This window comes from Sylvia atricapilla, chromosome 1 (assembly GCF_009819655.1).
Source record: "Sylvia atricapilla isolate bSylAtr1 chromosome 1, bSylAtr1.pri, whole genome shotgun sequence".
NCBI lineage: Eukaryota > Metazoa > Chordata > Aves > Passeriformes > Sylviidae > Sylvia > Sylvia atricapilla.
This window is the reverse complement of record NC_089140.1, coordinates 112,433,110-112,505,198: the sequence shown is the minus strand read 5'-3', so window position 1 is coordinate 112,505,198 and position 72,089 is coordinate 112,433,110. Positions and strand designations below refer to the sequence as shown.

At 38.0% G+C, this 72,089-nt stretch overlaps 1 protein-coding gene and 1 long non-coding RNA gene across 5 annotated transcripts; one reads left to right on the top strand and one right to left on the bottom strand.

The window, feature by feature from the left end:
• Nucleotides 1-8,980: 8,980 nt before the first annotated feature.
• Nucleotides 8,981-12,588, bottom strand: LOC136369883 (uncharacterized). The gene is made up of 4 exons (XR_010745089.1): nucleotides 11,903-12,588; nucleotides 10,847-11,003; nucleotides 10,290-10,362; nucleotides 8,981-9,083 (listed from the first exon to the last, which is right to left on the bottom strand). It is a non-coding gene; the product is annotated as an uncharacterized lncRNA (long non-coding RNA).
• Nucleotides 12,589-13,494: 906 nt separating this feature from the next.
• Nucleotides 13,495-54,490, top strand: PCMTD1 (protein-L-isoaspartate (D-aspartate) O-methyltransferase domain containing 1). 4 transcript variants are annotated; one of them, XM_066330937.1, is made up of 7 exons: nucleotides 13,495-13,679; nucleotides 31,087-31,513; nucleotides 35,517-35,619; nucleotides 46,999-47,170; nucleotides 47,692-47,712; nucleotides 48,731-48,854; nucleotides 51,815-54,490. In XM_066330937.1, the coding sequence occupies exons 2-7, from the start codon at nucleotides 31,207-31,209 to the stop codon at nucleotides 52,183-52,185; spliced, it is 1,098 nt and encodes a 365-aa protein (XP_066187034.1). In that variant the 5' UTR covers nucleotides 13,495-13,679; nucleotides 31,087-31,206; the 3' UTR covers nucleotides 52,186-54,490. The 4 variants fall into 4 exon arrangements, with proteins under 4 accessions (XP_066187034.1, XP_066187059.1, XP_066187050.1 ...); XM_066330953.1 differs by lacking the exon at nucleotides 13,495-13,679 and adding an exon at nucleotides 13,978-14,184; XM_066330946.1 differs by lacking the exon at nucleotides 13,495-13,679 and adding an exon at nucleotides 15,656-15,772.
• The last annotated feature ends 17,599 nt before the right edge of the window (nucleotides 54,491-72,089 follow it).

The window sequence follows — 72,089 nt, the reverse complement described above, 5'->3', positions numbered from 1 at the left end:
TTTTAAATAGCCACCCAAATGCTACAACCATATATTTAGTTTGCCTTTGTTGTGGAAAACTAAATTAACACATGACAAAACAAATGCTTATGTTTGAAGGAGGTCAGTGAATGAATTAAATGAGGGGTCTCTGAGACATCTCTTACATTGAACACCAAAATAAGTACAAGTTACTGTTACTGTCTCAAATGACCCTTCTTGGCTTTAGATGAAAAGTCAGAATAAAGAAAGGTAGTACACTGACTTTAATAATGTCAGTGATAGTGCAGATAGTACCAAAGGAAAGGCAAGGAAAAAAGCCTTAGCGTCATTTGGCTAAATGAACTTTTAAGAGAAGCATACCCACAGTACACGAGAAACTGAAGCTACTCTGACAGTCAAGGTCTAACGCACCCAAAAGTTCCAAGCAGAAAATTTCAAAGAAATTTTTAAGTATCTGGAATAAAGTAGGATTAAACAGTCAAAAGCTGCTTCTGTGGCATAACAGAGAAGAAAAAATCCTAAACTAGAATCCAAGGAAGTGTGACATTTGTAAAATTATTCAGAACAACTCTTAGGTATCTAGGATGCATTTTCCATTGTGGCTTTCTAAAATCTGTTTCTTGTGAATTATTCCAGAAAATAAGATGCTTCTACTCCTTCCTCTTCACAGCTGAGGTTCAGGAAACTATTGTCATTTCTTTTTCTTTTATATTCTGAAACTTCCTCTAATGCTTCTGGCAACTTTTGAAAGGGAGAACACTATCATAAAAGATATGAAGAGCTATGCAGTAGCCTTCATCTAATTTTTTAATGTTAAAAGATGTGTATGAACAAAACAGAGCAAGATCAAATAATCTGAGTTCTGTGAGGTGTTTTTGTCTTGCCATTGTATGTATCATACACCTATTTTTTAAATATAACTATGGAATTTCACCCTTAATACAGATGTATTTGAAGAATCCCCATAAACCCAGTTGAATACCATGTAATTTCATTTGTCATACAAGTTTGACCTATGTGGTTCCTTACAGGCCGGGTAGTGCCTAAAGACTTCTATTGTTCTAGAGCCTTAAATCATTTGGATATAGTTCTATTCATAGGTCCTAATTACTAATTTTGTGTACATTATGGGTTCAGTGCTCTATTATATGCCAAAAAATACAAGTAGCTTTATTCAGCTAAAACAAAACACAACAAGAAAAAGCACCACTTATTTTCACCAAACAGGTAAGGTTGGAATGGACCACTGGAGGTCATCTAGTTAGAGTATGCTGTGTCCAGACAGCTTTTGAATATGTCCAGAGGAGACTCCACCACCTCTTCAGACAGCCTGTTCCTTTCTATACTTTTTCACAGAAAAGACAGTTTTGAACTTAATTTTCTATTCTACAGTATCAAACGTCTTTTCAGAGAAAAGAAGTATCAAATCAGCAGAGTTCTGCAATTACAACTACTTAGAAGCCAAAGTGAGACATAAGTGTAAACGTTCATTGACCAGAGCTGATGCTGGCACAATTTAAATATGCATGTTTACCTGCCACTGCTAGATTTACCTGTGATCTAGACTGTGCTTTGAGTTCTACTTTTTCAGTAGGAAATGGTTATGTGAAGCATTGACGCACCCAAAAATGACCTAGATACAGACTTTAAAAACAGCGGGTTTTTAAATAGAGATAATTAGTGAGCATTCTCTAGCAATAACACATTGCTATCTATACACTGTACGACATTTTCATGAGTGCAAATTCAAATTAATTATATGCTAGAAAATGCAAAAAAGCACATCAGTTAAATACAGTTTATACCTTGGGGGAGCAAAATGAGCTTTGTATTACCACGGTCTTTCTACCTCCTTCAGTAGCAGCTATCAAGTAATACAGAGGCAAACTTAGCATGTAAAACAATGAATTGTGTTCCTTTTCTTATACTGAGACTTTTTAAATCATTCTAGGACCAGATTCTGCCATTATTATATATATATAGCATACTGTTAGCAGAAAACTTCTATACTTTTCTCACTTAGAGTTCCCTGAACCCTTTTTTGCCAATGAAAGTCTCAACCTGCACTCAAGAAGAAAGGTTCTGTAAGGTATACCCTCCCACTTGTGTGTTGCCCCTTTAATTTCAGGCTGTCATTTTACTTGAGAAGTCACAGACTTTTTCACACTCTCATGCCTGTGTTTTTTCAAGGCTTTTTTCTTTTTCTTTTAGCGTAATTGTATGAAAAATTAGAGATTGGGTAATACAGTTAAAGGCTGATAAAGATTTATAATTTTTCATTGAAAAATAGTTGATTAGATAGGTTTTTTTATTTCTTTAGGTTAGTAGAAAATTGAGAATTGCCAAGAAGCATGATGAAACAAACACAGAACCATATAATGAAGGGAACTTAAGAGATTACTTAGTCCAACTTCCCTATCATGGACAAGCACAGTTCCCACTAAAACCAGGTTACTCAGAGCCCCATCTATTGTGGCTCTGAACTGTTCAGGGCATCTGCAGCTTCTCTGGGCAACTTCTTCCACTGTCTCACCCTGATACAATCTTTCACATGATTTAAAGGGTGGAGATTTAGGCACTCATGCAGATCTTTTGGAGAACAGAATGTTCAGTCCTGTTGTTGCATGCAGGAACGAGCTGGCTTTAACAAGACTTTCCAATACTACTAGTATCCACTAAGGTGAAAATATTGGCCTTCAGCATTTGCTCAAGGCTTAACACAAGCTTACTCATCCTTGTCATGCACATGAAGATAGATGCATTAGGCCAAATTAAAAAAAAAGAGAGAGATCATGAGACTATTTCTTATGACAACAGTAAGGCATAATTTTTACAAGAGACCAAGTGCTTACTTAAGGCTGCTGAAACTATCAGAACTTTTTTAACTTGGCATACCTTAAACATGACAAATCAATACAATCTTAATTTGGTTATTACACCCTGTAATTAGGTATTCATTGCAAAGTTTGGCCTGCCAAGCTACGTAATTTAAGAGCTCCATTTGGGCTTGACCAGTTAAAAAGCTCAATGCCATGGTCCCGCCCACCAAGAGGGTGTAATGGTCCTTGTGGGAGTCCACGCACAAGCCCTGCCTGTGGCCTGAGAAGACTGTTAGCCTCAGGTTGCTCTATCCTGTAGGTGTTACCTCCCATCTCCACATCAGTGTTCTGGCTTGTTGCCTTGCTTTTGCTCTACTATAAACATCATTGCTGCTACACCACTCTGCTTTGCTCATCCAGCTCAGGTGTGATCAGACTGTGCCCTGGCAATGAGAGCACTGCTCATCCTCTGCTGTGGCAGCTCTCAGCTCTTTGTTCCCCTTTAGCTTTGGAGTCCTTCTCCTGCTGCTGGTACTCGGTGGCCACTATTCCTGCCAAAATGAATCCCTCTTAGAAGTGAGGCCCCTGAAAATATTCAGCATATCGTGCAAACAGCTGTGCATGGAGCAACTCAAACCCACCACTCACTATGAGCATACTCCGTTACAAGATTTGCCTTCAGTATCTTGTATTCTTGTCCCACTTTAGCCATTCTTTTCCAAAATGCACTAATAACTCTTCCTCCAACATCCACATGCACTTGCAGGATGCTCTGCCTGGAATGGGCTAAAGCAACTTGAACAATGCCCGGTTTGCAAATCTACCAGTGGTAAATGAAGAAAGGGGCATCATACTGCTTTTGGTGTTGAATAAAGCTGAAACCATCAATCCCAAAACTAAGTGTTCTGATAATGAGATGAAGACATAGTAGGACTGTTGTTGAGGAAGATGAATCAGGGAAACCTTATAAATATGATTGCTTAGCAAAAGATTCTGAAAATATGAAACCTATAATCGAAATAGAAAAGAAAGCTTACTGTGAGTTGTAGGATACTGAGTCTTAGTTACTATAGAACCTGAAAACAATGGTCTAGCTAGCTGAAGGAGAATCTCTTTTGATTGAACAATACCTTTCTGCTGGCTAAGGGATCCAAAGGTCAATGTAGCAAAACAGAAGTCTAAAGAGTAGTTTTCAGAGTTTAAAATATAACACAGTATAGTAACATAGTACTTCTTATAGGCTGTATGTAGATTCTATAGGATTTTGTGTCTTGTATGGGTTGGTCACTGTAAATTAGAATATTCATCACAAAAGAAGATATAATGTATCGTAACAAAGACCTCGCTCTCTTACCTCTTCCCCCTCTCCTTCCCGCTACTCTTAGCTCTCTTAGCTCTTACCCTTACCTCTCCTCTTAACTCTTACCCTTCCTCTTCCCCCTACTCTTGCTCTCTCCTGCTGTCTTCCCCCTGCCACTTTGCTCTCTCGCTCCCTTCTCTCAGCTCTCACCCTCCTGTTCTTTCTCCCTCTCTCTTTAGGACTTCCCTTCAGCCAAGGCTGGTGGCTGAAGGCAAGGCCCTTTTACCCACGACCCTTGCAATAAAACCACATGTTCTAGAATATACAGGTTGGCAGAATTCCTTGTGCCAGCTGTCCGCAAATTCGCCTACAGACTGTAAAGTACCCAGAGACAGGAATAAAGAAGTGGTATTACCAACAACTTATCTAAAGCTGCTGAACTGACACAGCTGGCCTGGAGGCATATGACTGACAGTCAGTCACTGTACTATAAAAGCCCAATCCCGAATTTTAGTGGCAGAGTCTTCCAACACATTCCTTCTTAGATTGTATGTGTGGATGTTCCTCCCCTGAGTGGAGATGTCCCTCCAGGTTACTTCTCCAGGCTGAGCAAAAGAGATTTGCCCACAGCAATAGGTGTGGGTGAGTAACATCAATCTCTACTTAGTAATTGTTTTTGCTAGCTTTAATACAAGTGCTTTAATGTAATTACTTGTACATTGTTTTATAATGCACTATATCATAAAAGTTACTATAGCTCCTACACTGTCTAGTAAATAATTCTGATTAAGATCTTTTTGTCTAATCATTATCATAATAAATCATATATATTTATATAAATATATATGGTTTGCCACCCTTAATCTTGCAGGACCAAGTTCAATCACACATATATAATCCTTTGGACATAAACTGTTGACAAATCTGGGACTAAGCTTGGATCCAGCCACACCCAGGCTTCTCTCTAAGAAGGAGTTCAGAGCGCAAAGGGGTCCTTTCTGCAACCTGTGACTCAACAGGAGGGCTTCTTTAATAAATTTTATATGAAGCTCCCACTGCCCACAACAAAGCTTCAATCTATATGGCTTTGTATGAGAACAGCTGAAGGCAGAAAAGATCTTGCCATTAGTGCTAGGGGAAACAGCTGGAGAAAAGACCAGAGAGACTCATGTAGCCAAAAAAGAGAAACGTATTGTTCCCTATAGCCATAGGCAATCAATTGATTTCAGTGATCATATCTTATCTAGCTAACATCACACAATTTTTACCTTTCTCACAATTGCTCCAAGAGCCAGGGGATAAAATGGGAGAATATTCAGGCCATTTAATTCCTTTCACTGTATACCTAAGCCTGTGGTGTACAACTGCAGATGAGGGACTCTAAGAAAACACTCTGATTAACTGGCTGAGAACAGATCTCCTCTAGAGATACTTTGCAGCTCTCCTAACAATGAAGTTGCAGCTAACTAAATAATGTGCTTTTCAGACACCGTTATGAAGTTTCACTTTCAGTGCCCTTGTTATCTGCATATATATCAAAGACTTAACAATAGCAAACTGCATCATCCAAAAATGCAAAAAAAAAAAGAAAAAAATAAAAAACAACGGTGCTAAACCTCTGCCAAATCTGGAGAAATATATATATATTTTAAAGCATAAGGAGTTTGGAGGAGGCTAAAAGAAAAGATTAGGTTCTGTTAGAACACTTTTCAAGTGCAACCTGCGTGCTGCATCTTAAGCCCAAATCTTTCGGTAAGCCTGATGGAAATAATGTAATATTTGTCCATGTGTCACAAGTTATTTAACTGGAGGATTTTATATAATAGAAACTTAAATAATATTAATATATTTTTAGTATCTATAAAATAAATTATTTTCCTAGTATTTTGGTAGTCTGCTGATACAGACTACATGATGCTTTAATACAATAAACAGAAGACTAAGTTTATGTCTCTAACAACTCAACCCTACTGATTAGAAAATTTAAATTCTCTAAGGGAAAAAAAAATACATAAACATAACCTTCTCACTTTGCTAAAAATATTAAATGTGTTAGAAATGGAACTAGAAGAATTTTTTGACACATTTACAACATGCAGATAGCTTTCATCATCCTTCCTACTTAAAGATAAAAGTTGCATGTAAGAAACCGAGTACTTAGAGACTATCAGGTATCTGGTAATCAGTTGATCTTAAAAGCTTCTGAAATTATGGAACATAGGCCAGTCAGTAACAGGACTAGTGTACACTGTATACAGTAATACACTACAGGCTATTATCAGCCCAAACACAGAAGAGAGCCTCCACAAGTTAAATTGTATTTCATATAAATTACATTACATATTGTTCCATATTTGATTAACAAAATCAGGCAAAAATAAAGTTAAAACATTTATTATTTTCTCAATAATATTTCTGCTGTTTATTTGCTATAAGTACAGCAACTTCCTTTAAATATGACTCATTCAAGGAAAGCTCAGACTGTCTTTAAAGTATTAACCATGGTGGCATATAATTTTTCTTGGTTTGAAGGACTGTGTTCCTTCTAAAAAAAGAACACTATAAATTTAGAAAAACACCATATTGATTTAAGAAAAGGATGACATAAAGAGTATGTTGTTGACTCACTGTTAGCTACATCTAGAGACAAATCAACATATTTCCATGGAGAATGTCTTGTGCTTGCAGTTTACAATCAATAAGGAGGACAGAAGTGATAATATATGACACTTTCTGCTTACATATTCATTTTGTATCCTAATATACCTCTGAGACAAGTTACAAATGGTTTAAAGCAGAAATACTGAGGGAAGACATTTCTTTTTCCATCACGAGTCATGGGAAAAATAAAAAGTAATATACATGAGCTCTAAATAACTGACACTTGCCTTAGTACCAAATTCTAAAAGATGTTTTTAATATTTGATTGTGTGACTAGATTTTGTAATATGTCTATCATTATGTAGGCATGCTCAGTTTGTTGTATTTATGAGCAACATTTGGTTAAACACTTGGCAGTAACTACAGGCCAATGGAACCCTTCTGCTGCTACAACCTCAGCCTTGTTGTAACAGAGGAAAAAAAACCAGGAAGGCACACACAAGAAATTGGAAGTGTAATCTGAAGGTGGCCAAACAGTTGAATATCAGAGATATATCCTTAAGACCAGTGTCTGTGGCCACAGACTCCATTTAATTTCTTTCTTAATTTCATTCACTCATTTGCATCTTTAAGTTAAAATGCTGGTTTCATTGTCTTGGTATTTTTCTTTTCAGTATGTGCTTTCAATGTCTTAAAATTTAAACCGAGCTCAGCTTATAGTCTGACAACTAAGATACTTCTAGCTCCATGCCATGCTTTGCCTACTGCATGAGAGAAGCAGAAGCTCTCCCAAAAACTGCTGCAGAGGGGCTGAGAGTGCTAATACCACCCTAGCAGAAGATTTAATGGCAAGGGAAAAAAGCCTTATGCACTCTCCTAACCAGTTGTATGCAGGCATATCACTTTTGAAGAGTATCACTGCTATTCCTGCTGACTCAGAGCATCAACAGAAGATATTTTTGCTACCATTGTATCACAATTCTTTAACCAAAGTTGATAAAAATTGTGGCCACTTGGATGGGGTGTGAGAGGTGGGATGCACAGATAAGATCATAGGCATCCCAAATAAATACATGTAACTCAAACTCCAGTGCATTTTATTTGCTGTGATTCAAAGAAGTATGATTGTGATGCACAGCATTAAAAAAAAAATTGTTCAATTGCTTAATGCAAATCATACTTGCAAAAAGTACATTTCAAAAATTTACACCAGTGAAAATCTCTATCCCTAAAAACTCAACATGCCTTAGCAAGTTACAGTAACAAACTGCCTCTCTGAAGGAGGCTAGAGAGGAGAAAGGATGTGCAGATCTCAAAGAAAAAGTGGCAAGTCTTAAAAGACCAGTAGGAACACTCAATGAAGGAATCTGGCACATAGACAAGGCCTGTAATAAAGGTTGATTTACTCCTTTTAAAGGCATTCTCTTCAATCACCTAGCTCTGCAACTTTGGGAAATGTTCAGATCCAAAGCCTAATTAGCATACAACCACTTTTATCTAAGACAGTAATGCTGGGTTTGTTTATCCACACTGCAGATTAACAAGGTCAAAGATGCAGAGACTCTATACACTGTGTATGTAGATCTTACCAGTTTTACAGGTGAAATCTTTCCAGTCTCATCTGTCAAAGCAACACTGTACAAATGTGACTAAACTGCTTTCAGAGCCAGGCCACACCTCAAAGAAGTGCAGCTGCTGGCTCCAGAGGCCCACATCAACAGCCTATGGATGATGGTTTGCCAGGTTTGTGTCTGGCCACTCACGGGGACTGCAGGTTGCACTCTGACCAGTCCATTACAGCTTAGCTATGGGTGTGTTCATCCTGCACATGCAGCCTGAAGGGACCCGGCTTGGGCTCGGCACCCTCTGAGGGATGATTCAGTTCTGTTCCTGGGAACCTGAACATTACTTACCAAATCTTTGGAAATGGCATGATGGCAGCTGGGATACAGATGAGAACTGCAGAAGGTACATTCCAATATCTATGAGCAAAGAATGCAAAAATAGAACATTTAAAAAATATGAAAGGTAGGCCAAAAATTCAGGACAAATTAAACTGCTTTCCAGAAGTTATTTCATTATTTTTTCCCTTGTATTACTTGTGTTGCTTTGAAAAACACAGTACTTGTACTCTTTGAGATAATACAGTAACGCAGGAAGACCAAGGCTGCAAGACAGGGGAAGCCACTGCATCACTCCTCCATTTCAGGCCCTCTTCCTGAAACAAGCTACCCCAATGAAATGTGTGACACAAGGTAAAGTATGTGCTCACTGTATCCAATTGCCAGAAGAGAGCAGAGGACATATCCAATCTGAGAGCAGAGGACAAGGTCTGAAAACTGGAACCGCTACTTTTGTAGCACATCTTTGAAGTTCTGCACCTGTAAAACCAACCGGTCAAAGTCTGTCAGGAAAGAAAATCTACTAAAAATAATGGAAAATAAAGAAGACAATCAAAAGAAAAACTAAAAAGACAAAGAAAGAGATCAGTGGGTGAAAGGTAAGTGTCACAAAATTATCAATATGAGAGAGTATATAAAACAAATATAGGAAATCAACTATAATTTTAAAATGCTTGATAACTGAAGATGAAACAGAAGTACAGAATGAAATTTGTCTGGGAAAAGGAAATTTATTAAGACTGCGGAAATTAGAGAAAAAAATAGTTACATGCAAAATGAATGAGAAAAAACTACAGAATCACAAAACAGTTAATTCAAAATGACAGTGAGTTATGATTATTTTCTAAAAAGCTGTGCCAACATACAATTTTTGCACTACAGTGTAAAATAACTAATTACACATAGAGCTAAAGTGTAAGTCTCTAATATCCATATCCTTGCACTGACTTTCCAGAGCTAAAAAACAAAATAAAGAAGTACTTTCCTTGATAGGAATAATCCCAACCTTAAGAAATCCTACAAAACATTATACTGTCACAACACTAGTAGAATTAGATTGCATTGCAGAACATAAGATATTTTAAAAAATATCAGCTTAAGTTCCACCAAAAATTTTACAAATTTAAGATTTATTACATTAAGAAAATGGCATATATATCTAAAACTGAATGTTACTGAAAAATAATTTAATACTTGTTTTGTATGTTTTCTGTAGCATTTGAAATATTTTAATGCTTATTCAACAACAGAACTTAGAGTTGAAATTGATTCAAATCAAAGTACCTCAAATGTAATGATGGATAAATGGTTTTCATTAATTAGAGATATGCAAAATATATAAGCACTGCAAATTATGCATTACTTGTTAGCTTTATGCCAAATGATTGTATTCAAGGAATGTAATTTGCACCACTCTACTTTTAAGCTATTGTTAGGAAGGCAAATATGTCTCAAGGACAACTTTTTTCTACATCAAAAAGAAATATGCCTAATAATATGCCTACTCAGTATTTATGGCATGATTTTTATTTGAAACAGCTTTCTTTAAAAACTGCTGTGTATATCCAATTTTCTGTTCATTATAGTAATAGTTAAGTCTAAATACTTAACCTTAATGACCCCCGGTAGCGAATTTCAAACTTATCTAAAAAATGGCAGTTCCTGAGTACTTAATCTACTAGATACCTGAATATTATAACCATCTCCAGAAGCACAGAATGAAAATTCACTGGAGTCTTCCACATAGTTCAGACTTCATCTGCCTGATCATGAAAAAAATAACACAGCAGCAGGACAAAATACTGAAAAAGTAAACTATGCTTAAATCTGCAGATCCATACCTTGCACAGAATAATGAAGTCTGGATGGAACTTTAGTCTAGCCCATTGTTTTATGAAGGTGAAAGGATGCCCACTGTGCTTCAGTTAAGCACTGGGTTTCATTATTTCAATTTCATTCAGTTAAGAAGCAGGAAATGTAGGTTTTAAACTCAGCAAGCTTATACAGAGCTTTGATGGGCCAGTTGAAATAGGGATTTAAGAGTTAAAGGGAATTTAGCATAGTTGAGACAATGTATATGAACATAAGTAACAGTATAACACTTTAGCTTTTTTGAGACTATTAACTTACATTCAAATGAAAACAAAGGCTGCCCAAATGATGCACATCTCAAATTCAAAATAATGTGACAATAAGTATCTTGCAAGATGCAGAAGTTACATACTGCATCAGAAAATACACACCTTACTTATTTTTTTGACAATGGATGGACAGGAGTTATAATAGATTTGGAGAACTACGCATTGAGTAGAATTTTCTGCTAGACCTGAATGCTGAAGCTTCTTTTCAGCTCTTAAAGAATATGGCAGAATGGCCTTCCTAATTGTACATCCATGTTCACTGCAAAGGGAAAAAATAGTATCCGTTCAAACTTGGTAATTTACAGAAGAAAAAAAGCTATCTGAATAATTCTCTTAAAACTGAATGAGCAAAACATGGCCATAACTTCTGCCCTGACTGAATACTGATTAAGTGCACCCTGTCTGACAGGTAATGACTACCTGCTGCTCAGGCACAAGAATATCTAGGATGTGACAGAAAGAGAAGGAATCAAAACCAGGAAACCCTCACACATACAATAGGCAGGCACTTATTACATCTAACTAAAAATTCCTAATAGAAATAAACTTACAACAGCCAAAGCCAGCAAAAAATATTAGTTTACTGATGCAAGGCATATTTCAATGTAAAAACTGAATTTATGTGTTTATTCTCTCTTCTATTTCTCTCACTCAAGGAGCCATCAGTTACATCACTAATAGGGCGGCAGTTTGCAGCACTATTTGAATCACTCAGTCCAACTGACAGGAGACTTACCTCTGAGTCCCAGCCAAACAGAAACTCTGCCCCTCATACTGCAAATAATCTTCACCTCAGTTATTGCTATCTACAACCATTGTATGCTGCAAGATTAACTAATCCTGCCCCCCAACAGTTATACTCACTCCTGGCCTCCTACCAGCTAAGCTTTTTATGTCCTTCAATTCTCAGGATTTTTAGTTAGAAATCCTGTTCCACCACTACTCAAACTTTGGCTAAAGCTCAAAACTTTATGCCTCTCAGCTGCATTTCACAAAACACTCAGCGCTTACAATACTGCAGATTAAATTATCATCATAAAAGTCTACAAGTCATCTAAATTAGTTTTATTATAACATCCACTCTACATCTGCAGGTTTTCATATCCAAACCTTAAATACTACACCTTTTGCTTGATTGTTTGGTGAATATCAGCTTACTGTTCCTGAAGTGTGAATATCACCTCTTTTCTGATACTGACCTCAGGCGTTTCTCATTCCTTTCTGCAAGAAAAACAGATTAGCCAAGTTGCTACATGCCCTGACATCTGTGTAACTCTTAATTCTCCCAAACACCAGCCAAGGCTAATTTCTCCATTGAGTCTCCAAATCTCATAATATTCCTCCTTACCAAATCAAACATGAGACAATGCCTAAGAAACATCACCTAAGACCAGGGCTCAGAATGACCCAACACTCTTCATCACCTTGGACTTCAAGTCTGCACTGAGGCCCCGGGCTTTCCTGACTTTCCACTTATTTATGTCTATTTCCTTCCCACAGTGCTTCTTCCTTTCCCAAATTCATAAAATCATACAGAATATGGAAGAGTTACACAAGGATTACCAAAGTCAAACTCCTGGCCCTGCAAAGGACCACACCAAGAATCACACCATGGGCTTGAGAGTGTTGTCCAAACACTTAATGTCAGACTTAGTGCCCTAACCACTTAACTGGGGAGCCCGTGGCAGTTCTCAACAACCCTCAGGGTGAAAACCCTTTCCTAACACCCAACCAAAACCTCCACAACGTCTTCATAGTGTTCCCGCAGGCCCTTCACTGGTCACCAGAAAGAAATCAAGTGTCCCACCTTCGCTTCCCATGGAAGCTGCCGACTGCTGCGAGGTCTCCCCCAGGCCAAGCCAAGTGACCTCAGCTGTTCTTCCTGTGGCAGCCGCTCTAGACCTTTTACTACCTTTACAACCCCCTTCAGATGTTTTCTGACATTTCTAACGATTTCTCTGAGCTTTCCCCGTGATGTCTCTTACTTCCTGTAGTTTTCCAAACTATCTATGGGAGCTTCGAAAAAAAAAAAAAAAAGGCCCAGGGCCCTTTCCTCGGAGCGTGGGGAGAACTTTCCGGCTCCCCTTGCGAGAAGCCCTGCGGAAGGGTCCTGCAGAGCCGCCGTATCCCCTGAGAAAGGCGAAAACGCCACAAGACACGGAGACCCGGGGACAGCGGGGCTATCTCGGACGGGCACGGGGGCACCTTGCGCATGTTTTTAAATCCGGGCCTCCGGCGCGGCTGCGTGACCCCCACCGCCCACCCGCGGAGCCGCCGCCGCTGCGGCTCCTCCCCCCGCGGCTCGGCTCTTCCGCAAGAGAACGCGGTCCCGCCGTCCACCCCGGACGGCCCACGGGAGACAGGAGGGCCGCGGACACGGGAGTTGCAGCGCTTCCCGGCCGGGCCGGGGCGAAGGGCGCTCGGGACCCGGGGAGGCCTGCGCGCGCCCCCCGCCACCCCAGGGCGACCGGTGACGAGCGCCGCGAGCGGCGGCCGCCCATTGGCTGTCGCGCGGGGGGTGAGCGACCAATCAGGGCGGGGCGCGGAGCGGCGCAGCGCTCGCCCTCGCCTCGCCCGTCGGCCCCGCGCGCGGGGGGCGGAGTCACGTGACGCTCTGTTTACATCCTCTCAGCTGGCGGGCCCCGCCTCCCCCGTCCCGTCCCGTCCCGTCCCGTCGCGTCCCGTCGCGTCGCTCGCACCGGCACCGGGCACCGGCACTGGCATTGGGCACCGGCACCGGCATTGGGCACCGGCACCGGCCGCCGAACCGACCGCGCACCCCCGACCCGCGCCCGCCCAGCGCCGCCCCCGCTCGCTCGGCCGTTCGCCCGCGGCCGGCCGGAGAGCTCTCCTGCCTGCAGCTCTCCTCCCCCAACCCCCGGGCGGGTCTCGCCAGTGCCGCCCAGCGCAGGGTCCGGGGCCCGCTGCGGAACGGGTGAGTGTCCCGCACCGTGGGGGGATGGACAGAACTGCGCTCTGGCCGCGCTGTGCGGCGCGGAGGCCCCGTCGGATGGCCGGGACGGTGGGTTGCGGCGGGGGAGGGGGAGAACGCGGCCCTCCGGCCCCTGCCCTTGGCTGGCGCCCCGGGGCTCCGATGCCCATTGTCCGCGGGCCCCGCACGCAGGCGCGGGGGAAGGGGGATGGGGGGGAGGCGTTGTTTTCGGGCAGCCGGGACAGGGCGAGGGCTCGCCCTGGGGACGGACAGGACAGGCTCTGTGCGTACGCCCTTGGCTGCCGCTTCTTCTGCCTCCTCCTCCTTTGCGCGACCCTTGCCACCCCTGGCGCCGTCTGCGCAATAAATAGTCTCTGGCCCAAAACGGGTTGGGAGGAGGAGAGGTGGTTGGTGTAGCTGCCGCGGGCCTGGGCAGCTGTGAGGGGACGGGGACAACAGAGAAGGTTCCAGCCTCGAGATCCAGGCGGGGGATGGTGGTCCAGGCAAGGTGAGGGCAGCGCTTATTCCCCGCTGCGGCTCAGCGCCCTGCCTTCCCCCCCATGATGGCTGTGCTTTTGCTTGTTGCCTTTGAGGAAACGCAGTGAGAAGGGGAGCCTGCGTTTTGGGGGATTTGTTTGGGCCTGGGTTGTTTGGTATGTTGTTTTTTTCGCTGTCGAGTCTTTACCACCTCAGGGGCTTGTGGGGGCTGCGTCTTCCAGGCCGACGCGTCGTTGAGGGGTGTGTGTGATACAACATTTTGTTTTGTTTCAAGAAAAACCCGTGGGCTAATGAAGGGTATTTCTCCTTTTGGGAGTGGAGGAGGTAGTGCGGCTGCAGCGAGCGGAAGAGACTTTGTTTACATAAATAAAGTGTGTGAAACGCGCGATAACTTCGCTTTTCGCCCGCAAGCCAGGGCGAGTCCGTCGGTGAGCATTCCTGGCGGCAGCCGCCGGGGGAAAAGGGGAAGGCTGCCTCTTCCCCCCGCTTTGCAATAAACGCACATTTTGTCTGTGTTTATATTGTGGTCTCTGTTTGGCTGGGAGAAGAGTAAGGGGAGGAGCAGGAACTGGCTCCGGGGCTGCCACCTCCTCCCGTCTGTTTTCTTTGTTGTTATCTGCTGGAGGAGGCGTCCTGGGGTCACGTCTGTAGCTGAGCTGCGGTCTGCGGTGTTAATGGGATTCCTCTTGGGCCCGAGACCTCGGGCCGCCTTCTGCAGAGCGTGTGCGGGTCTCGTCTGCCCTCGGTCCGCCGCCTCCCCCTGCCTCGGCAGCTGTCAGCGGCCCGCTCTGAAGTTGCAGGAAGGGGAAGGGAGGGCAGAGGGGGAAGGAATCTTGGCATTTATTTGATACTCGGTCAGCAGCCTGGGCCTGCTTTGTGCAGCTCTGTCATTAAAAAAAAAAAAAAAACAAAACAAAAAAACCCAAACAAACAAGCAAAAAACCCCACAACCCCCACCAGAAGAAAACCCCAGCAACAACAAAAATGGAAATAAGCACCTAAGGTGGAAGGGAGGGGTGTCTGATTGAAAAGAAATTCTTTATGAAAGTAGTAAACTGCTCCCGTGTGTGGAAAATGTTTGTGTCCTTGCAGTATTTGCCAGTGCCAACATAGTTAGTGTTCTCCTAGGGGGTATTTTTTTATTCCTGTCAAGTAATAAGTCGAGCACAGTTGAACTGCAGGCTTTAGCAAAAAGGTAAGGTTTCTTCTCATAAAGAGCAGCAAATGTTGAGACACACACAAAAAATACCCAGAATAAGGCTAGTCAGCATTTCAGCAAATTAATGAGGATACCCAGTTCCTCTTGACCATATGACCTCTGTGTTAGAGAGAATGCTTTTTAAGATGCAAGATGCAAAACATCCAGTGTTCAGAGTCAGTAAATTACAATAATGTGTGGTGAGAATGTCTTTGTAACCTTAATCCATTCTGCTTGCAAATGAATTATAATGTGTGATACGCTTTTTTCCCCCCAACAGGACCATTACCTTACTCTGGGCAGCCAATCTCTGGAAGGAATCAGGCTTGGATAAATGGAGCTGTCTTCTACAGAACTCCTGCCTGATTTGTTGGGAAAGTTTGAAAAGTATTTTGGACATGTAGGTGGGAAAAAGTGTGACAGATCTATTGGTGTTTTAACTGACTTTGGAAGAATAAATATAATGATAGAAATGTTGCAAGTGTGTGAGTGAGGTCAGAGAGCCACAATGAGGGCTTTGGAGATGGACACTTATCCAGATGTTCTTGACAACAGTCAGTGTCCCTCAGAAATGCTGGAAAATACAATTGGATGTTGTTGAGAGATCGGCAGTGGGGAGGATATAATGAAATTGCAGAAACAGAAAAAAGTATGTAATACTGAACAATCCTGGATGGCCAGATTTTATCACTGTGTCTGTGCAGGGTTAGGTTCCTTACCTGTATGCTCTCTGATCTTCACTCCAGAATTCTGGTACAAATCTTCTTGCCTCTCTCATTGGCCTTCTCTCTGGGATTTTCTTAAACTAATCTGTGTCACGACTTGCTTTAGATCTGTGACTGGCCAGTTTCAATTTTGCAGTATTCTATTTGTAAATTATGGAATGTTGCCATTTTTATAATCATAATCATGGCAGTTTAGTGGTTTTTATTGTTTAGTCTTCTGTTTGCCTGCCAATGACTGCCCCAACCTGCAGCTCCTTTTGAAGAGGTTTCTGCCTAATAGGAGACCTAAGAATAGGACCTCAGTGTCAGGCGTGTATTGTAGTTTTCCATGACTGTGCTGGACCATACCAGAGCAGTCACTTGGCTGTGTGTCTGTAAACCTGAAGTGCTTTGAGATGGGAAGTGTGTATTCTGAAGCTAAAAGTAGGCTTCTTTTGCATGATACCAGTGCAGGAGGAAATCTTAAGGCAAATTTAAAAGACATTAGCACAAAATTCCTGCTGCAAGTGCATGGTAGTGGATGGTTCTTGTTTTTTTGTCCCAGAACCAGGCAATGAAGTTTCCCCATGCAGTGTCTCAGAAACGTTTATGTCAGGCATTTCAAAAGTTCCCCAGAACAAATGCATTAAAAGCAGTTCTGAAATATTAAGCATTTTGTTAATGCTCATGCCAGTCTTAGGTGCATGGAGAGAAACACCAAGAATACAGTAATTTTTTCTGGATGAGAGGTATCTTTACATGTACCTGTTCTTGTCATTTCCTGCTTTGTTCCCATTTTCTGTAGGAATGTCACAGAGATTTGCTATTCTACCCTGTTGAACTGAAAGTGATGTTCTATAGCTGATGGTTAATTAGCTCTCTGTGTAAGAAGAGTACCTTGAAGTCTCCAGCACTTGGCACTCTTGAATGCATATGTCGTTTAATGTAATCTCATTTATTTTACCTACTTAAAATGTAAACTCCTCATAGCAAAAGTGGGTAGAATGTATGTGCAATTATGCTTTGCAAATGAATAATCAGGTATGTCTGGCCTAAGGCACTCCAGGAATCTTCCAGTAGTTGATCTGCATGCATCATCCTCTCCAACGAACAAGTGTGGATTTTTTGGATGCAGAATTCTTTTAATGTATCTGCTTTGCAGAGCTGTGTTCACACTGTTCTGCTTTGTGATTTATGGAGTTACAGGGACTGAAGTGTAGTAGTTATATTAAATATTATGGGTATAATTACACGAGAGCATCAGGAAATAACTACTGTGCTCCAATTCCTTTGGGACTTATTTGTGTGCACTGGATTTTAATGAAAGCCTTCAGGCCTCCTTCATGCAAGCTCTTGAAGCAATTTCTGCTGCTGTGTTATTTAAGAAATTTGGGCTGGTCTTCTGGTCCTTGAAGAAAGGATAGAATTCATTGCAGTTCAGGATGATGAATATATTTTTTTTCAGAACTGAAAGATAGTTGGCTTGCACTCAGAAGAGTGGTGTTGGTTTTCTGTCCTTTTTGTCCTGGCATGTCATGCCCGCTTCGTGTTTCTGAGAAAGTGTTGCAAAGTCCACAGCGATGTTAACCTCAAGGAGCTTGGAATACTGGTGGAATGTATGTGTGTGAATTCTTGCTGAATCTACTCCTGAGCAGAAACTTACGGAAAATGTTGAAAGTAAGAAGTAAAAGTAAACTGCAACCAAAGAGGTCTTTAAAAATGGCAGTTAGTCTGAAGAAACTTATTTTTGGAAAGAAGAAAAGGATTGGAACCTGTATGATTGGAAACGGATCTGGAAACAACTGTAGGGTCTTTATCACTTGTACATTGTGACTACAGTTGGTATGTAACATATTTCTTAATTAATTTTAGCAGTCCTTTAAATTGAAGCACAGAAGTATAAATTATCCTTTATTGTGAGGAAAAGACACTGGTATAGAGGTCCTTACAGAACACTTAAAAAAAGAAAAACTTCACAGGCCTAAAAGAGATTAGGTGTGACATCAGGAGGCATCATGGGAACTCACAGGCTACAGACTCTGGTGTATTCTCATAAAGTGAAGTTCTAGAGTGGGGAATTGCTGTGGAACTCCTCCTCTTAGAGGGGCTGTCTTGGGGCAGAAGAATACTTGGAGCCTGCTGCTTAGAAAATGATCTTAATGAAGGCTAGTTTTGGAGCTCTGGCTTTGTTTTGTTGCTATTTAGTGAAGAAAGGATGTAAGAATCTTGCTTTTACAAGTGCAGAATATTGAGCTCCATGAGTTGCAGGTAAGTGGAGGTTTAAGATACTCTGAATGTTGGTACAGTGACAACAGGTGAGGTTTGGAATGCTTCTCAAGTATTGCATTTCACTTGATTTTCTCAAAGTAGTATCTGCTCAGCACACAGTTGAAAACGAAGTTGGATTTGCTGTGTTTCTAGGGTGTAAAAGAGTACAAATGGAATTAATGTTGAAAAACTTGTTTGAGGAAACAATTAAGAATTTGACAACAAAACCTTAAATTAAGTTTAAAAGGTAATGTGCTTTACATCAGGTGGTTTGATAGGGACATGAGATGTTTTGAATCCTGAATTGAAGACATTTATATGGAGGGTGCTGTAGGGCATCTGAGTTGTCAACATGGAGCTGTTAGATATGAGAGGATTACTGAAGGCCTACGTTATTTGAAGTATTAAAAAAAAGCAGATGGCAGACAGGATAAATCTGAAGTAGAGGTAGCTGAGCAGTTAGAGGAGAAAGCCCTTGTCTTGGTTGCTGACATGCATGCTTTACTTGAGATGGCATGTGTTCAGGGACACACATGCACAAAGAACACATGGACAACCAATCAATTCTGTGGCAGTGTAGAAGCTGTAAACAGGATCTCTGTCCTGAATGCTTTTAGCACCTGTTGATGACAAACTGGCTACAAGTCAGTGTCTCCAGGTTTGCTTTTCTGGTCTCTTTTGGCCAATAATGCCTTTTATCTGGTTGCTTTTCCAGTCCCAACTGGACTTCTAGAGGTTTCTTTCAAAGCAGTCTTAAGTCACACAGAAAGAGCAGCTCCTCTGACTTACTTGCAGAGAAGCAAAGACAGGATGTGGGCAGAAGAGTTTTCTGTTTTATTTAGCACTAATTGTTGCTGTAGCACCAGCCAAGTAGCCAATAGTTAGCATGAGCACCTAAAATAGCACTAGAGGTCTGTGTTTGAGCACTAGAGTCACGTGACAAGTACCAGAAGCTTGCTGTTTTTATTACAAAACCTTTGCACGATTTCTAAATAGATAAGTCTTATTAAAGCTGTCAGTAATCATAATTATTTCTTCCCTTTTTTTAACAATCGATTTGTTAAAAAGTCTGAAGTGATAGGTGCATATTTCTAATGGCAAATTAAGCAATCTTGAAAACTATTTTCAGGATGAATACTGACAACTTTGTAATACTGGATAATGTTCCTGCAGGAGGCATCTGTCACTGGTAAGATTTTTTTTTTCCCAGCTGATGTCTACAAATGTCATTTTAGATTTAGTGGAAAGAGTTAGAGTTAAATCAGAGTTGTTCTAAAATACTAGTTTAAGATGTAGTGAAAGGCAGTGTGCAGTAATATTGTAGACACAAAAGGAGTGTAACTACTAAAAGTGTGTGTTGGTACCATCCTTCAAGCAAAACAAATAGAATTTGTTATGAGCTCTCTTCAGGGGTGAAAGGGAACTAGATTTCCAAGAGATCATCTCAGAGGTGACATCTTAATTATTTGTTCATATTTAAAAAAAGACAAATCTGCCTCTCCAAAAGCAGATTTCTGTGTCAATGTGTGGTTTTTGTAAGTGAAGTGATAGTAAGTAGTGTTTTTAATAGTAGTAGTCAGATAGTGAATCACAGTCAGGAATTGATATGCCTGTGGCATCCCTGTCCCAAATGAAAGGCTAGGTTCCTAAAAGTGGTTGTTTTAACATTGAAAGAGGAATTAGGACTGTGTGGTTGGCTGAAAATGGGAACTGATTACTATATAGAGATTTTTTTATTTCTATAGCAAGTGTTTTTAGAAGATATTTGGGAATTACTGTGTAGTTTTCTTGACATATAAAAGAAAAAGCCAAGTAATACTACTCAACCCAGTCAGGGTGATTGTGCTGTTAAGTCATGATCTGTATATCAAAGTTAAAAAACTAGGCGATTGTTGGAGCCCCTATCCTCTTAATTGTATTTTCAGAACAGTGTTTTTTGTTTGAAAGATATGACTGAAATGAATGCAAGTCAGCATTGCTGAAGGACTGAACTCCAAAGCAGTTGATAAAGGAGATGCTTAATTTTGACAAATGGTTAATATTTCTGTAGTACTAATAACTTCAGGTAATCAAGAACGCAATATTTCTACTGGTACATCAGTTTACTATCACAGGATTTGATTTTAATTTGAAAATCTTTGCCTGAGACTCATGAAGTTCTTGTTGACTCTTGTAGTTCTTGTTGGATTCTGGTGAGTGGAGTTTTGCTGGCTTTTCTGCTGGGCACGTGATCCTGCTCTTTATTTGCAAAACTGTTTCCTTTACCCTTTTGGGAATGAACTGTGGGTTTCCTTCATTCAGTGTAGTCCAGTTTGTTAAACTTTGCTGTGTTCTTCCTTCAAGAACCTCTAAATTTGGCACTATTGCGGTCAGAAGGTCAGTGAAATTGGAAGGACAGAAAAATCAAGCTGCTGAGTTTCTTTGACTTCTGCTGAGCTGACATCTGCAGTATTATAAAATCCCATAGGCCTTAGTCTCTTGTTATTTGCTTCAGTTAATTATGCGTTCATCATGACTAAGACTCATTACTGCCAAGTTTCCTGAGATTCTATGATGTTTTCTGAAGTAATTCAGTTGTCAGAAAAAGTCAGTGTAAAATTTGACTGCTCCGTTCTGGCATGCTCTGGATTAACGAGTTGTCCATGATGTAACTACATCAGTTGTGTGAGTGTAGCAGCCTCTTGTGTTATATCTGTAAACTACACTTCTGTCAGGTGAAAACCATGTGCTTTGTATGACTGCAAAAAACCTGATACAGTAACATTGTGGGAATGATGACTATCTGGAGCTGTGCAAGTGCACAGCTGCTATATAGGCAATGATAAAAGATCCTCAAGTTCCATTTCTTCCTGAAGTATTTGCATTAATATCTTGGAATGCTCCAAGCTTTCACAAATTCTCCAAATCCCTTCCAGATGACATCTGCCATTGTTGGTACTGTGAGTAAATTATAGCTTTGGAGCCACATATACAGTAGTACTTGATTCATCCCTGAAGACAAAACCAGAAATTCAGAAACATTTTCAAGTTTAAAATGTGCTTTTAAATAAGGCCTGTAAGGAGTTTTGTTCAAGTACCTCTAGTTTTTAGTTTAGGTGTCCATGACCTCAGGTCCAGTGAGTTGCACACAGAATCAGAAGATTGGATGAGACCTTCAAGATCTTTGAGTCCGACCCAGCCCTAACATCTCAACTAAACCATGGCACCGAGTGCCATATCCCATCCTTTTTTAAACACATCCAGGGATGGTGACTCCACAACCTCCCTGGGCAGACCATTCCAGTACTTTATCACTCTTTCTGTAAAAAACTTTTTCCTAATATCCAACCTGTATTTACCTTGGCAAAACTTAAGACTCCTCTCATTCCCATGTCAGTTGCTGCCAGCTGTGAGGCTAAGCACATGTTCTCAGCAAACTGAGAACATGTGTATTCATGTATATAACATGTGTATTCAGCATGTATATATATAATTTGCCAGCACACCAACACTGGAGACAGCACTAATACAGGCACAAACTGCACCAATGGCCTCATCCTGTTACTCTTTGTGGATGGCCAAGCTGAATGTCTGCAAACACATGTGTACATAGTACAAATCTTCCCAGTTACTGGGTTTAGGCGCTCATTCTACTCTGGAGCTCTTTGGCCTCTTTATGCCTCATTGCCTCTTGCACATGTGCACATGCTCAGCTGCCAATCCCAAACACCACAGATTTTTCCAGCAGCTCACCTTGGACCTTTCCCTTGTTTGTCCAGCAGCCAACTTTCTCAGCTGCCTCACTCTGCCAGTGTGTCCTGTCCCAGTTCCAAGGCCACTCTGCCAGTTTGCTGACCCGTCCAGCTTGGTGGATTACACCTGGACCTGCAGAAGCTCACACCCTGCTTTGCTGGCACTGAGACCCACCAGCCCTTGTGACCTGTGGTCTGACTCCATGTCTTGTAGATGAACATGGGAACCAAGCAGAGGCCCAAGAAAGCTTTGCAAAAGGAGATTAACAGTCCAGCGGGATGGCAGGGCACAGCTGGGCACACATACTGACCTGCAGCCTGCGCACAGGTGACCTATCCCTCTTGTCACCATAGCCTTGGCTTTCCCAGGCTTGTTTCCCCTCTGGTCACTGATGTTTTGCTTTTCCCACCTCTGGTTCCTTCTCCAAGCATCCCCTCACAGGACTTTTGCCTGCACTCCATGATAACTTCTGTAGCTCTGTAACTGTTACACCTTTGGATCTGGGAAATGCCTTGGAGATAGACAGTGGTGGTGGGAGTGAGAAGGGAGCTTATGGTAGCCTTGGTCAGGGTATTCATGTGTGTTTCCCCTAGTGGGAAGTGCACCCCTGCTCCTTTGTGTGCAGAACAGTTTTCTGTCACATAATGCAACTAGGTTAACTTGGATATGTGCAAGCAAGTAATCTGTTTAATCATTTGCAAGCTGTGTAGAAATTTTAAAGTAGAAGGTACCTCTGGCCACAGACGTATAAATTAGTGATACTGTTACAAGAGCAATACTTAGAAAGATTACCTCAAAGGATGGAGAATAATATTTGCATGAAGCTTTGTGAAACAGACTTCGACAGCGGTAATAATGCTGTAACCTTTTACATTGTAAACTAAAGTGTTGATTTTATTTTTTTTCCCCTGGATGACTAGAGACTTTTTGGTAGAATTTTAATAGACATTTAGTTCATACTTGATTCGTATGTTTTGAAAGTTTTGATAAATCATCACTTTCTTTTGGTTAGAACCATGGAAAGAATGTTGATCTCTGTTTTATATAAAGTAAACACTGAAAATCTTAAGTAGTAGAGATTTATGGATGGTCACATCATTTTAGGGTGTGCTGTTGATGGATTTATGGTATGTGTGGAGGCTGAGACAAATTATGATATAGATCCTTAAAGTCTAAAGCTTTTGGATATGCTGGATTTGGGGATTAAAAAGAAGAAAGTGGGGTAGATATCCACTGCTTTCTTTGACAAGATAAAACTAGCTCAGTGTGCAAGTGTTAGTAAATAAGTTATATTTGAAAAAAAATTGTGATTCCAGTGTGATGCTTCTGGAAGATTGCATCAGTGAAAGAATTTTGTTTCATGGTTCTGAGGAATAGAAGCAGGAAACAGGAGTAGATTTTACTCATTCTTTCCTCTTGAGAATTAGAAGATAAAAATCTTATTTTGTAATTTAGATATATTTTATAATAACATAACTTCTCAAAGCATACTCTTGTATTGCACTGTACTGTTACAAGGATCAAGCAAAGAAGAATTGGAATTTCTTTTTTTCTTAAATTGTATTATTTAGCATCTCATAAGAAGAGGATGCATAATAATGAAAGTTGAGATTCTTGGGCTGTGAAAGTAAACTTCATGATAATACAGTATTTAAGTTATTTATGCTGTGATTATTGTGTGCTATTTTGAAGCTTTTAGATACACTTCTGAGCATTAGAAACCTAAACGTTTTAGTGTACTTGGAGGTTGGTAAAGTTGGTTGATATTTTTGGGTTTTAATTTGGTTTGTTGTTTTTTGGGGTTTTTTTGTAGAGACTGAAGTGAATGCATAGCTACAAGATGAGGTTTCAAGTGTCAGGAATGCAACTATCTTCTATTTTTACACTTGACCTCATTTCTATTTTCTTTTGCTAAAGGCAACAGGCGTATGTTGTTCTGTTGCTGCTAGAAGTGAGTTATTTAAATAACTTGAAATGCTTATGTGCAGTAAGTTTTTGAACTTTAGTTTTGACTGGAACAGTGAAAATTTTGTCATGGGCCACATTTGCCTAGGCAAAGTTACATGAAGTGTGACTTGATCTGCTTAAGAACTATAACTTTTATGGTAAAAAGTTAGGAAAATATGCTTCAGTTCCTGTACAAAACCTGCTTTGTACTTGACTATAAAAGAGGATTCTCCCTCCCCATCCCTCAGTTGTTACTGGTCACTCTCTTAAGGTTACTCCAAGTAAAGGAGCATTTTTATGTTCCGGTCACCCAAACTAAATTTTTAACCATCTTCTTTCATTAAGAGAAAAAAGTTTTGTTTTAAAAATGTAGACTTTTTCACTTGTTCTTTTTATATATTAAGGTATCTTAGATGGAAAGTGATCACAATTTGAAATTTGCATAAATGTTTGTGTCATTTCTATGCCTTTTGCCTTTTCAGGCTAAACAGAATTCAGTCTACCAGAACCAGTTATTTTTATACATCACCTTGCAGCTCTTCTGATTCTTAACATTTACCTGTTATGGCTTATATGAACCTGCTTGAAATTAATACTATCTGTTAAATACCCATCCACAAAGCTGTGTATTGTGGCAATGAGTTTTGCAGCCTGGTGACTGTGTAGCTCACAAATTTGTGAAATATGTGCACAGACAGCAGTTTCTCATATACAAAACAGGTGCATGAGACAGACTCAGTGAATATCAGACATCTGTATCTATGAAACAACATTGATTCATATCTCTTGTGAATATTTTAGGCAGTGAACAAACTGCTGTTGCCTGGTACCTCCTGTTTCTGTGGGTCTGTTAGGCTCTCGAGAGGTTTTGATTTTCTCCCTTTCTCCCTAACAGTCTGTGTTAAAGCTCTTTGGCTAGTTTATACTGGACAAACTAAAAATAGTTGTGGCCTGGGAATAGATGAAGCTGTAAGCACACCTCACAGGAGCTGAGACCTTTACAAAATATGCTAGAAGAGGACTGCCAGGTTCTGTCATAGGCACTAGTATCAGAGGAAGGATAGGGGATCTTCTGCATGTTAGACGTTGGGTTAAACTGATATCCTTTGCTTAGATCTTAAATGGAACTTTGAAAGGTCACTAAGTCATCCTAGGCTCCCCAGAGACAAGAGCATTTTCTGCATTCTCTTACTAAACTAAACAACAGGAAAGGTTTCAGGCTGTTGTGGGTAGAGAAGAATATTAATTATTTTGAAGCCTGAATTGATGGTACGCTATATGGTACTCAGAATCAGGGCAGAGCTAATGTTCATTCAGCCATAAAGGTATACATACAACCTGTGAGAGGTAATCACCAGTTTGCCTATAGCAATTAACGAGTCTATGTTTGAAGAAGAAACTGCTCCTGAAGCCTGAGAGGCTCAGCTTTTCAAAAATTTTTTGGTTGCCTAGATTTTAAGCAATAAGGAGAGCTAAGTTGGGATGTGGGGTTAAGCTGCACAAAGACATTTTTAGTCCAGGAAGTATGTAGGATTGTTTGCTTTGCTTTGTAATAAAAGGTAATGAATTTTGAAGCCTGTATCAGCGTACCTGAGAACAGGTCCAGCATACAGAACTCTGTATAGAAAAATGTTCCTTTCAGCATTCGGTCCTTGGTATGGTGTGAAGAGGGTAGGTAGAATTTCAGATGGGAAGAACAAATTAATTACAAGACACAGCATTAACCAAGAAAAGAATATCTTCTAGTTCAAATAAGAGAGAAAAGCAAACACAAAAACAACTAACAAAATTTTACGTTGTTTTATTATATATTTTACTCAAGTTCCTGTGAACTATCTCAATGTTAACAAAAACAAATTCAGTAGCTACTCAGCAAGTTAGTCCAAAATTGTGCCCTTGTGTAGCTCCCAAGGTTAAATTCATTTGATCATGTGCTTATGTGCTTGTCACTGCTCATATGTTTGTGGAGTTCCATAAGTCTCAGCAGCTCTTCAGAGAGAAATGCTGTACCATGTCTGCTGTTCAGCATGTTCAGGTGAAGGGAGGTGGAGGAAGTGAGAGCAGGCACATACCTGGAATCTTGTATAAACAGCTGTTGAAAGTTCAAACAGGAAGATCAGGGCTTAAGCTTACATCAGACTTGACAAACATTTTCTGCCCAAGTAGGTCAATGCAATTCAGGTTAAGTCAGTAGTTGTAGGTGTTTACATTCATTTGACTTAATGCTAATCCTGGGGTCTATTTTTTGTTCCATTGCTATATTGCAAAGAACTTTGAAGTATGCTCTGTGGAGTGCACTGCACTGGAGCTGACTGTACTTGGTTTTGTACTTGTGTCTGTTTAACTTGAAGAGCTTCTTGAAGTGACCCACTGAACAGCAGCTTAGGAGTGAATGTTTTTAAGTAAGATTAGTTTAGAGTGTAGACTTCAAAAACCTGCAGTGTTCTCGATAGAGTTTTCCTTATTGCACCAAGTAGCATCACATACCCTAAAAACAACAGGTTGTCTTCTTTCATAGCTGCTTGGAATGACAAAACAAATAACTGTGGAAGAGAAGGTAGTTCTAGCAGTGGGGTTTCCAAAGCATTTACACTTTTTGCTGCCTTTAGTATCAGTTTAGCAGCAGTAAACATTTTTTAAAAATGCTTATGAAGACTTAATTCCAAAGTACCTCTGTGTTCCACATTTTGTTCTTAATTTTGTGGTCACGTTTACAGGTACTGTCAGCACATACTTCATGTTTTGGTTTTTCTCCAGGCTTTGCTGGGTAAAAGTAATATTAGAATTATTCTTTTCCTTTCACATCCTAATCAGTCATACTGTTTGTTTGAAAGTTCCTGCTGAAATCTTAAGCTCGGGTCTTCAGTGTGAGGTTGAATTTCCTTGTGTGAGTTGCAATTATAGTACTTGGGAGAAAAAGGGAAGCTAAACTGAAAATGAAGTCCTGCGGTTGTAGGAGTCATTGGATGGGATGACGACAGGCAAAACACGATCTTCAGTTCATAACAGGTGCAGGGGTGTCATGTATTGAGTGTGGACAGAAAGGAGTAGGTCTGATACTTGATTGGGAGCCTGGGGAACTTTAAATCTCTGCTGATTAGAGCGATGTTGCTGATGTTTGCCCTGAGTAAACTGAAACTGTTAAATTGGCTGAAGTGTTTCAGGCCTGTGTGGGCATTAATGGTTAATTCCCTTCTATTGCCAGTCACAGAATATTCCTTTTTGGAGAAACTGAACCGTGGAATCCTAATATTAATGTGCAGCTCGGTGACTTGTTGTTGTCTTCTCCCTCTCAAAGGGGTGAAGGAGGACTCACCAAAAAGGGTTGTATTCTATATATCAGTTTAAAGTAATGTATCGCACTCTTGATTCAGTGTCATATTCCTCCAAGCTGATGTGTTAGTGAAAATAGTTGTGAGAGACTGCAAATATGGCTGATTCCATGTATTATTCTATTTTCTATTTTCCATTCTTTGAAACAAAGTAAGGATCAAGTTAGTCGGCTCAAGTAGCTTGTGTTTCTGAGTAGTTACCTATATGGAGTCTGATTGTGTCAGTATTACAAGATACTAAATTTTAAGATACTTTGCAGTGTATGCATGTAATAATGTCATTGAGGTTTTGTGTGGCAAATTAATACTGCTAGCACAGTATTTAAACTGCATTTAAGAGAGTGTGCAAATCCTTAGTGGCCCAGGAAATTAACTTGAAGTGCAAATACATTTGTAGAAATTCTGAAATGTACAAAACTTGTGTCATTGTAAAAGCTGGCAAAAAAACTTGGTTAGCCTTATACCTTGTTACGAACTTCTCAGCTAAGGGTTTTCCAGATCTTATAAGATAGTGAAGAATTAAAATGTATTCAAATTATCATCGCTTCTTAGCCACTTAGCCAAAAAATGTGTTCAATTAATGTGGCAATATTAAAAGAAAACCATCAAAACCCATCCAGAAAGAAATTGTTTAAGGTATTTCACTGAAATTGGTTACAAGTTAGGTCAGAAGCAGGTCAGAGGTGGTGTTATATAGTTGTGTGGATTGTTATGCAGATTGTAAGTGTGTTTCCATTTAATTTTTATTGTAGATGTAAGAAACTTCAAGGTAGGGTTCCGATTTCTGAAAATAAATTCATGAGTAGTGCAGAATGAGAAATGAAGATTGTTTTAATTGCTCTCAATTTTACTAAGTGAATTAACTTTTTTTATCAAGACTATACTGGAATTTTAACTCCTACACTGTAATTTCTGTTGGCTTCTGTATTCCATAGATTCCTAAGCCTAAAAGCAATAGCTGCATTTTGTTAACCTGACAAACCTTAATATTTCTTTGTGGCTGTAGCTGTACCTCTTGGTTGTTACAGGCATGAGAATGCTGCTTGTGTTTTTTGTGAACTGCATGAGTTTAAGTTTTAATATCAGGGAGCTTCACAGGATGTTTTTGGTGAGCACTCAGCTATGTAGAAAGTTTTATCACAGTATGTTCTGCTGTTTTTGTCTTGATCCTGGGTCAACTGTCACAAGGAGGATTTGATTAACTTGCCGTTTTTCTCCAACTGTGCTAAAATGGCTTCTGAGATGTTTTCTTTTTTTGTGCTTAAAATATCTGTCACCTCTGCTAGTAGTTTTACTTCATAAGTAAAAGTTTATGAACATAAAAGCATTGGAGGAAAGTGAATTATCAAAAAGTATTTCTTTGCAGTACAAGAGGCCACTTCTCATGAAAAGATCTGTTTCTTTCATTTCCTAGGGCTTTTTTTTTTTGTTTTTGAACAAAAATAATTTTCATCTGAAATTATTTTGCCTACCTGTAGCTGCAGAGTAGAGCACTAATGAAAGCAAACCAAAGCAAGATACCTAAAAAGCAAACACCATAACTGTCAACTTCCTAATGTTACCTTCTTCAGACAGGGGCAGTGTATCCGGAATGAGATGTAGCCTTCAACTGCACTGCCAAATAGCCACTTTTTTTGCTGTGTCTCATTCTAGAGAGGACACTCCATTTCCCCTCTCCCCTACTTACCTCAGTGTCACAGCGTCGACCCCACCTTTTCTGTTTTTGCCTTTGAGATTGTGTGTAATAATCGTTATTGACGCTGAGATACTTGGTGAGTGTCATCTGTAGAAAACCTTGTGATATTACAAATACTTCAGCCGTCATATTCAAAATGCCAAGAATTCAAATTTACCTAAAATAATTCTGTTTCAGTGCTCTGGGTGCTGAAAATTAGAAAAAGGTATTATTTACAGAAAATGAAGGTTATGTGAAAGGAGTGAAGACCCTTGTTGATGGAAATTCTAAAGCCTTACGTTTTCCCATCCGCGGGCTCTGCACGTCTTTTGACGCTCTGCTGATGGATAGCCCGAGTTCTCCATCTGCTGGTGCAAGGTGGTGGTTGCACCCCGCAGGAAGAGCTGAAAGCGGCATTCCAATTTCCAAATGGCAGCAGCTGAATTTAGTCTTTAGGAAACTCAGTACTTATCTTGGTGGTTTTAGTTAAATTTATTTCCAAACATATCTCAAGATAATAATGAACTTTTCAGTATGAAGGAAGGCAGAAACTATTGCTTTAGTCACTGTGGATTGTTTAACTTAAGTATCATCATTTAATTCTTCAAACCTTCAGGTGTGGTGCAAGTGCAAACAAGTAAGGCTGGAAGATTTTTATAAATTATACTTAAAAAAAAAAAGTCTCAGGTTTCATATTTTCTAAGTTGTCCTGTAGTTTTTTTCACAAATCAAAATATGTATTCCTGTGAAGTTGGACACACACCGAGGTGTTTTTCTACTTCAGTCAAATGTTTTGTTGCTGGATAATTGCATGTGGTGACTTTTTACCTCTTTCCATTCCTGAATGTCAGTGGGAATTGGTTTTGCTTCAGAGGGAAGCACACAGCTGAATGGTGAGCAGTCATCATTTCACCTCTGATTTACCAGAGCTTTAACAGCCCTGAACATTCCACCCCGATCCCCAGTTTATATAATGGTCATGACACCTTATGGTATGGAATATCCCTTTGGGCAGTCCAGGTCAGCTTCCTTGCCTCTTGATGTTTTGCTCACTGCAGAGTGTAGGAAGTGGAAAAGTCCTTGGCTTAGTGTAAACGCTACTGAGCAATAACTAAAACTTCAGTGTTTTATCAGCATTGTTCTGATACTCACTGTTTACTTTATTCACCAAGAAGCAGTGCATTAAACTTCCTGGTTATTTGTTTCTTAGTCTTCTGTTGCTATTTTGGTATATGCTATTTTGATATATTTTGGCTCTTTAGTAATTCATGCAACATTAAAAATGGTAACATCTGGATTTTGAGTTTAGTAATTCATAATGAAATAACTGCAGATAAAATACAGATCTGAAGGAATTATTTTGAAGTTAATATGACTTATTTCAGTGTAGCATTATGTTTATGACCTGGCAAACTTTGAAAAATTTCTAGGTACTTCAGGAGTTTTTATTCCTCTAGTGAATATGGCAGGCATTAGGAGGTGCTCAGATACTTTTTGGACTTTCCTGTTTTGATTCCAGAAGAGAGCAGTGTCCCATCATATCTGCACTAGTTTCAGCTCAAAAGTGAACATCTGAAAATTGTCTCCTGCACATCATCCATGACTGGGCTTTGTCTCCCTCCAAGGGCTGATCTTAGAGCATGGAAACCAATTTTCTTTCAAAATTAGCTAAGTTGGTACACACCCCAGCTGCTGTTGGACACTTAATTCTCAGGATGGGACTAGAGCTCACCCAAGGACAGTTGCTGTCCCATCCATGCCCTCTCAAATATATAACATGGGTGATGGGTTCTTAGCACTGTAGCGTTGGCAGCGTCTAGCAAGTCACGCAACATAAAGGTTTGGATAACGTAGACAACTCATGTTGATATATTAAGCTGATGTTTCTCAGCTCTGAGTTAAAATCTGAGGGCCAGAATTTTGACTAAATACTAGATGTCCCGACTCTTAGTTTTGCTTCAAAAAGTTACCTAGTACTAACAATATTTCATCACCTGCTAATAGTTGTTAATTTGTCTTTTGAAACTCAAATTATGTGAATATATCTCTTTTGCAGGATTCACTTGTGATGTCCTTCTGAAAAAACAGCTGAGACTCCATTACATACATACACTTTTTGGAAAACTCTCTTCCTAATGTGTTTTGCAAATTAATTGAATTACCACAGAAGTTCAGCATGGGAGGAGCTGTGAGTGCTGGAGAAGACAATGATGACTTAATCGATAACTTAAAAGAGGCTCAGTACATTCGCACCGAGAGTGTGGAGCAAGCGTTCAGAGCGATTGATCGTGGTGATTATTACCTGGAAGGATACAGGGACAATGCTTACAAAGACTTGGCCTGGAAGCATGGAAATATACACTTGTCAGCGCCTTGCATTTATTCTGAAGTCATGGAAGCACTGAAACTTCAGCCTGGATTGTCTTTTCTAAATCTGGGTAGTGGAACCGGATACTTGAGTACAATGGTGGGATTAATATTAGGTAATTATTAATATTAGATGACCTGGATGTTTTTATTCAAATATAATGGATTTACTTATTTTAGAAGAGAGTGGCAAGCCTTGTAAAACCTTTTTTACTTTTATCTCTTTAGCAATGACAGTACCATACATAAGGCTGGCTCTTTGACATCTATTGTTAAAATATTTTTTGTTATCTACAAGCAGTTAAATGGTGCTGTAGTTTGGTGACATTTCATCGATGTTTTGGAAGAGGCAGTTATTCCTGTACTCTGTAGTCTAAAATTCTCATTTGAAAGGGAACAATCCCTGTTTTTGTTTAAAAGGGAAAGGTAGGGTGGAACAATTTTTGAAGACTAAAATTTTCATCTCCAGTTGCACTCTCTTTGTGCCTTTACTGTCGGTTACTGTTTTGATCGTCAGTTTGTGGAAAGGAAAATCTAAATTGTAATTTCTCTTGAAGAAACTTAACTAAAAATAATTCTTTGTCAGCATGCAAACAGTTACTTTAAAATACATTTAATCAGCTTTTTAGTGAGAAAATTTTGGGATGTAGGTTGATGAGACCTTTCAATCAGGTCTGTAGGTTTTCAGGAGAATTTTAACACTCTAACGCTGTGTTTTTTCTTGTATTCAAATGCATTTCCTATATGAAAAAAATGGAAGTAAATATTGTTGCCTAAATTAATTTTTAAAACCTGGGGAGAAAAATGCATTAAAGCTCCTCATGCCCAACATTTACATTATAGAGCACATGCACCAACAACTGATTTTTTTGCCATTTATTTTATTACATAAAACAGCTGTAGCTATTTTAATGGGTATTTTTCATAGATACAATTATATTGACCATATTACATGCAGTTTTTCTTTGGTTGCAAAAATCTTGCTGACAGGTAATTTACAGATTTTGCTTGCACTTATTTATATATAAAACTAAGGTGTCAAGAGTCAGCTTGTTCATTTTCAATTAATTTAGTTACTTTCTGTCATCAGTTCTTATTTATTGGAAGGAAGAAACTATGGCTAATACTACATAACAGACATAATTTGTTTGTATCTGCAGCATCTTTTATTCTAATTAATACTGATAAAAGAGATTCCGCTATCTTGTGGAAACAGGCATTATAGTCATGTACAGGTAAAAAATAAGGTAAAGCTATCTGTTCTCAGAGTGTTGATTTTCTCTGTTTGGGAGTGTTTCTAATCAAGAATACATATTTTAAATAGGATTGTAGTATTTTAAGTTCAGTATTAAAACAATTAGTAAATATTGTGGGTGTGGTTTTTTTCCTCTAAGATGTTTTTTCAGGGTAGTGACTAATGGTATTGTTTATTTCTGTATTCTGGAAAGCTTTGCTACTTCATTATTCTTTCTTAATTTCTATGTTAAAGGAAAAAATATATATTTATGTTTATTGCACTTGATTCTGTATAATGCATTTGTATTTCTGTCCTTAACCAATTTTAAGTTGCTGTTGAACTTTTGCTCCGGGGTTTGACCTCTCCGCATCAAGCAGAATTCCCATCCTTCAGAATAGTATATGCAGACTTGAGGGAATTACACAGGAAAAGACTTGTCTTCTACAGGAGGGTGAGGTTGGCTGACAGCCCGTGAGGAGCACAGTTATCCTGCAGATGTTCCCAAAAAGGCAGCTCAGGTGTTGATAGTCCCTAGCAGGGCTTGAGCAGCCTGGAGCAGCAGCTGCTCAGCTACATACAGAGGTTGACTTTACATGTTTTTGGAGTGCTGTACCCTGTCACCAAAGTTTTAGTGTTGTGATATGTTGAGTTCTAGGCTGAGGTGTAGAAGGTATAAATGCAGTTTATGTGCCTTCATTTTCTTGCTATACTTCTGATAAAATTAGATACATATAATTCTACTTTAGTGTTTTAAACCAGGGAACAGTTGCTTTAATGAAGAAAGAGATGTAATTTTCTGACGTATTAACCATATGTAATTTTCTGACCATATTAATTTTTAAAAGCTCACCTTTTTTTTTCAAACCAATTTCAGTGGACACTGCAGCAAGGAGCTGTGGGTTTTGATAGCAGTTGGGTATCTTTTGATTTGACAATGTAGTGACTAATGGTTCTGCCACATTGGCAGTGTCAAAATGAGTGGGTTAAATTATCAAATAATCTGAAACTGATGGTCACTTCTAAGTATAGCAACATACTAAAAAGACTGCACTCCAATCCACAGAGATAAAATTAACTGTTGCTGATACTGTTAAAATGTAAAGGAAGTTCAGACTAGGTGGTGGAATTGCTATCTCATTATGCTGAAAGGGGCCAGTTGATTTCAGAGAGTAGTGGTGAAGTTGGTTTCACATTTTTAGAATAGCTGACTCTGTTTACATGTCCAGCAGTGACTTCCCCAATGGAAGAAGAGAGCACATTTCTCATCTTTCCATTTAAATTATGGATACTGTGGTGTATGATGATGTGGTAGTGTTCTGCATTCATAGTTTTAATTTCAGATTGTTGGAGCTACTGACACTTGCAGAATGTTTTAGTTGTTTTCAAAGTTAGGTACTTGAAGGAATGTACATGTGAATTTTGGACAGATGATGTTTATGCATTTTTAATTTACTTTAAATTATGAGGTTAAAAAATTGTGATTAATTTTTAAGTAAAGAAAACTGTATGCTGTAGAGCTGTTAGAAACATCATGGCATATTACAGTAGAGAGAGAATATTAAACAACTGGAAAAGGATTGCCTATGCCAATGCTTTTCTTAAAAGGAAAGAAAAGGAGGAGCTCCTCCTCCTTTTAAATTCTTAAAGTTACCAATAATAAAATGAATTTGCAATAAAAATGAATGTCAGCAGGAGGTAAATGCTTTCACAAGTTCTAAGAACATCAGTTGGATGATAGCTACCTCTTGCCTGCAGTCAATGAGTTCTTACAAGCACTGCCAGTGCCACTGCTAGTGGATTGCTTTTATTTCACCCAGCAGAAAATGCTCTAAACTATGTTAAGAGTTGCAGTTATTGGTCAGGTTAATGGTATGTAGCTATATTCTGTATTTTTTTGCAGTAATACAAAACGTTTCTTATTGACCCCAGGTCTGTTTTGTTAATCTCTGTCCTAGAAAAGACAAATTGAATTCTGTTTCGCTGGAGTAACATCATGGAGCTAAATATTTAGGAAAGAATTAGAATGCAGTAGAGGATATAAATATAAGTTTTGTCCAATCTTATTGATGTTTACTTTCCCTCATTCCCTTCCCTCTCCCTTTTCCAATTCTATACTCCAATGACTAAAGACCGTGGGCTATGAGTGCATGTTAAATTTAGAATCCTTACAGCAAATGTGACTGTCTGATTCACATTCCTTCCTGATGTGGATAATCCTCATAATACTGTCTCATGATTTCTTCTTGTTCCTGAAATATAGCATTAACTTTTGGCACACAGTTTAACTTGAAATTATACTTGAATTTGATCTCAGGAAGGTAATGCAGTTAAGATGGGATCGTGATGAGTGAACACAATGTGTGGGCAATTTCACTGTTCTAGGTGGAAATTAATTATTATATATAACTATATCAGGAACACATTTCTGATTTTGCAACCCGCAAAATGAAAAAGCATATGTGGGTAAAGGATATAATCTCCAATCTCTAAACTGTCAAAAGATGAAAATTTTGCCATAAGAAAGCTTCAGAATCTAATTGAATTATAATTTTTATTTCTTGTTTTCCAGGTAAGTAATGTTTTGGGAAAGAATTTGCGCAGACTGACTTCAGTGTAGTCAACTTATTTTCTGCATGCCTACAAAGAAAATTCATTCTGTAATTGTTTTGTGGTAGTTCTGTCCCTGTTCTTTTATTAAATCTTTAGCCTTTTACCTGCCTCTTTAAGCACTGGTAATGCAGATGCAAAAAATAACTTTGTCTAGCACTGTTTGGAGTTTTTTGTGTTTTTTGTGGTTTTTTGCTGTAGTGGTGTCCCATGCAGTTTTGTTATGCTTAGAAAAGAAACATCACGAAAATGCACCATGCTGTTTTTATTTACAGGACCTTTTGGGATAAATCATGGAATAGAGCTTCATTCAGATGTGGTAGAATACGCCAAGGAAAAGTTGGAAAGCTTCATAAAATACAGTGATAGTTTTGATAAGTAAGTATCTAATTGTCTAGCTGCTTTGCAGTAACATTTTTGGTTTTAAACTCAGCGTGTCATTGCTTGTGAGCTTAGGGAGGGGAGAAGAATGGCATTACACAACCAAAACCTAAAACTTCTAGTTTGTGTCTCTATGTCATGAGGTAAGTTGAGGCTTACAAAAGCACTCTTTGGAAGTATGGGAGTATTTCTGCTGTGCAGTGCTTAGCAGAGTGGATTTCCTTGCATTTTGGCAATGTGAATACATACACAGGCACATGTGTGTATGTGCATGTACATGCATACGTGCATTTAGGAGAGTGACATGATGTGTGGGTGTCTTTGCATGTGTAGAGCAATTTTTATCCATTAAGTCAGTTTTTATTATGTAATTTTATGTCATGTCTCTGTACAGTAATAACTATTTCCTAATCTACCCTTGTGAGTAATTTTTTCTGATTGCCTTCATGTTTACTTCCTGAGGACATGGACTTAAAAAATAGTCATCTATGTGCGTAGCACTACTCATCTTTACTTCTGGGTATAACTCTGGGTTCCAGGGCTCTGAACCTGTTTCTACTCACTTAACAATTGTTTATTATCTTAAGTTGCCCTGTAAGAGTATTGGGCGTCTCCGCCTTTGTGGAAGGGATGGCAAGGTTCTGGCTAGGGCTGTTCTTCGTAAGGACTTCTTTCCTTGCAGGCAATAAATTCTCCCAACAGTGATTATAAGGTAACTTCTGGAAATGCAGATAAGAAAATTCTTGCTGTCCTTTTACCTGTGTAATGTGCTTTATAGCTGCCATGTTCTTGATTATGTTGGCTGGAGCTCAATCCACTTTTTCCCATACCCCAAACTTCAGGAGCTCATGTCTGACCACAAGCCTTTTTCTTCAAGCTCCTAAGTAACAGAAGAGTATCATTCTAGTGTGACCTTTGTCTAAAGTCAATTTTGTAATTCTGACACTGGCTAGATTGTTAGTACTATGTAGCCCAGTAAAATAAATAAAATCATGTAGGAGAATATGCATATCTTTCATTAATATTGTCTCAATTTTCATAAAAGCATTTATGTTGCCTGAGGTTAAACTGTAACACAAGCTAGAACAAATAAAAATTGATTCGGTGAACAGCTTTATGATGTAATCTATGTGTCTTAAAAAAAAAGTGTGAAATAACTTGCGATCACCACTAATACTGCATTAATGGCTCTGTTAGGTTAGATGTATCTGCTAGCTAGTGAATTCCTGCACATACCTGTATTTGTGCATTACTGTAGGTGTCTGTACAAGAAATGCAAAAGCTGACTTTGATTGGAATGTCTTTCCAATCAGGTGATAGGTTCATGAGTAGAAGTGAAAGGAAATTTGGGTAGCAATGAAGTTTTGTCATTATTGAAACAAAATTTGGGTAACATAGTTTAGTAAATGAATAGCAGAACACTGGGGGGGGGTTGGTTGCACTTTAAAGCATGCAAGGACTTGAGACAAACAAAACAAAACTGTTTAACATGATGTAAGCAACTGTCAGTGTTATATGTATTCCAAGGAAATACAACTCTCTTCACCAATATAACAAAAATTATGCTTTTATGAAAGTAGTTTTTGATACAAATTTGCCTGGAATAGCTGCAGTGCAGCTGATATGATAATGGTTGCCTGGTTGGGTTTTGTGGTTCGGGGGGAATTTCCAAGTTGTCTGCATAGCTGACTCTGGTTGACTGCTTTTCTTTGTAAATATTCTGTATTTTAATGTAGTTAATGAAGATGATGTGTGGGTTTTTTCTGTGATAGGATTATTTTGTATTTGTTTTTACTGAAGTATTAAAATCGTATCTTGAATTTTAAGCTGACTCTCAAAGTAATGTTCTCTGACTCAGTAAGTCTGGTTTTGCTTCTTGTTTCAGTAACTTCTTCCTGCATCTTCATTTATAAGTGGAAAGATTTTCATCCAAAGTTACAGGACTGCAGCACCTGAACTTAACCACTGCTTTGGTCAGTTTAGTATTTGGCTGAAAGACCACCCAGGGAAGAGGTGTGTGGTATCTGTCTGCTGCTGAGCACTGGTGTATTCCAAGCAGGAGTCCTCACTGTTTGAAAATAAATTGCATGGCAGACTGGTATGAATGAAGTTAATTGTCTCAGTGAATGTGTGTGTGAAAAATAACTTTCACTTGATCAGCAGCTTCTAACAAGGTACCCAGGGGACATAAGGAGCACAGAGACCAACATGTGTGTTCCTGGCAATAATGGAGTTACATAAATGGGAAATTTATTAAGCTTTGCTTTCCACTTCTGCATTCTTTCTTTAGTGTATTAAGTTCTGCAGTCTGATCTCAATGTTCTAAGCATTCTGCTTTTGAAGCAAGAACCCTGACTTGAAAATTATAGGTAGATACTTGGAGAGCTTCAGCATGGATCATAAATAAACACTTCGTAACTTTTTTCCTTTGCTTGGAGTAACAGGCCATTGGTTTTGCATCTGACTTTTGTGTGGAGCTGGATCATGATGGTTTAGGTTGGTTCTTGCTTAATAAAACAAGATGGAATATTGTTTTGATACCCTTTGTATGGGTGAATGTTGTAGTGCTGTGTGATCCAGTTTAACTTGCTTTTTTGATTTGTGATAGTAATGTTGCTGAAGTACAATTGAAAGTTTATTTTTCTATGATTCAGGTAAGGTACTTCACCAGAGACCTGACAGTATATAAAATTAGCATGTCCAGAAGGATTTGAGTCTCTTTCTCAGCCTAAAGGGAGGCTTCTCTATCTGATGACTGGTCTTATCTCAGTTTTGGCCTCTGGAACTGTTCATTAGAAGATGATCTCTCAGATACCTGTTTTAAATAATTTCAGCAATTACTTGTATCTGTATCCATATCCCACCAATCTACAAAAAAAAGTTTTCCTCTAAATGGAGGTGGAGTTGTGCATTCTGAAAGATAAAATGCTGCCTTGATGTACGTTTGCCAGTAAAAGCAAAGGAGAATTATTTCTTGAAAACATCTGGAAGTGTCATGATGGTTGAGGTACAAAGATTTTAGGTATAGACTAAATTCTTTGGGTCTGAAATATATGTAAGGCTCTCTTTCGTTCTTGAAACCTTCAGAGAATGCATGCCAATTATGGGGAAAAGAATCATTCCTTAAGAAGGCTCTATCTAACACACATATGTTCAAGAACCAGGCCCCGCTTCACCTGTTTATTGAAGGGGAATGTGTTGTCTTTTCTGCTCCCATTCAACTTCTAGACCTAGAATATCCAGCTTGGAGAGAGAGCCACAGGGCAAGGCTAGGTTGCCCATCTTCTAGCACCCTATCAAAACCCAAACCTGGGTAAGCTGGTGAAGTCCCTGCTGTGAAAGAAAATCACCAAGCCTTCTCAGGATCAAAAGAATCCACTTCAATGGTAAGTGACAAGAACCCTAGTACTAATTCTGGGATAACTGTTATGGGTGAAACTTCTTCCTCAAGTTGTGTAGTAGATTGTGTTGATATTTTAGAACAGTAAAAAACATCTTCCAGCAGAGTATTTTTCTTCATTGAAATGTAAGGCTACTGGTAGGACGATAATGCTCACTTTTTAGATTAAATTAGATTTGAAAGGCTAGTCCCTAGTGTACACACAAAGAAAAAATAGAGCTCCTTCTGGTCAGATGGCTAGTGATTGCAGTAAAAATCTAAGCAGGAAAAGCAAACTGTCTCCAAAACTTCATGATGGCTTTCTCAGTTTAAATCTTGCTGTTAACTTAATTCTAGGTAGTGTAAATAATGCTTACTTGTGGTGAGTGAATTATTTTTGAGATTTAATCTAATCAGAGCAACACAGGCAGTGGGATTCTTCGAGCCAGAGGTTATGTTAAACCACAAGGGAAGGAAAACAAGGATTTGAGGCATAGTCTTTTTAATTTTTTTTTTTTTATTTAGAGGTTTAAGGGAAATACTACTTCTCATTCTTTACCTTGTAAACCAGAAGGTTCCAAAGATAATTGAATGTACTCATACCTGGGGAGGAACTAATCCTGTGTTTTCCAAGTATTTGATAGTAGCAAAAATTGATATTCTTGCCTTTAGAACAGCAAATTTTAAAAATAAATCCCGTGGTGGATACTGCCTTTGGAAATCCCTTATGTCTACAAGTTTTGGTAGTACTTAAATTTTTTCCTACATCAAAACAAGTGATGACAATACTTGGTGTATGGCTCCCATAAAAGCTATTGTTTCACAAAAATCCACAGTAGAAAATACAGCTGTTAACCTATAAAATCATTTTCTGTTTCACTAAAAATAGAAAGAAAATACTTCTCTACTTTTTGGTAACAGACAAATCTTTCTTTTGATTTTTTTCCATGGGTATCATAGGACCTTGACAGTAAACTGAAATGGTAATAATTTTTTTCTTGCTTCCCTATGCCTGTTCATTTTTTCTTAAGATTCTCTGTGGAATTGCTAAAAAGTCATTCCTTCAGTATTACTTTTCCTTTTACTATTAAACTTCAGATATAATATAATGAAGTTATATTATTTAGGTTAAATTTTGTAAATCGATGTTGAAGTTAGAGTGTCATATCATATTTTTAAGAGCTGGTGTTTGGCTTTTTCTTCAAAAGTGATTGAATAATGTGCTTTGGTCCACTCAATGAATAGGTGAGAATATAAAAAACCATGGACAAGATAGCTAAGAAGAAAGACATTTTTATTCAGAGATGGAAAAACGACAAGTACAAGTAAGGTAGAGGTACAGATTTCCCACCATCCCTATAGCATTGCCTGGAAGCTGAAAAAATGTCCAGGACTGTAGCAACAGAAGTATTGAATAGAAATTTTGCCAGTGTCACTTCTGGCTATTACTATAATGCTGATTAAAATTACTATTTTAGTTGGATATAAGGGACTTTAAATGAAGTCTACAATGAGAGCTTTTCAAAGATGTAATATTTTAATTTGTTTGTTTTCTAGTATTTCTAGTATACATGCAAAAGGTATCAACAGTACCAGTGGGTAAAAGGTGTGTAACTTTTCAGCAAAGCATGCTAGAAATACATAAATATGCATTTATAAAGGAGCCAAAGACTAGTTCAGAGAGCTTGGAAAAATACTTAAATGAGATGGAATGAACAATGGAGAAAGAACTAGAGAAAAGGTGGAAAGAGCTTGGCATCTTGCCCTGATATGGCCCTACTTCATAGGAAAAGAATTAACACTCTAAAAATTGTTTAACTTTATATCTGACTGGTGTTAGATAGGTGAAAGCTCTAAAGCACTTTCACAGTCAAGTGAAATGGGAGACACTAATGAGTCATATAAATAAAAAGATACTTAATTAATCTGTTGCATGTTCTTGTAGCATGTTACATGACATAAAGCTGTATGAATATTCACCTTCATCTGTTGTTTTCAAAGAACAAAAGTCTTAAAACCTGAAAAATGTACTGAATTATTTGAGAACTTCAAAGTTTCTTTTAGTAAATACATTAGTGTTCAAACACTAAGTCCTAGGAATGCTTGGAGTAAGATTACTGATTTAGGAAATTCTTGTGTGATATAATGGAAGCTCTGAGATTGTATTCTTAGTGCAACTGCACAAAGAAGCCACACCTTTCTAGATTAAATGATGTGTAGCTTTTCAGTCTGTCTTTAAGTCAGCATGGAACTCATTTTACCACTTTTTGGGTTTGTTTCTCTTCACCAACAAATATGCCAGAACTGGTGGGGGGTTTGTTTCCTTCTTTCCTCTCTTCTTCCACAATCCTGAAGAGTCCGTTTCCGGAAAGTATGGCCAGCAGTATATTACAACTAGGATGAAAGTACATTAGTATAGGACAAAAGTGAGTGTTACTTCCTCATCACAGTAAGGAAAACTGATTAATGTTTTATCACATATTTTCAGACTCTACACATTTTGCAGATTCATTTCAGTGTCTGGTTATTAATGTATTTGATGGTTTAAGGGTAGTTTGATATAAAGCTAATTCTATGAGTTCTTATGCTGGATTTACTATTCTGTTTTGAAATATTTATTAAGATATGTTATGTTTTTGGTTTTTTTTTTCCCCCTGCAAAGACTTGTGTGAAATTCTTTCTTCTAATACAGTGTCACTGTAGTTCACATGACAAATGTTAACAACTTGCCAGCCTTTTCTTATACATTATTAAAGTTGAACAGTAGTCCTTTGTGCTCCAAATTTAAATAAATTTAAATAAATTTCCAATTTGAAGGGAAGTGCTTAAACCAGTTTGATGGTACTGAATGTGAATTCATGCTTTTTAGAGCTTTGAGTTGACCAATTAAAGGAAACGTGCGTGGATAGGAAGAAAGCATACTAAATTAATGCTGACATGGATTTTCTTTCTTTAAGGCTATGAACAGTAAGCTGAGAGATAGGAGTGTGATTAGTAATTATGGGGATAGGCAGAAGTGTACTGTCAGATGATATTTTGATGTGAATGTAGTAGTCAAGAGGTGTAAAATGTAGCTAGAGTGGTGCTGGTTTTAAGAGCTAAATAATTCTTCTCATAGCAAAAACAGTTTTAAGTGGTTTGCCAGTATTGCTTTTCTTAATCTTATAACATGTTTTACTGTTTCCTTCAGATACAAATCTGTGGATGCTGACTTTTTTTTCCCTTCAAATTACTTGATATTTTTCTCCAATTTTATTGACCTTGTTCTTTTTTAAAAAAATCAATTATATTTACCTCTTAAAATAACAAAAAAGGAGACAATCCATACCTCTTTACACCTGGTTTCATCTTCACAAGACATCAGCATAACATCCTGCATACATGGAGGTTGTATAGGTTGAAGAGCTTAGCCCAAGAAGTGACCTGTAGGTATTCAGAGCTAGAAGTAATTAAAGGTAGGGTTCATGGAGGGGGGTATCAAATTAGGACCAACCAGTGAATCCCCTTGTAAAAAATCCTGGCTACTAGGGTAGGCTAGTGCCATATTCTCCTGCTTTTTTTTATTTGGTGTTTTGCTATGACACATGTACTAGATTGGTGGATATGGATACAAGAGCAACAAACTTAACCTTAAGTCTTTGCCATAAATGTTTTGAATGGTTGTCTGTTTTATTACAGTAGTACTACTTTGCTATGTTGCTATCTATAGGGACTCTAACTTAAAAACATGGACAGTTACAATCTATTACTTGATAATTTTCTTTAGTTTTTGCAGCAAAGACAAAAACTCACTTTAAATTCAACAGACTGGTTTTTTTCTTAATTTACCGTGGCCATGTTGAGTACAAATTTGAGATGCCCTTCCTATGCAAAAGTCTTCCACGCTTGAAACTGCTTGGTTATCCTGGGCCATTGCTACATGTGATTTGTGTGTGCTTAATTTTATTCTGTGGCAAGTGTTTGTTTAAACAGATTTTTCTGTTGCCATGTTATCTGTAATGGGAATGCTTAATTTCTGTGTTCTTGGCTGTTGGTTCTCTTGTAATCAAGATAGCAGATTCAACTGAAGAGCCTGAAGTGACTAAAACTTTTCCAGATAGTTTGAGCGCTTTTTTCCCTTCTTTTTGTTATCTGATGTGTGAAATAGGACTACTTCATGTTACCAATATAATGCTCTGTAAAGCCACCCTGGTCACATGGTAGAGGTGAACAAACATTAAAGAACACTTGGCAATTCTTAGTTCCATTTCAGCTTGGAAATAAAATTTAAGTGACATATTAGCTCTGCTTGATAGTTGTATTACGTTTGTCGGTACTGCATGTTAAAGCAATAAACAATTTTATTTTCATCAATATTAATAAAACACAGCATGTAACATAGAATGAAGTGTAATATCTGGTCTGTTTTGATACGCCAGATACGATAGGAATAAAAGAAACTTCTTTGGATATAAGGACAATTAGTACTAAAAGAATTGGGGTTTGACTGTTTTAAAATGGAACTTGACCTAATATGGTTGATACTGCTTTCCTACTGTAAGACTAACATGCTTGTAATGTGCCTGGTAGGTATTCTTAATATCGAGTACTTTCTTGTATTTGTAGAACCTTTGTATTTAAGTTTTAAATAACTGCCTGATCAATTGATGGCGTCTCATATATTTGGATAAAACCAATCTAAACTTTACTTCTTTTGAAGATTACTTAGGCAAGTTAGCAGAATTTTCAGAATTATACTTCAGTCTGTGTTCAAAGGTCATCTCATATTACTGGATTGGGAAAATGCAAGAAAAGGGTACATACCTTTATCAACTCTTTCTGATTCAGAGGTGTGTGCATAAATGCAAATCATCTTAAGATTCAGGGATCTGGGAAAGAGTCTTGTTGCATAACTGAGATCTATGTTTCATGGGAGTGTGGAGGAGCAAGATTCACTGTTCTACAACTTAAATAGTCCATGAAAAGTGGTTTTCTACGAAGGAGGAAAGCAGTATGCTTTTCTTGTATTTCAGGTATATCTGCTATGAGTCACTGTTCATACCCTAACAAATGAAGCAGTTATTTCTGAATAATTTCCTGAGAAGCCCAAATGAAGAGGGATTGGCTTTTAAACAGGCATGCTGCTGTTACCAGAGACAGTTTATCACCTGTTCTTCCCATTTCTTCTACCTTTCTGGATAACAGGGAACTACATGCAGCAGTTCCTGAACTAGCAGCCCACCAGCAGCTAGCATATTAATTCAGGCCAGCTGAGGGCGAGCATTGCATGGCCAGATGAGCTGATTAGACCTCGTTTTTCATCTGACATGGATTAAAGAGGTGTCTTCAGAAATTACATGTAACCTAGTCCATAAACTGTTTAGTTTTGCGGTGGGAAATGAGTCTGTCAGGAAGACCACCTGTTGACAGACTGGGTTGAAACTAGCTGAAAAACTATGTGGAGGAAGAAGGTATTTTTTAAAATAAATGGAACAATAAACAGCTGTTTTAGTAATGAGCTTTGTGCCTTCACAAAACTCTGCTAATAGCATGGAGGGAGCACAGTCCGGACAATTGAAAGTGGTGTAGACAGAGCTGGTCTCTAGTGCTTTAACCCATCTTAGTCTTACAAATGTATGAAGAAGTTGTGTCTGGGTCTTTATTTGCTCTTTGTGCTCTTCCAGTTGCAAACTGCAGAGCTAAATGATAAATTATCTTCAGCTTTTACTGTATTAGTGAAGACTACAGTGGAATATTTTGTGTCTGGGGAATGTTTCATGGGGTTTTGTTGTGTCTTGTATTCCTTGGACAGTTTGGTGTTCCTCCTTGTTTTAAGAGGGTGTGACCAGTGTATTCATGAGTTTTTAGGGTAGTTTCTAGTACAGGAAACAGGATTATCTGGTAATAAATTTAGTAGGTTTTAGAAGAGTATTTGGAGAAGATGCAAAAGCTGTGGGGGCAGGCAGGCAGGGAGGCTATCTTCATTTTTCTGAAAATAACCAGGGACTCTGTCAAGATTTAAAACTACATTTTGGAAGAGTACCATATTCATTCTCTCCCTGCCTCCTCCCCCTTCTTCCTTTTACTTTTTAAGGCCACAAAAGTACTTTACTAAAAGTTTTGAATTAAATTGATGTGGTAATGCATGATGTAAACTGTAGGTAATCTGAAATGAAAACCATGGCATAAACTGCCTGATTGACCTGTATGTGGAATGTAGAAAATGTAGGAAAGAACATGATAGCTCAGGTGCTTACAAAATGCGATTTACTTCTTCAGCAGATTGATCAGTGTCTTGGATTTTATTTTCTTTCCAGCATTTAGCCTTATTTAATGTATTTCTAGATCTTTCTGTTCAGATCTGTTAATCTGAAATTATTTCAAGTGCGGTTCAGGCCAGTCTAGCTTCACTTTCTAAGTTTTGTGGAACAAGGCAATTTATCCCCACTCCAATTCTACCTCTGTTTTTTCTCTTCAGTTAACCAGTGTTTTTTGTAGCTTTCTTCCCCCAACCCTCCACCCGCCTCTGAATTTGGAAGCGAAAACATGGACTGTTGACCACAAGAAGTGCATGAGAGAGAACCATGCAGTAATTGTTAAAAGATTCTGGGGTCTGTCTTGACTAGTGCAAGAAAGAAGCAGTGAAGTATTTTCAAGATCAAGCATCCCATCTTGGAGGGAAAAATATATTTCCAGCTAAAACTTCAATTTCCTGATTTGTTAATGTCAGCCCTCTAGATCAGAAAGTCAGTCAAGCCTTACAGGCTTCATCCCCGAGCAGTGAAAGCTGCCAACTTTACTGTAACTGAAAAAATATTGATTTGAATGTTGTCAAGTATTGTACTGGGATTTGCTAATGCTAGCCAAGCAAAAAGAAAAATTGTTTTCCATTGACAGTCAGCCATAAAGTTCATAAAATAGCTACATGTATTTGAAGTTTTTAGAAAAATTCATTCCTTCTGGATGCTGTTTGAGATGCACTGGACTTTATTACTGCCAGATGAAGTTCATGGACTTTTTCATGCAACAATAAGGCTGTTAGGTTTTATGTAATATCTTTTTCAAAGAAAATAATAAATTCTTTTCTATGAGCTACTTTGTAATCTCTCTTCTTATATATAAAGTACTTGGGGAAGATGTACGGTTATTCACTCAAGGAATTTTTTTACAAAATGGTAAATTTTATTATGGTGTTAACAGCTGAAGCAGTAACATGCTTTAGAGATTTAAAAAATGTCAGAAAATAACAGTCTTGTGGAGAACATATGCAGCTTTAGCAATAAAGTACTGCCGTGTACATTCCTCCTTTGGTATTTTATACAGTGAGAGAGAACACTTACAGTCCTTGCAACTTGTGTTATAAACTTAGGTTCACTGAAATGCAGTTGTATCACTTCTGTTTACTGATGAAAATGAGATGTTTCTGAGATAATGAATCTTCTTTTTTTTTTTTTTTTTTTTTTTCCTTTGTGTGTGGTCAAAAAAATATCAGACTTTTCCATTGGATTCCTTTTTGGGGAAAAGTGGATTGGGCTCAAGGTGGAAATTTGGGAGGTAGAGAAAAATGCATCTTTAAAAAGACCCTAACTGATTGAAAATGGAGGGGAGCTACTTTGAAATGAAACTGATTTTCAGTGTTTATTCAACAGCCTGGATATCACTCATTGTTGATAAACATACTGTTTTAGTGGCACTTGTACCATATGGCTTAAGATTTCTTTGGATGAATCTTGCTTATAGTTAGGAAGGTGATGTTTTGAAGCTTTCTCTGTTTTGCATAATACATAATTGTAACTGCTTAAGACTCTTTCTTCAGTGATCCCTGATGTGGCAGAAAAAAAATAGATTATTTTCAAAGTAATGTCATAATACAAACTTTTAAATTATGTATGCTAATCATTTTTCATTATATACGGGAGGATGTGAAATACATTTTTCTGTCTTTATCTGGACTGCCTTTTCTTGAAAATCCTAGTTTGAAATATGTCCCTTCTTTCTTTTTTTCTTTTTCCCCTTAGATTTGAGTTCTGTGAACCTGCCTTTGTGGTTGGTAATTGTTTGGAAATAGCCTCAGACAGTCATCAATATGACCGGATATACTGTGGAGCTGGAGTCCAGAAAGACCATGAAAACTACATGAAAATTTTATTGAAAGTTGGAGGCATTTTAGTAATGCCTATAGAAGATCAGGTGACTTAGTGACAATTTCCCCTTTTTATCTTCTAGTATGAGAAATACGTAATTCAAAGAATGGTTTTGAAATATATATTTGACTAAGTTAATGTTCAACTAACAATGCCTTGATTTGGTGTATTGTTGCAGTTAAGCAGATACTAATCTTTTTAATGAAGTCTTGAACTTTTTTCCCTTATTTTTGTAGGAAAGCATCACTATCCTGCTTTTAACAAAGTCTATTTCATACTATTTCCTGTGTGTTATAGCAGAACTGCTTTGAAATCTCCTTGCCATACAGACATTTTCAGTCAGTACTTCAAAAGCAAGAAACCACTTCTAAACCAGGAGAATTGATTTCAAAGAATACAAAATAACTATGATTAGAAGGACACTGGAAGGAGAGGAAAAAATGAGGGAAAAATGTCTGTATTCACAGCAGTTTTCAGTGTTGCTTTTCAGTGTTAGATTTAACGCTTTTCAGACAGGAACATATTATTTTAATAATATTTGGCACTTTTATCACTTTTCATCCTTAGACCTCAAAAGGCTTCTCAATGGTAAGTATTATTCTCCCTATTTTACTGATAGGGAAATTGAGAAAGGCAGATCATGTGGCTTAATTTGATGTCCTCCTAAATACAGATAATTACTAAAATGCTTGTTGATAAGCATGTTAGTTACTTTACTTTGAAAAAAGAATCCTCATGTTATTTGTTGTCTTAAAATACCAAAGGCATTTAAGCATAGCCTACGTTATTCTGTTCCATAAATAATTTCATTATTTATTCAGCTAAGATACTGTCAGTTGAAATTGACGGAATCCAACTTATAAGTAGTCACAATTTAAGAGAAAAATTAGAACTGTGACTATTTTTACCTTATATACAAATGGATAGGTGCTTAGAGCATACAGAGTATGCAGAGCAGCTGCAAGATCTGAGATGATCTACCTTGTGGAAAAACACCAAGGGAATGTTTAATTCCTGTCTTCCTGAAGGGATGAAGAATTTACCTGGTAGACAGGAGTCCAGTTCTCATCACAGGTGCACAGCATACTGAAACAGCATTACAAATTGGCAGCAAGGGAGCTTTTTGCCTGCAAATAAGGAAAACGGTTTTTCATAGTAAGAACGCTTGAACACTACAGCAGATTGCCTAGACAGTTGAGGAATCTCAGTCCCAGATCTTTTTTCACTTAATCAGAAAAGATTCTGATGTAACTTTGAAGTTGGCCCTGTTCAAGGAGGAGGGTAGGCCTCCAGAGTTTGCTTCCAATCTAGAGTATTCTTTGATCTTCTGGAAAAATGAGGAAAAAAACAAACTTACCTCAGCTTTTTCCTTAGGGCCTTATGTTTTCCTGCTGCATCTCTTCCTGTTACCAAATAGCCTTATTCAGTACTCTAGTGACCAAGTGATATTTCAAGGATTATCAAAGTCCTTCCTGTTCATAAAACAGCCATAATTCATTAATTTTGAAGCAAAACAAAACAGCAGTGTGTTTGAAACCAATCTGAATAGTATTGACTGTGACAAAATTGTAACCACTAATTTTGTTTTGTTTTGTTTTGTTTGCAGCTGACACAGATCTTGAGAACAGGACAGAACACATGGGAAAGTAAGAATATCCTTGCTGTTTCATTTGCTCCACTAGTGCAACCAAACAGAAATGACAATGGCAAACATGACACTGTAGGACTGCGTAAGTTCGTGCTCCCTCCCTTTGGCTTGCAGGGATATTACAGTGCCTGATGTTGGTGGCCTGAAAGTTGAGAGGCTGTGCTGTGGATATGTTCCATTTAGCAAAACAGTAGCTCACTGATATGTTGGTGTGCTCCTGGTGCATGGTCTGTGTTGCTTCGTAGTGAATATTCTGAATTTAGATAATAGAATGTTTCCAGCTTGTTTTTCCAGCTGCCTTTTCCTTTTAAGTTCAGCTTCTCTATTACAGTGATGTAGATAAAGTAGCCAGCCAATATTAGGTCCCTCACAGTGCTGATTTTCTCATGGTCTACTAAAGATTTTTTTTTTCTCTTCCCCCTGAGCTGAAGGAAGAGGTGTAAACTGGGGCTGTGGTATTACAGGATATTAATAAGCCCAAGTGTGCTTTATGTCTGCCTGCAGTGGCTATAGTCCTACCTAGCTGTTTGCTATTAGTCATCAGGATTGACTTTCTAGCTGCAATGCTTTGAGCAGAGGTAGTAAAGGTATTTAGAAAGTCTTTGGAAGTACGCCTGTTGCCAAATGGTAAGATAGGATGAATACAGGGATGGAGAAAAAGCTGACAAAGAAAAACGTAGAGTTGAAATACTCTGTCAGAGTTGTCAGGGCTAGGAGTAGAGCACAGCACTATGGTAGCATGTGGGAACTTAAATAAACCCAAGAAAGAGCCTGAAAGATAACATGTTTTAACTCTGAAACTGATCTGAGCCCTTCAGGAGTCCAGGATGTCCTATCAGCTTGCATTGCCTGTAACTACTGATCTGGCTATTAATTTTGAGAGTGTGTAAGCTTGCTATGATAGGTACTTTTACGCTTTTTATGCACAATATAGAAGATAATTTCCTTTATATAATCTATTCCTATGCAGAATTTTTTTGTTGTTTTAATACTTGTTTTGAGCCCTCAGAAGTAATTTCCTAAAATTAACTTACTAGTTCAAGACTTTTTTTTCCCACTGTTCGATCTGTAATCCATAGATTGTGTTATGTGTAACAATGAAATATAGAGGTGGCTAGGCGAACTTTAGGAGGATTTTATGCAGTCTAATTCCCTAGAACAAAAGAGGATTTTATATCAACATTCCTAAATTTTCAGAATGAGGAGTGCAGACCATGGACATTCAGAGCCGAATGGTAATACAAGAAGGGTGTTTCCTATGTTATAATTTCAAAGTGAGTTTTTAGTGAGAAAAATGTGGTATTGTTCACATTTAAAAGAAAAAAGTGTTGGAGTCTTGAAGTTGCACTATAAAATGAGATCAGTGAGATAGGCTTTCCACTGCTCAGGTGGATCTGGTTTTATTTGAAAACTTAAAAATAAAGCAAAGGTGTTCTTGTGGGTGTGTCGGGTGTATATGGAAAGGGTGGGGGTGTAAAAAGGAGTGTGCTGAAGCTCAGTAAATAAAATTTTAATCTATTTTCTCCTTTACAGTAACATTCTCTATTTGTTTCAAATCCACAGTCCTATAATTTATCTTAGTTCAAAGTAGTCTAGTGAACGTGCTTCTTCTGTAAACTTTAGTCAGAGGTTGCAGATGTCATTACTAAGTAAGCACAGAGTCTGTGCCATACTTTGGACAGCTCTTGAATGCTTTCTGACACATATGTAGGGTTATATATAGACTAAAATAACTCTCACATGTAAAATGCCTGTCAGCTATGCTCGAAGTAGAGACTTTTTTTTGTAGCAAACTACAGAGGTTGTGTTAAAAGCTTTATTTTATCAGTGTACTTATTGGTTAGGATACAGTTTACTGAAAGTAGACAAATGGAAATACATGGACAGTAAATATCCAAAATTTTGCATCCTGTTCCTCCCATTAAAGAATGCTTGCATTTGTTATAATTGGCATACAATGTGCAATCATGGTTTGTTTCCATGAATTTATAAACTAGATCTGGGTAGTTAGATAGGGTTTTGTTCTTGAATTTTGAGTTGATTCTACACTAAAAAAATGGGACTCTCCCCCCCGCCCCCCCTTGGCATGGCCTGAAATCAGTTTTGTCAGTCTTAATATCCTTTCTGTCTCAGATAAATTAATTAGTCTGCAGCTGAAGTAATTTTATGTAACGATAGATCTTGCTTAAACTACATCCAGAGCTTTTATAGCTGAATGGATTTTCTGGAAGTGCAATTTCGAAATTGTTTCTTCAGTAACAACTTCTTTGCTTTAGTTCCCAGTAATTTAATGATATTCTGTACAGAAAGACAAGTGACACATAAGAAAGTTGAACAAACTTCAGCCTTAGCTGGTGTGCTTTTTTGTTTTTGTTTTCCTTAGAATTTGCCATCCATGGCTTATCTAGGGCAGGTGTCAATAGCCAAGTAATATTTTGTCATCACCCGGCTGTTATTGGAAAAGATAAAGTTTTGACTTTTTCCTTACTTGTTGGTTTGGGTTTTTCTCTCTTTAGGACTTGAGGAGTTTTGATTCTTGTTCTGCAAAATGCAGGTGGCTTATCTGGCTTGTCACCTGTGAATTAGACATATCTCTCCCTCATCAGTTAGATTCAGCAGGAAGTGAACAAAAGAAAGATGCAGAAGAAAGGAAATTGCCTTAACAAATGTAGCACAGGGTTAGAAATTGTTTTCCCACAACAGGATGTTAACAGCGGTAGCAGTAGATGCCAAGATGTGCCAGGTGCTAAAAAGTGACAGTAATTGTTGTATAATTTCTTAAATTTATTTTAGTGATCTGCTCATGCTTTCTACTTCTCTTGCACATCTGTTAAAAGACCTCTTTGTTTCCTGGACTGTGCTACAGAGTTTGTCAAGGCGATACCAGCTAACCTTGTGTCATTTGCATATTGTATAATTTACTAAAATTTCAAATTAACTGTTTTTGAATGTTAGTCTCATTGCATTGCAGCTAGTTTGGGGTTGGGTTTTTTTGCTAGAGGGAAATTTTGCTTAGTATAACTTAGTTTTCTTTCATTTTAGCTCCATGTGCTGTTAGGAACCTCCAGGACCTAGCTCGAATATATATCAGACGCACTCTTAGAAACTTCATAAACGAGGAGATGAAAGCCAAGGGTATTGCTCAGAAGGCTCCTCCGAAACGCAAACGCAGAAGATGTCGTAGACGCAGGATTAACACCTATGTGTTTGTTGGTAATCAGCTCATTCCTCAGCCTCTAGATAGCGAAGAAGATGAAAAAATGGAAGATGATAACAAAGAGGAGGAGGAAAAAGATCACAGTGAGGCCTTGAAGCCAGAAGAGCCTCCTCGAAATCTGTTGAGAGAGAAAATTATGAGTCTACCCTTACCTGAATCTTTAAAAGCATACTTGACCTATTACAGAGAAAAATAACTTGTTTTAAGTAGAAATAATGCCTACTGATAGTTCCTTTATTCTTGAAAATGTAGCATTTATTAAGAAGTAGGTGGACAAATTATTATTAGTCTTTCATCAAGACTGAAGTACAGCGATAAATGGTAACTTGTCTCTATCTTGTCTTTGCTACAAGGAAGACTTGCATTCGACAGTAGAATCCCTTTTTAAAAGTCTATTTTTCTTTAAATTTAAAAAAATACTGTTTTAACTCTGATAGAAATATATATTCCATTATGCAGCACTAATCAATATTTTGCATGGTAAGTCTTTTTTGGATCCCTGACAGATTTGTATTGATAAAAGAATGAGTGAAATTTTATATATGCTAAATAATTGGTTAAACATGTGCATCTGAATTGATGAGCAATTTGTCTGTATTTATTACTATTAGGGAAACCTTTTAAACATGCAGACACTTACCTTCTAATGTCCAAATCAGACCCTTTTAAAGTTTATTTTACTATGGCTTTGTTGCAATCATTATTACTATGTTGGTATAGGTATATTCCAACAACACAAGTGCAATAAATGTATACAGACACTGAATGAGCTGGCTTTAGTGAAATATGAAAATACAAGTTCTGAAATGTCAGATGACCCTGCTACTTCTGCATTTATCTTTTGCCAAAAGATCTTGCAACAACTAACAGCTTCTCTCAGAGCCTTAAAGAAACACCATATTGAATAGGAAGCAAAACAATGCTTACTTCAGCTCTGCTTATACTTAACTCCATTCTACACTTGTCAGTATTTCTAACTAGAGGCAATCCCTCATTTGTGGGAAGCATAGGACAATACATTTTGTTTATTTCTAGAGCTCACAGCATTGAGTCAAAAAGTTTGGTAATTCAGGATTGTAATTTAGATTTCAGTCATCTATATTTACTGCTTTTAAGTAGAGGTAGAATTTCAACAAAGTTTAGTTTGTATTGCTTATTGGGATAGCTATAATAGTAGAAGTTAGAATTTGTTCAGCAAATGCACTTTAGTAAGTGAATTTTATACTTAACATGCATCTCCAGGAAGATAGACTTGTGCCAGCCTATATTTTGTTTCTGAGCATGGCTCTTAGCACAAAAATATTTATAAAATCATATGCATCTTTTGGAAACCTAAGAGTAGCAGTGCAACTGTGGGGACCCACAACAGTGCTGATTTAAATCCTTCAATGATTTTTCCTCTTCTAGTTGTGAAGTTATTTGCAGTTCTCATTTTTAACTTTGTTTTTACCATCTTAATTTCTTCATTCTGTTGTAACATAACCATGAGGGTAAACAGTTCATTAAGAATTTGGCATGATAGGTATTAAAAACCTCAGTCATTGGAAATGTATGCCTGTTAGACCAAATGAAAAACATTGCCATTAAAATATCCTCCATGATATATTTTATAACACTGGTGGCACTTCTTGTGTAAAACAATGAACAAAATAATCACATATTTCTAAAGCAGTAATGTTCCCATTCCAAATATTTATAACCAACTAATATTCATATGGTCTAGCAGTCCAATATTCACTTTAAATTACACTAGCATTTTGTTGCATCTGAGAAGGAAGGTCAGACACAATCCCAGGACACTGACTCTTTTTGGTGCATTTCATGCTGTAGTCCCTATTTTTAAGGTACATCATAGTAATGTTTAAATGGAATTTCATGAAGGCCTGTTGTACCAGCATGTGGAGTTACTTTCCGCAATATATTTACCATATAAGGAAGCAAAAGTATTTGAAATAAATATTCTGACTTTATTTTAAAAGCAGGAAAACGTTATAGGAAATAGTTTTCCAAAATAATGATACTAATAAAGTAATTGTGATGCTTCAGCTATAAGAATTGAACATAATCTTGTTTTAAATGGGTTATTTTAGATGGAGGTTAAATAATCTGAAGTTTGAGATGTTTGTCTCTTCTTTTCTTGGAATCTACATCCATGAGCTCAAGAATGAGATTACTAAATATTACTTAAGTACTTCAAGGACTTTATACAGGATGATTTTTGAGAATAAATTTCTGCATTCTTTCCTGCCTGTATACTTGGAAAAATGGACAGTGGATGACTTGTCATGAATCTTCAGTATGTAAGGTTTTTTTGGAGTCACTGAAAGAGAATGTTTCCTCTGTGTTTTATATGTGGATTTATTTTACACTCTTGAATTTATATTTACATAAATAAAAAGGTAGAAACGCAAAATTAATTAAAATTTAATTTTTGCCATCTCACTTGATGATGGGGACATTGTTGCAATAAAATGTTTTTTTGTGGTTTCTGCTTGCTTGAATTTCTGTGTTTCTGTGGAAGTATTTTCAGTTATTTGGAAATTCAGGCACCAGTTGCTTCATAATTAGGTCAGTAATCACTTAATAAAGGCTATTCTTGAATTTCAGAAGTATATATTTTCAGTAAATTTTGAATTTTTGCAAAGGTTGAAAGATAACATGTTATTCATGACACAAGGCAAGCTATTTTGGTACCAGCACTAGTTTTGAAGTACTTGGGTGAAGAGTTTCCTCTGGAGAGCCCAGAAGCTTAACTTGAGCTATACACTAAAGACCATTTCCACATTTTCATTTTTCTTCTGAGTATTGAATTTAATTTTTTTTTTTTTAATCCTCAACTGAGTGGCTATCTGGGGCAAAACAAACAAGGAAAACTTGGAGGTAAGACTTCAAGGATGGTGAGCAACTAGTGAGTCACACTTCCTACTGCAACTCCTTGATGGCAGCTTTATTATACTGCCAGTTAGAGGAAAGATTCAAGCTGGGCCAGGTAGGCTGATGAGCAGTGTTACAGTTGTGGTTACTGTGAGGAAGAGTGTGATGAATTGGAACTTCAGGAGGGGTTATCTTCTTTGGTCTGGACGGAGAGCCAAGACCAGTGCAGTCTTTCCAAAAGATGTGAATTTTTAATTCCCTGTCATTCAGGAAGAAATGAGCAGCTGCCTCCCAAAAACTTGAGAAGAGCAGTTTTCATTGCAGTGAGCCTGAACAGCTGTGCTTGGCTAAGCACTCTGTTGCTTGTTCAGGTGCTGGCAACTTGAGTCTGTCTTTTTTTTTTTTTTTTTATAATGTAATTTTTTTTCTCTAAACTACTTTTTAAAATGTATCCTTGCCTGTCAGTTTGAAAACAAATAGGGAATATAATCAAATGTGCTATGTTCTGATTAAAGCTGTTTTAGCTCATTAAATATTTATTCATATGTTGTCAAGCGTGTCTCTTTCCATCATTCATGTAATTGAGTAAAACTGAAGGCTTTGTAATTTACTAATCAATTATAAAAGATAAAGGAGTGGTGGTCTGTGTTCTTCTTAGAGGTGTATATACTGAACTTCACTTTAATGAGCTGCTACTTACTTTGACAACACTTTGAATCATGTATGAGGCATTTTCCATAAACTTGCTCTGAGAAGGTCATTGGAGTGTAACTGGAACAGTGAGGCTTTAAAGGCATGTGCTTTTTGAAATGTTTTAGTAGAACAACTGCAGTAAAATCTAGATGACTGGCTTGATCAGTGCCTGTCTCTCTTTAGCTTCCCAGTGAACTTGTCAACTTGTTGAGTTACTCTGTTCAAGTAAAGCTGGCTTGTTTAGCCAGAAGGCTTGTGCCGTGTTTGTGGTCAGTGTGGAAGCAAGAATCTAATGCAGATTTATCAGTGCTTATCAGCATGATGAGAACATTTTCTTTCTAGAGTTTGTTTTCTGTCATCCTTTGTATTCTGTGATGCTTTAAAGAGAATTGTCGGGAGCAAAGGGAACTTGCACATAATTTTTAAAGCTGTCTTTTTCTACTGCAAGCATGGAATCTGTGTAATACTTTGCTGGGATATTTTGCAAAATGTTTCCATGCTAGAGACAAGCAAAGGAGCTACATTGTTTTCTGTCACTTTTTCTTCATGCATTCATGACTAGACATGATTTCAGCATAAAGAGAAAACAGAAAAAGTACTGTTATCAGTACATGCAAATACTGGCAGTTTTTGTTTTATAAGCATTTCCTCTGTATTTTGGTAGCCTTTTTATCCTGGCTGAAAAATAATTCATTATGGTTTCCTGCTGCTCTACTGCTTCCATGGATATCTCCACAAACTGAAAAATGTTCTTTGCAGGCAAATAGATATGAAGAGTTAAATTGCAGTTCTTTATAATACAGTAATGCAATTAAACATGTAGCACATGCTCTTCACTTGTAATCATCCTCTTGGAGTTATGCTCAATCTCTCTTTGTTTCCCTTGAGCTTTAAATCCACAGCTAGGGAGGTTAACACAGCATTCTGCATCTCTGCTATTTTTCATGAGTTGAATATTCACACTCATGGTTCCTTCTTACCCTCCTGGGATCACCTTGGGAGTCATTTGTATGTTAGATAATATGCTTTTTGCATCTTTATTTGTTGTTCTGCATCTCCAGCTTGTGTTCAGATTATCTGTGAGAATCTGCATATGTTTGATATCTATTTTGTGTCATGTTTTGGGTGTGCATATTTTCAAAATTGACTATTCTAGAGCTGTGCATAGCTCTAGAATCTCCAGAACCAAGGGTGGCCCGCACTTCGATCCTCTTGCTGCTTCCTGTGTTTCCGCTTTTCTGCTCTCAGACCAGGCTCCATTTTCTGCACTACAGTATTGTGTGAGAATGATAGTCATTTTTTAACAAGAATAGAGGCATGTTACTCTTAACTGTATAAAACAAGGCTTGTGTCACAGAAGCATGAAGGAGTGAATAGTTACCAATAGACAACAGGTCAACCAGAGAGGCTGTTTGTTGTGCCGTCGGTGATGTCAGTACTATACATATGAGACAGAGCTACACAAGCATGAAAACAAGCTTTCATATCTTGACTCAGTGATCAAAAAGCATTTATTCAGGGTTGGAACAGGAGCAGGAATAAAAGAAAGATGGATAAATTGTCATGGGGAAGTTATTGGTAAATAAAGAAGAACAGTAATAAAAATAAACAGAGCAGTTTATGTAATAAAATTGAGTGCAAATCTTGATTCCGCTTTAAACGTCTTTAATTTCTGCTATTTTTAGCAGGTCTGTACCATCCATTCTTTATATATGTTAGCTTGTAAGGAGATTCTGCTCTGTGTTTTAACCCTTTTAATACCTGGTTTAAATCTTTCTAATCTTATTGTTTGTCTTGGCCTTCCCTTTACTGAATAGTACAATGTGATTTTGTACTGTAGTCAGTAAAAGCAACACTGTAAAATGCTCCTTTCTCATATTCCTTGATCCACATCTAACAAAGCTCTACAATAAACTTTCAGTAATCTCTTAAGAGTAGAGCCCTTTGTAGATCAGCAACCTACAGAAATTAGTTTGTTATTTGTGGCACTTTGCTTGTTTGGTCTTGTTTTTCTCAAACCTTGACATGTCTATTTTGTACACAGTCAAAAGTATGACATCATTTAAAATTACTTTTTTACCTTGCTGAAGAATTTCTCTAAAACGTTGTGTGTAATCAAGGCTACCAGAAGAGGGCAGCATTGGCTTTCAGGAACAAGGGTTGAGTGCTGGCTGCTATTAGGAAAAAGAAAAAAAAAAATCTACGTTGATATTTTTAGAGTGAAATACTTCTTTGAGTAACTTGCTTAGATACAAACGCATGTTTGTAAAATGTAGAGTCAGTCTCATAAGAGTTTTTATGATTTTTCCAAATAATTTTCTGAAATTCTGGTGTTAAGTGTGTAGTATGAGAGGTGTTCTGAGTTGTGCTTTAATGCAATCCGAGACCTTTCCAGAATTGATGGTGTGGATAAAGCTTTTCATTCATGACTGTTCAAGGTACCACACTGTAAAAGGGTCAGTAAGGGTTTGTCTAGCTGTGTAATTGGGCATTTGATGTCTTCAGCTGTCATAATTCCTTTGGGCTTCATCCTGATGCTTACTTGAGACCTTGTGTTGAGAATTGGGCATTGGGCACATGAGGAAAGCACAGCTGTGCAGAAAACTCCTGTGGCTGACACACCCCATGCCTGTGCATGACTTACAGACATGTAATGCAATAACTGCTGTTCTGCTGCACAGTGCTGCTGCTTGTTCCCTGCCTCGAGCAGAGGCATAGGCTGGGAGGCTGGAGTTGTGAAACAAATATGCGTATGTTCAGAAGCCTGTGGCACTATAGCTCAGCCCCTGCAGGACATTCTCAGAGACAGAGCTGTAACCAGAAGGAAAGTCCCTTGAGCCGTGCTTGCTGCTCTGCTGCCCAGGACCCCTGCAAGACTTGTGTCCGTTCCAGATACTCAAGCTGTGCCACAAACAGATCTCAGCCCACCTTCAGCATTTGCAGCAACAACCAACAACCAACCTCACTATCCAGCAAACAGGCAGCTTTTCAGTCCTGAGAGTTTATAGTTTCTGGCAGTTGTTGATTTACTTGCTGAAAATTGGGCAAAATATGAAATGGTGGGCAAAAAAGCAAGTGTAATATTTAAGGCATAAACCAGATCTATCATGTTTCCACAGCTTGATCTCAGCTTGCCAATGGTGCCAGTGCTGAGATGAGTATTGGCAACAATCTTGCTCAGATGCAGTTTCAACTTTTTTTGAAAAAACTGTGAAACCAGTGCATTTCTAAACAATTGTAATAGCAGAGGAAGGACGTACTGGATGCTGAATGTTCAAAGGCCAGAGAGGGGATTTGCGTGGGCACAAATGTCAGGCTTGTTAGCCCAAATAACACAAAATGCCAGTAAACACCATGTGGGATATGGAAAATGGGTAATGAGCTATCTCCTTATGAAAACCTCCAGTGCTTCATTCCACAGCTCTTCTTTTCTATTCCCCAAAATACAGATTGTGTGAATGTGCTGTAGAAGGGTGTTGCAGGATCATCATTTTAAGTACCTGAACTGAGTGATTTCTCCACATTGAAGAAGCAGGATTTTAGATTTGGTTTAATTCTTACTAAATCTTCTTAATTATGACATGCAGCTCCTGGACCTGATCTTGCTTCAAGAAATTTGATTTAAATATAAAGCAGGCTATTTTCCTTTTGATCATAAAAGTATATTCCATTTTAATTTTTTTTCTGTTTTTGTGGATAAGGTAGTGATACTACCTTACTAACTCGAGATTTAAAGATTAATAAATCATATAGGCAAAGGTCCACAATGGTGTTCAATTGTCCAATTGCCTCTTGAGGTATCTCAAGTAAAATACTGCATGTCCATATCTTCTCCCATTCCCTCCTTCCAGCTTTGGGGTTTAATGTAACTTAGTTGTCTCCCAAGTCCCAACAAGGGATCATGGAGCAGCTGTCCCCTGGTTTGCTGTGTCCTGAAAGCTCAAAACACTCCTGCTGGGTTAGGCCTTGGAGAAGGTAATTGAAGCTGTTGCAAACAACACAAGATACTGGTGCAAGTGCTCTCACAAAACCAGGAAGACAAAGGATTTCAGTGGAAGTTCCCTTGTGACAGGTAAGAAATCTAAATTCTATGCTGGGAGAATTTATGGAAGTGAATGGCAACCATCTTTTCCTCTCTTAGGCTTCAATACGTGGGGCTGGTTTTATTAGTTCCCATGCCATCATGGAGACTGTCGTGAATCCTGTGCAGTCCCAACAAATTATCTCGGATGCGTATTGGACAGGTAGCAGGACACCAGGTCTCAGTTCATCTATATAATCCTTCTGGGAAAAAGAAACCTCACTATGGTCTTAGCACCACAGAGCAAAACTTATTTGCTTGCACATACTGTGTTAGGTTCAAAATTAATCTTTTTCTTTTTTCCTCTCTCCAGAGATTATAGTGTTTGTAAGTCAATTGGCCTAAATGATGCAGCCTTACTTTGCTGCTAAGCTGTTTGGAGATTTCGGGATCAATATTTAAAAAGAGAGGTTGAAAAAGCTGTTGAAAGTATTTAGTCACAAACAAGAATGGCAAAAACACCAACTATGCTGCTTTGACAATTTTTAAAGCTCTGTGTCAAAGCCATTTCCTAATTAGAACTTGGGGATATGGCTAAAAAGAGATGATAAAATCTTTAATGAAAGTGGCTGAACAGTAAGCTTCTCACTATTGTTCTCTGACATCCTAGAAGTAAATATTTTAGAAACTTCTCAGAGTAGAATAGACTGAATAGAAATTTCTGAATTGGATTTTACCTATAACATCAATGATACTAGAACAAAAAGGCAACAGTTTACTTAAGAGTACCTGAAACAGAAGTCCTGATTCCCTTCAAGTCAATAGGGACTCTGCTGTTGCCTCCTGAGTGCAAACAGACAAAAGGTAACAGGGGTAGGGGGGGGATTGGGGCATAAAAGATGCAGAGATGAGGGGAAAGGAAGGGCTGTGGTTACCCCCAGAAGAGGATTGGGATGAACTCAGTCACCAAGTGCTGATTTGACCACCAGTTCCTGCTTTGTCTGGGGTCTGGCCAGCCCTTCCCTAGCCAGGGCTCACAGTGACCACATCATCTCACACCAGTACAGCACATTTCCCTCAGGGGAGCTGAGAAAATATTACAAAATTATTCCTGCAGTAATTCAACTACTGAGAAAAGAAAGTGCTGACATTTGCACTTTTTTTTCATGAGAAAGGAGCAGTACAAGCCTCTATCAGGTGAATGCTCAGCCCTTTCAGTTTCAATGAAGATAAATGGTCAGACACAATGAAATACCCTGTTCCTAGAACTGTAATATTTCAGACTTGCCTTCCAGTCCCACCTTCTCGTCAGCATTTCTTTTTAGCTGGATATATTCCCTGGCCTTTGCAGTTACCCTGTCCCTTGGCCCCAGCCTCAGTTTGGGGGCCTTGGAGGGAGGGAGCCTGCTTAATGCTCGTGCCAGGCATACTCTAAAATCTGCTGTTCAAAGAGCTGACTGGAGGTGGCGAAAGCGCTGCACTGGATTAGCTCTTTGGTAAGGGGCACAACAGGAGTCTGTGAATAAATACAGATGCTCTGCGCTGTAATCCAAGGGAACAATATTAATTTCCTCTGAAGATGCCGGTCTATTTCCGTGAAAATGCAAAGCTGGAAACAAAGAGCTTGTCTCAAAAATTTTCTTCAGGCTTTAAAATGCTGCCTGGCAATGGGAGCATTTATCATCTGCAGGCAAGATGTCCAAAAGTTAGGGAGTACTATGCAATACTTATGCTAAAACTGTGAGATCTAAGTAATTTATTGGATCTAACCACAAATTTCCAATTCTGCCAGCAGATCTGAGACAGCAGCCTAGCTTAGTAGGAGGGATGCAAGAAATCTGGGGGGAGTTGATTCCTTTCCTGATCTGTAGGTTACCATACATGTCATAAGCCTATGCCTCATCTTACCCATTGGGAAACATGCTTTGTGTCACTTAAGCCCTCTGGCAAATGCCTTTCTAAAGAGAATATCTTCTCTATAAGAAGCATTTTGTTATTCAAATGAGACCTTACCCAACTGGGCCTATATCCTGGTCCAGGACAGACCAAGTCTGCTTTTCTCCTGATTTTTTATTGGGAGGGAACAGGGAAAGGCAGCAGTGAAAGACAGAAGAATGAGCAAGAGCTCAAAGAGAGGGGGGAGTTACCTGCCCATTCTACAGAGAATGTGATGTAGCTTTTAGGCTCTGAATCTAGATAGCTTCTTGCTTGTCACAGCCGGAGACTGACACTGTCTCTAAAGGAATTTTGGAAGCAGTCTGTGTTTGGCAGATTTCCTCCTACAAGACAGTTTGGTATCAGTAATGTTTGCCCCCTTTTCCTGTGGGCATGTGCGCAGCTCAGTTGTCCAGCCTGGCTTTCATTACTTTTCAGGGGAGGAGAAGCTCTTCCTTTGTTTTTTCTTTCCCTTTAAAAAGTCATAGCAGAACCTTGACATGCTTGAATTTCTGGAAATTTCAGAGGTGAAAGTGCAACAGCTCCAAAGATCCTAGTGCTGGCAGGACTTCTGAGCAGAATAAAAAGCAGCAGCAAGAAGACAAAAAAAATTGTCTGCTTGACTGAGAAGTGCTTGTTTCCTACACCATGTGGCTGAATATAAAAGCTGCTGGATACTGTGCTAATATCCTTAGTAGGTAATGTCCTCATGCCCGAGGAAGCTGAAGCACAGTGGATGGTGGTCTTTAGGCCACACAGAGCAGTTGCTGGTGGAGGAGGCTGATGTGCATTTGAAGGTTTGGGATTTGCTGGCTCTCCTCGCCAGAGCTTTTTCTCTGCTCACAAGATGAGCCTCCCACACTGTAATTTTCAGAGAAAACTTCACTGCACAGCCAGTAATGGCAGATGGTTTTCAGCTTGATTACTTCTACTGTCATTTAGTTAAGGTTCCCACATGTAATTTTTGTTCTCCTTATGTGTGTACATTAGAAGGGGATGCTTGGAAATGTTTTGTGGGAGTGTAGTATGAACAAGGAACACTGGATAATGATTACAGCAGCATGGGATTATCAAATTACTATTATTTTGGACTGTGTGTTTGTAATTAATTAGACTTTTGAGCCTGCCACCTCCTTGTGAACTGTTTATAATCAAAATTAGTTTGATTGCAACTGAGTAAGACTATTGTCCTATAGTAAAACTATATGCATTGTTTTCCTGCCAGTTGTCCATGTGTGAATGGCATGATCTGAATTAGGAGTTTGTCTTCAGGAAAGAGCTACAGCATCTCTGAGAACATTGTAATCATTGTTCTTGTCTTTATAGCTTTGATAAGGATCTGTCTGATGCTTTTTTTTTTTTTTTTTTTTTTTTTTTTGAGCCTAGGAAGCAAGCAGTAGTTCATTAGAAGGGTGAAAAATGGAGGGCAGGAAATTATAGGGGAATTAAAGAACTTTGGGTTGGATTTGATCACAATTGAATTAATCTTCTCAAATAGAGTATATACCTGAAGCTGTTAAGCAGTAAGTTTTATAGCCACAACACTGCATGAAGTTCCTTCAAATTCTCTTTCCTGAAGCTCAGATCAACGAAAAATTCACCCTTTCACACCCACTTACTTCTGAAAAAGGGAAGAGCAATTCTCCATCACAGCATCTACCTACAGCTGTGTGCTGGAAGCCTTAGTTAAAAAGTTAAGTCATCTGTGGATTACATTGGCATTAAGTGATGAATTACAATATGATTACCAAAAGCATTGTTACTGTGGGTACTGTTTGAGTCACTGATCTCTCATGAAGGGCCCACATGCCCAGCTCATTGCACAGTCCCTGCACTGACTGACAGCTTAAAGTCAGACCCTGCCCATCCCTCCTGTGTGAGGGAGCCCCTCCTGCTGAAATCTCCTATGGAAATCCTGCCTGTGTCCTGAGCAGTGCAATTTGCCCTCTCAGAGCCATGGACCTGGTCAGGTGTGGTCCACAGCTGAAAGAAATGTGGAAATGTGTAGTACAGGGAGTGAAATAGCACTGGGAAGACACTAAATGCGGTGCAGTATAGAAGAGAATGGGGGGAAAGTCTGTTGAGAAAATCAATGAAATGTTGCTTTCTTGGTGGGTGCCTGTAAGTGCATTTTTGGTCAGGAATTGTCATTTGTGAGGGCGCCAGCCCCCTCCAGGCTGCTGCACTCGAGGGATCTATCACCTATCATAATAATCATCATTGGTTCATACCTTCCAGAAGAAGGAACATGGTTTTATCTTGGCATTTCTCTTTATTGTTGGTGCTGTATAATTAATCAGTGCTTTGCATGGTTTTAATGTGGGATCTTGAAAGATAATTAAGCCTGTGTTCTCCATAGAAGGTGGAATATATATAGAAAATGGAAACCTCTGGGAGCAGACATATTTATTTTAAAATATTTTAATTAACTTAATGGTAACAAAGGTTTGTGATATATGATAAGAAATGTGTTGAACCCCCACAGTGAGCCATTTCTCAGGCCTGTGACCTGAGAAAAAGTAGAAACAAGGTGTAAAACCTCTGCTCTGGAACAGATCTACTTACCATAAATTTAAAAAAAAAATAAAAATCACTGAACCCTGCAAACATACCCACCAGCACACTAGGTAAGGGTTTGTATGCATGTAATTGACCCTGTTTATTTTATTCATTAATATAAGCTGTAACCTTATACAAAAGGTTGCTGTTGTGACCAGTGTTCAAAACTAGGGCTCTTTAAATATAAGCCAAATAAACTAAAATTAAATGCAAAACTACATTTACTTGAAATTTTATCCTTTATCTTCAGTATTAACCTGGTTACACATACAGATTGTGTGCAGTAAAGCCTCTCAAAGACCATGAACTCCCATGGTAACCTAAAAGATGCCTAAATCTTCTGCTTTTTGCAATGGATCAGAACACTGGAAGATCTAAAAAATCTTGATAATAAACAGGGTTTTTAGATGCAAAATATCTGCTTGCTGACAGAGAGTCTAACATTGTCTCAACTGTTTCAGCTGAGTGCTCTGCATTGCTGCAATATGTTGTTCAGTTCTCTAGTGAACTGTATGGGAATCTGTACAGAAGATAAACAACTACTAAAGAAAAAGTAAAAAAAAATCAATACTTCGTTGTCACTTGAATATAGGCAGTGCTTTTTTAAGATAAAAATTTTAAATACTTTTTGCTTAAATTTGGGTTTTTTCTATTTTAGGATTCTGTTCCTATATCATAAGAAGTATTCCTCTCACTTGGATTGTGTCAAATTCATATTTGATCTATTCATGGCATGTTTTGCTTGCTGTAGAAATGAAGAGTTTACTTGTTCCTGTGAAGCAATGATACAAATTGTAAAAAGAGTAAGAATAGTCAAAATATACTTTCCATCTTGAAGAATTAATGTCTTTTGTCAAGGAAAAAATAGATTTTGTTTGAGATTTGACAGTTCTCAGCCTAACTAGAAGTTAATTTTTCCGTAGAGGGAATGAACATCAAATACAACTTCATTTTTCATGTTTCAGTTGATGGGCCTAAAGTTGTGAGTTGTGACAATCTGTGGAAGGGTTTTTTTTTTTTTTTTTTTTTTTTTTTGGTATTCTTTGAGCTGGAAACCCTTTCCAAGTGCACAAACATTTTTTTTTTTTCTGTGTATGTATGAGATGAAATCATCCAGGAATAGAAATGTTGTGGGCTTGGACCCAATTTCATCCCTGGTTTCTTGCATAGAGTCTGTGTTCTTCATCTATCCCTCTTTACTTGATGCCTTGTCAAACGTGCTACTCTCTGATAGCCATTCAAGAATGTCTTGGGAATTTTTAAGTGTGTTATTATGTCTAATTACAAGTCTTCCTGCAGCTGAGCAATCTCTTGTCACAAGCTTATCTGAACTGACTTTAGAAGCAAAGGAAATATGGATAGTGTCTATCCAGCCTGAAGGTTTTTGCTTTGCAGTTTATGGTTTGTTATGAGCATTCATGATGTCTTACCCCTCTAAATTGAAAGGAAGATGCAAAGAAGACATGAGAATATTATAGTAGGAATGCCAGATGCTCAGGTTTGAGGTCCATCAGAAAGATCAAGTGATGTTTGGATTCCAATTGTTTTTTTCACTGGAACATGCTAAGAAAAGTGGCATGCTCTTGTTTTTTCAATGTCTGTTCAGTTTTATGGTATCACGTGGCTGTACAAATTTGCTTTGGTACTGCCAGCATCCTGGACGGTGGGATAGCTTGTCAGACATCTCTCAAAAGATGTGGGATGCTATGGTAGTGCATGCAGAAACCAGTCATGTTTATGCTTGAATCTTCTGTAGGTATCTTCTGTATCTTCTGCTCACATCTCATTCTGTAGTTCTTCGCAGTGAGATTTGGCAGAGGAGCAGTTTTCTCTCCCCTTCAACATTCTATGCCAATTCTAAGCCTTTCTGAAAGTATTCATGAAGTCAGGTTTAAAATTGGCAATTTTGTTTAAGAGAACTAACTGAGAATTTTGCTAAACATTCCCCTGTACCCTTTAAAAACCTCTTTTTCTGCAGTTTTTGGTTGGTTGATTTGGGGTTGGTTGGTTGGTTTATTTGGGTTTTTTTGTAAGGAATATCCTATTCTTTAGTGTAAGGATAACTAATCTTTAGAATGGTTCTAAATAAACAAGATCTAAGAGGTTTCTGCTGTTACCTTTCTCAATCCATATGTGAAAAATACTGTGGCGCATGCAGGACTTTAATCTACTGTTTCAATTTCTGTTGATGAAAATCTAGTCATGCAGGAAACCATTAGAGGAAATTGAGCTTCTAGTAATAATGAACCTACTCATACCAGTCAAATTTAAAGTGCATAATATGAATACCTGTGAGGAAACTTGAAGTATACTTCTTGAAAGCACAGTCTCTCTGTACCTTTTCTAGGTATTGTGTGCTCCTGAGCTCATGTTAGATCTCCTTAAAAACCTCCACCAATTATAAATCAAGACATCAAGGAAAAATAGGGTTTTTTTCCAGAACAATTTTCAGCCCACAATTCCCCACTCTTCACTTTGGAGAAGTTTCTTGTAAGTGCTTCCATGTTTCTTAGAAATCTATTTTTCACTGTACTTTTCTTGGGCTGGCAACTTGTTTTCCTGGAAAAAAAGCTGAAGGAATAATCTTCTCCTTCATCAGTGAGAGCTGACTGCTTATTGCAGCCTTGAAGAGCCCTGTGGAAGAGTCATCTGGTTGCTGCTGTTGTAGCACTAATGAACTGCAGCTGATGCCTGGGATGTGCAGCCTGCCATTCATGAAGAGCACAGAAAATACTTCCAACACACTCAGCAGTGGCACTTTGAAAAGCATTTAATGACACATTTCCTTTTGCAAAATATAGCCAGAAAAGTTTCATGTAAATAAGCAGGGAGAGATGGATAGCAGAGGAGTCTCAGGACTCCCCAAGAAAATCCTTTCAGTGGAAAAAGAAAGATATTTTAGCAAAACTTTCCAATTTAAATATGCTTGTAGGGCAATATATTGCATTTTACACTGGTTCTTTTATGTGTACTAAACTGAGAACAGATTTTATTGTTTAGAATAGGGAGAAGCGTAGTTGATTTTAGTTTTTATACAATCCACTGAAGTTATTTAAAGAATGTTATTTCAGAGCACCATTCAAAAATTGTCAGTTGCAATGATAGCTGGCATGATCTATGAAATTATGAACTTCTTAGTTTCTGGGTACCAATGTTATGTTGTTATGAGCTAACTGTTTAACAAGTTTCTCTTTGTCAGGACTTTTGTTTATGCTCAGTCTGTTCCTGGGTAGCAGTGAAACAGGTCCGTGGAATAGATGTAAACGAAATGAAATATATATATATATATTATATATATATATATATATATATATATATATATATATATATATATATATATATAAAATTTATTTTTATATATTATAAATTATTGTTTATTTAATTTCTATATAAATATAGAAATTAAATTAATGTTCTTGGAATGATTTTGTACTGGCTGCTCTTTGGTATAAGAAGAGTGATAAAACTTTACATCAGGCTGTTATCTAGTTTCTAAAAATTGACAGATGGGTTATCACACTGGTCTTTTTTTAGATTTTTTTTATTTCTCTTTTTATAATACTGGCCCAACTGTAAATAAATCCTATACTGATTGCATGGTCAGCCTGATCCTACAGATGTTTCCAATTCATATTTCTCAGCTACCTGCAAACCTTGGCTGATGACTGGGTAGTCATCATCCAGTACAGCCAACAGTGAATGACTGTATGCAAACCTCTTTGTCTGCAAAACTAAGATAAACTAGTTGAGTTTGAAGTTTTTTATGGAAATTCACTGAATGGGTAAATTCACATTAGCGGGTTCTGGTGCTGTCTTGGTGGCTACAGAGGTGTTGGGGTCAATGGTGCTGCAGATGGACTCTGGGGTGGTTGATGGGAACATTCACCAGGGGCTGCCACCAGCTTCATGGACCCTGTCTTCCTCAGAGTCTCAACAAAAGACTAAATAAGTTATTTTGCGAATTGTCTCATTACAAAAGTGTGGAGTTGGGTAGTAGTTGTGAAGGATGAAGATGGATGTTGAAGATTTTCTAATATAATACAAACTTTTCAATTTTTTTTGCATTTAAAGGCAAGATTTCTGATCATGTGCAACAAGTATGAGTTGAGGTTTTTTTATCAGTTTCAAGGAATAATGTTAATAAGTTCACTGTCATTTAGGAAAAGATAAAAAGAAAGGACTATAAAAATACAAGAAGAGTGTGCTTTCAAATTTCTAATTGGTTCACTGGCTTGTAAAATATTTCCAGCATTTTTTCTCTTACCGAATAATAATGAAAAAAGAGAAAGTAGAAACTTTCCTAGGTTCTCATCTTTCATTTAATGAGAGATGATCAAAACAGATTTAGTAAGTACAGATCTCATAAGTGTATGCTGCTTTAATGGTGTCGACGCCTGATAATTAATTCTAGCTTTGAGTAACAGTGCAGCTTACAGCCTGAGGTAATAAATAGCATATTCAGAGATCACAGGAAGGTTTGAATAGGGTTTGTGGTTTGGCATTTGCCTCCAAAATATTTTTAAATTTTTTAATTTTTTTTTTAAGAAAATGTGACTATTTTTAAGGCAATTTATCCTAATAGGCTGGAATTTGTAATGACTGCCATGCTTACTATTTTATATTTGTTTACATTTAAAAATTTCTGTATTTGTTCAGATTCACTTAGCCTGTATGTGCAAGTCAGTCTGGAAGGAAATCCTTGGTTCTGAATCAAGTTCATATGGTAAAAAGTGCAACATAGAGAAAAAACAAAAGAAGGAAATGCAATGCATACTGATGGTTCTGGTTCTTTTGATTTCTGTAAAGGGTTGAGTCTCAAGGCCTACCACACTGATGCTGGTCTGTGCAAATTAGCCTTGTACTTCAGAGCTTTTGTTTTTTTGAAATTGGAATTGCCTAATTTCATTGGAAGTGAGAAATCTTTTCTTACTGACTGTGTCTCCATTGGTTTTCAGCGAGGCCAAATGCATCAGCCTTTGTCATTCTTCCTGTTCATTAATTCCTGGTGACATTTTTAAGGATCTTTTAGAGTCGAGTTCAGATTTTGGGACTGTAAATATGATGTCAAACTCCTAAAATCTACGTACCGAAGAGCAAGTGACTGCTTTGCATAAGCACACAACACAGAGGGCAACATCTCTGCGTCTGCAACTGAAGTTAACTTAATCAGGCTTCTAGGTTCACCTTCTGAAAACAAACTCCACCATCAGTTTTGCAGGAGGGAAATATGGGAGCAAAATAAGATAGACACTGAAGTTTGCTGCAGAGAATTTTACTTGAGGATCTCTTGGACTGAAGCCTGTATTTTCACTAGTCAGGAGTGTAGACACTGATTTCTGTTTAACAATGAATTTCTGTTTAACACTGATTTCTGACTAACAATAGGACATACCTAATGAAAACTGGGTATAAAAATGGAAGGTTCAATTTTCTTGAACGTTCTTAGGAAAATTGTGTCTTAAGCAACACTAAAAGAATTTGTTTCCCTAAGTTTCAGAAACAAATATTTTAATATATATAAAAAAGTAAAGGAAAAGAAAAAGGATCAGTCCTCTGGATCCGAAGAGTTAAAAAGTCAAAGGCTTCATGAAAGTAGCACTGCTGCAATATTTGCTTTCTTTGTTAATAGCAGTCCAACAGGGAGAGGGTGAATTACTGGACTGAGTTGATGAATATGGACAGGGAATTAGAAAGTAGATTTGTAAGGTTTCAGCATGACCTGTTTTCTTGAATTATTTAGGATCACCTTGTACATAACACAACCCTAGCAACAAATTACTCCCTTATACATTTGGCAAGAGAGATATTTCAGACTTATGACAGAAAATTCTGGGTTCTGTGATACAAGAAATTGTTACATTTCACTTCCATTTTCTTTACAGAAAGTTCTAATTTAGTGTAGAGTGAGGAATTCCTTTTCAAGTCAATTTTTTTCTTTTAAAAATATTGAAGAACTCTGACTTATTAGCTAGTTTGATAAATCAGTTTTCTTGCATTAGCCTATGAAAAATATAGTCTCCAAAGATGTTTATAAGTATTGCCTCTTATTATTATACCAAAAAGGAAAAATAAAGAAAAATAAAGCCACTGATAAGACACAAGTCTTCTCTTTTGTCAAATGGAAACTGTCAGAGGCTAGTAGAAGTCCTGCTGGATCCCAAATAGAAATAAATATGGCAGCTTTTTTCTGTTCTACATAAACATAGTCCCACTAGTAAACATGATGTTAAAAATAAAATATTCACAATCGCTGAGGAGCTCTTAACATCTTTTTTATATTTCCTCTGTTGGAAGCAGTCATGAATAACATGTCAAGTACTACTGAAAGGTTATGTTTAGAGGAGAAAAATGCTTGTGTGCCAACTACAGCAAACACCGTCTCCAGTGTCGACCCAACAAAGGACCAGGTCTCTCACAGAGAACATCTGATCGATTGTGCTGTGGCAGCTCAAACTGAACAAAGGGACATCTCTACACCTCACCTGCTGATGGGTCAGAAAAGACCTATTTTTAGTCCCAGTCAAGGAATTTGAGTTGCTGAGGTGTAGCTGGTCACCTCTGTCACAAACATCTGCCAAGTATTTGAAGAATATAAAATCTCAGGTCACCCAGAGTAAGAGCCATCAAAGGCACTGCCAGAGCCTGAGTAAATCTCAGCAAAAAAAACTTTGTGCCAACAAGGAGCAGCATCCAGGAATTAAATGTTTCACTTAATAGTTCCTACATGGTATTTGAGTGCTAGCTGCTGGTACCAGCATAATTCCTATGGAACTACATCTGTCCAACTTTTCTGGTAATTACTTGGAGGCAGCATGATATCCAAGTAAATAGGAAGAATAATTGGATTATTTCAGAAAAATTTGCTCTGCATGTAGTCACTGATATGGAAACACACTCCATTATTATCTCCTATTTGAAATTTTCTGACTGATTAGGAAATGAATTGCAATTTAAATTGCAAAAGAGCAAGGTATGCTGCATTTATCCAATTTATTTACAATTTTTGGTTCTTCTCAGACATACTTTAATCTATCTCATGACATGCACTTTGTGTAATTTCAATTCCTTCTGCTTTTTTGGGAATATTTCTGCTACTTTTACAAAGTCTGTTAATGATAATTCTTCCTTGTTATTCATGAAATTCAACACCAAACAGAAAAGCACAGCTTATCTCCTGACTTACTTAAATTGTCTCATTAAGTTTGTGGCCTCAAGTAGGATTAGCAGCATTAGTCCATATGGTAGTTCTTTGCAATGTTGCAGAGACCTAAAATTGCATTTTATGCAGATTACCTAACTGATAAGAATTTGGGTTTTTTTCAAATTTTTTCTCTTTTTGTTCATTGGGGTTCTAAATGAGAAATTTAGATCAGTAACCATACAGAACCGATTTCTACAGAGCAATTAAAGAGTTGTTAATCTTCTTTTATGTCTCTGCTTTGCTGTTACTGTCAGTATAAGAAATCCAGTCATTTCTTACGCCACTCAAATGGCTTACACTTATATAACCTGCCAGTTCTCTTAAACAAAGTTAGACAAAGAAACTAGGAATAATAGTCTAGAAACCACACCTAAATACAATAAATAAATCTTCTATCAGGGTATTATTATATGAAAATATGACACCATAGCCTTTATTCATATATTTTAAAGGTCTTAATGAAGTGACTAGATTGGTTTATACTTTTAAAAGAAGCTTCCAAGCATAGACTAAAAAAGGCAATTTACTACATTTTAAAATTCTGTGATCACATTGCACATGGAGGAAGAATAATCTGGAGCTTTTCCTTCATTGTTGCAGATTCTCCCTGGATTTATTAAGAGCAGTAAGTGAATGAGCACACATCTTGCACCTGGGTGCCAGGAAAAAAAAGAATGAAAGAATAAGATGTTCAACAACAGTAAAAACATTTTCAGTAATATTATATTATTTTCTGTTTATTTAACTGGGAAAGAGAGACTTTAATAAACTGAATTAGACTTAAAAGTATCAACAATGAAAATACCCCAGTCAATGA

What these genes read in the sequence shown, in the direction of transcription:
- PCMTD1 (XM_066330937.1), top strand. Translation starts at nt 31,207, where the DNA reads ATGGGAGGAGCTGTGAGTGCTGGAGAAGACAATGATGACTTAATCGAT. An exon ending in CCTCAAAAGGCTTCTCAATG is followed by an intron (nt 47,713 to 48,730) that starts GTAAGTATTATT and finishes TTTTGTTTGCAG; the next exon opens with CTGACACAGATCTTGAGAAC. An exon ending in ACATGACACTGTAGGACTGC is followed by an intron (nt 48,855 to 51,814) that starts GTAAGTTCGTGC and finishes CTTTCATTTTAG; the next exon opens with CTCCATGTGCTGTTAGGAAC.